At 49.6% G+C, this 72,089-nt stretch overlaps 1 long non-coding RNA gene across 2 annotated transcripts; it reads right to left on the bottom strand.

Annotated features, from left to right (window-relative positions):
• Positions 1–24,131: 24,131 nt before the first annotated feature.
• LOC144487297 (uncharacterized) lies at positions 24,132–54,615 on the bottom strand. 2 transcript variants are annotated; one of them, XR_013496391.1, is made up of 3 exons: positions 54,520–54,615; positions 53,965–54,103; positions 24,132–24,190 (listed from the first exon to the last, which is right to left on the bottom strand). It is a non-coding gene; the product is annotated as an uncharacterized LOC144487297 (long non-coding RNA). The 2 variants fall into 2 exon arrangements; XR_013496390.1 differs by lacking the exon at positions 24,132–24,190 and adding an exon at positions 24,432–24,599.
• Between the last annotated feature and the right edge of the window lie 17,474 nt (positions 54,616–72,089).

Here is a 72,089-nt window from a genome sequence, read left to right on the forward strand (position 1 = left end):
GCTGGCTTTTATCAATCGAGGGATTGAGTTTAGGAGTCCGGGGATAATGATGCAGCTATATAAGACCCTCGTCAGACCCCACTTGGAGTACTGTGCTCAGTTCTGGTCGCCTCATTACAGGAAGGATGTGGAAAAGATTGAAAGGGTGCAGAGGAGATTTACAAGGATGTTGCCTGGATTGAGTGGCATGCCTTATGAGGATAGGCTGAGGGAGCTCGGTCTTTTCTTCTTGGAGAGCCATAGGATGAGAGGAGACCTAATAGAGGTATATCAGATGTTGAGAGGCATAGATCGGGTGGACTCTCAGAGGCTTTTTCCCAGGGTGGAAATGGCTGCTACGAGAGGACACAGGTTTAAGGTGCTGGGGGGTAGGTACAGGGGAGATGTTAAGGGGAAGTTTTTCACACAGAGGGTGGTGGGCGAGTGGAATCGGCTGCCGTCAGTGGTGGTGGAGGCAAACTCAATAGGGTCTTTTAAGATACTCCTGGATGAGTACATGGGACAAAATAGGATGGAGGGTTATAGGTAGGCCTGAAGGGTGGGGATATGTTCGGCACAGCTTGTGGGGCCGAAGGGCCTGTTTTGTGCTTGAGGTTTCTATGTTTCTATCATTCTTATAGTGAGGTGATCAGAACTGCACACAATATTCGAAATGTGGTCTCACCAATGTCCTGTACAGTTGCAGCATAACTCCACGGCTCTTAAACTCAAGCCCCCTGTTAATAAACGCTAACACACAATAGGCCTTCTTCACGGCTCTATCCACTTGAGTGGCAACCTTCAGAGATCTGTGGATATGAACCCCAAGATCTCTCTGTTCCTCCACATTCCTCAGAACCCTACCGTTGACCCTGTAATCCGCATTCAAATTTGTCCTACCAAAATGAATCACCTCGCATTTGTCAGGGTTAAACTACATCTGCCATTTTTCAGCCCAGCTCTGCATCCTATCTATATCTCTTTGCAGCCTACAACAGCCCTCCACCTCATCCACTCCTCCACCAATCTTGGTGTCATCAGCAAATTTACTGATCCACCCTTCAGTCCCCTCCTCCAAGTCATTGATAAAAATCACAAAAAGCAGGGGACCCAGCACTGATCCCTGTGGTACACCGCTGGTAACTGGTCTCCAGTCTGAAAATTTGCCATCCGCCACCACCCTCTGTCTTCTATGAGATAGCCAGTTACGTATACAATCGGCCAAATTCCCCTCTATCCCACACCTCCTTATTTTCTTCATGAGCCGACCATGGGGAACCTTATCAAACGCTTTACTAAAATCCATGTATATGACATCAACTGCTCTATCTTCATCAACACACTTAGTTACCTCCTCAAAGAATTCAATCAAGTTTGTGACTCAAGACTTACCCTTCACGAATCCGTGTTGACTATCCCGGATTAAGCTGCAACTTTCCAAATGGTCATAAATCCTATCCCTCAGGACATTTTCCATGAGCTTACCGACCACTGAAGTAAGACTAACCGGCCGATAATTACCCTGGTCATTCCTATTTCCTTTCTTGAACAGAGGAACGACATTCGCCACTCTCCAGTCCTCTGACACTATCCCCGTGCACAGTGAGGACCCAAAGATCAAAGCCAAAGGCTCTGCAATCTCATCCCTTGCCTCCCAAAGAATCCTAGGATATTTCTCTGCTGGCCCAGGGGACTTATCGACCATCAGTGTTTTCAAAATTGCTAATGCATCTTCCCTCAGAACATCTACCTCCTCCAGCCTATCAGCCTGTATCACACTCTCATCCTCAAAAACATGGCCCCTCTCCTTGCTGAACACTGAAGAAGAGTATTCATTCAAAGCCTCTCCTATCTTTTCTGACTCCATGTACAAGTTCCCATTCCTGTCCTTAGGGGTTTTTAAAAAACGGGCGGCATAGACAAGTTGGGCCGAAGGGCCTCTTTCCATGCTGTCAACCTCTATGACTCTACCTTTCATTCAGGCCACTTTCTGTGCCCTTGTGTCAGTTTTTATGTCAGCTCCCTGTGCTTGTGTTTCTGGCCTCATGGCTGTCTGCAGTGGGTTCCCTTCCAATGATTCTACTTTACTCGAGCAATCGCAGGCTGCTACAAATTCCATTGGGTTCACCAATTCCCTTTAGGGAAGGAAATTTGCCATCAACCTGGTCTTATCTTGATCTGCCCAATGTGAATCCAGACTCAAAGCAATGTGGTTGACTCTCAACTGCTGTGTGAAATGGCCGAGGCAAGCGACTGGGAAATGAGGGGTGAGCAACAGTTCTGGGTTTGCCACTGACACCCACATCCAATGAAATAAATCAAAGAACACATCCCCCATCTTCGATCCGTGTCCCTCTAATTTAAAAAAAACTGACCATTTACTGGATTCCTTCAACAGAGGGAACAAATTCTCCCTGTCGAATCTATCATCTTGAAAAAACATTTTCAACACCAGACTAATCATCTATGCAACACATGTTGTGATAATTTGACCTGTTAGTTCTCTGATATCCTCCTGCACCCCCCTCCAGGGCCAATATATCCTGAGTTGTGATGTTCAGGCTGGAACTCAAAACTCCCGATGGGGACTAATGAAGTGAGTGGTGACATTTTGTTTGGCAAATCCTTGGGCTGCATTTAAATGACAATGACTTCCCCGTGCTGCAGCGCAAGGTGTCCATGTGGTCACGTCGCAGAGAACAGGGAGTGCGGACAATGACAGCAATGGGATTCCTCACCGCCGTCTAATGACCTTAAGAAGTTTTTATGCTTGAAGCATATTTCACCATTGTTGGTAGTTTCAAAATCAGTTGTTTTAGTGTGACTATCTTCATGTAGTTTGAATTAATGGTATTACATATTGTAGCTGAATTAACAAAAGCCATTTAAAACAAAAACGACACCTGCCATATTGGAAAGCAGTTTAACAACACCAGGTTAAAGTCCAACAGGTTTATTTAGTAGCAAAAGCCACACAAGCTTTCGGCTTTTGCTACCAAATAAACATGTTGGACTTTAACCTGGTGTTGTTAAACTTCTTACTGTGTTTACCCCAGTCCAACGCCGGCATCTCCACATCATTGGAAAGCAGACAGATTAGTTCAACAGACAGCCTTAATTGTGGAGCAGTTAAAGGATAACTAATTCATTAAAATATGTGTTAGGTTGGTATGGTGATCATATCCTCCGCTCCAGAAGCATCCCTTCCTCTATTGAGTTTAAAGCCCTCTCTGCTTCCCTAGTTGTGTAGTTTGCAAGAACGTTGCTGGCAGCAGGTTCAGATGTAGATCATCCCAACGGTACAGCCCCCACTTTCTCCAGAACTGATTTTAATGTCCCACAAGCTGAAACTTACCTCTTCCACCAGTCTTTCAAACCTTGTATTCATCTCTCTAATGTGATGTGCACTATGCTAATTTGCACGCGGCTGCGGTAATCATCTCCAGATTATAACCTTGTGTGTTCTGTTGTTTAATTCAGTGTCCATTTCCTGATAATGTCTGTGCAGAAGCTGCTTCTTCATTCTACCTATGTCACTGGTACCGACATGGTCCACAACAGTGGGATCCTCCTCACAACCACGGTCATCTCCAGCCAGATGTCCTGAACTCTGGCATGGGGCAGGCAACACAGTCAACTGCACTCTGACTCCTTGTTACAGAGAAAATTGTCAATCCCTCTGATGAAGGAGCAGCACTCCGAAAGCTCGTGCTACCAAATAAACCTGCTGGACTTGAACCTGGTGTTGTGAGAATTCTTACGTTGCCTACCCCAGTCCAACGCCGGCATCTTCACATCATCAATGCCTCTCACTATACTGTCACTTACTCCCACTAATTTACTCTGTGCCTCTCCCATCCCAGCCCCTCACCTCCCCCCACGGCCCACTGAACAGCTTCCTATACCACAGTGCCACAGTCAGTCACATCATGTGTGTCCAACTGACGCACATGTTAGACGGCTTGACAGCTCTGGAGCGGCGGGAGAATTCACTTTGGAGCATCCACGATGCTGAAGAAGTCGTGCATATCACGTTCAGTGAGTTGGTGACACCGCAGATAACAGTTACTGAGGGAGATAGAGAATGGGTGACCACCAGACAGAGGAAGAGTCGAAAGGCAGTGTAGGGGTCCCCTGCAATCATCTCCCTCCAAAGCAGATATACCATTTTGGATACTGTTGGGGGAGATGGCTCACCGGGGGAAGGTGGCAGCAGCCAGGTTCATGGCACCCTGGCTGGCTCTGCTGGACAGGAGGGCAGGAAAAAGAGTGGCAGAGCGACAGTGATAGGGGACTCAATTGTAAGGGGAACAGACGGGTGTTTCTGTGGATGCAAACAAGACTCCAGGATGGTATGTTGCCTCCCTGGTGCAAGGATCAAGGGTGTCTCGGAGCAGCTGCAGGACATTCTGGAGGGGGGAGGGTGAACAACCAGCTATCGTGGGGCATATCGGCACCAACACTGTAGGTAAAAAATGGGATGAAGTCCGACAAGCTGAATTTAAGGAGTTAGGAGTTAAACTAAAATGTAGGAGCTCAAAGGTAGTAATCTCAGGATTACTTCCAGTGCCACGTGTTAGTCAGAGTAGGAATGTCAGGAGAGCCAAGATGAATATGTGGCTTGAGAGATGGTGCAAGATGGAGGGATTCAAATTCCTGGGACATTGGAACCGGTTCTGAAGGAGATGGGACGAGTACAAAACAGACGGTCTGCACCTGGGCAGGACTGGAACCAATGTCCTGAGGGGAGTGTTTGCTCGTGCTGTTGGGGAGGGGTTTAAATTAATGTGGCGCGGGGATGGTGACCGACGCAGGAAGTCAGAGGGAAGTAAAGTGGGGACAGAAACTAAAGGCAGCAAAAGGAAAAGTGGAAGACAGAAAAACCGAAGACAAAAATCAAAAAGGGCCAGAGTACAGAGTACAGAGACTGTGGAGAACTCAGTGATTGGCTCCAGTAAAGGGCCAGAGTACAGAGTACAGAGACTGTGGAGAACTCAGTGAACGGGTCCAGTAAAGGGCCAGAGTACAGAGACTGTGGAGAACTCAGTGAATGGGTCCAGTAAAGGGCCAGAGTACAGAGACTGTGGAGAACTCAGTGAATGGGTCCTGTAAAGGGCCAGAGTACAGAGTACAGAGACTGTGGGGAACTCAGTGAATGGGTCCAGTAAAGGGCCAGAGTACAGAGACTGTGGAGAACTCAGTGAATTAGTCCAGTAAAGGGACAGAGTACAGAGTACAGAGACTGTGGAGAACTCAGTGAATGGGTCCAGTAAAGAGCCAGAGTACAGAGTACAGAGACTGTGGAGAACTCAGTGAATTGGTCCAGTAAAGGGACAGAGTACAGAGTACAGAGACTGTGGAGAACTCAGTGAATGGGTCCAGTAAAGGGCCAGAGTACAGAGTACAGAGACTGTGGAGAACTCAGTGAATGGGTCCAGTAACGGGCCAGAGTACAGAGTACAGAGACTGTGGAGAACTCAGTGAATGGGTCCAGTAAAGGGCCAGAGTACAGAGTACAGAGACTGTGGAGAACTCAGTGAATGTGTCCAGTAAAGGGCCAGAGTACAGAGACTGTGTAGAACTCAGTGAATGGGTCCAGTAAAGGGCCAGAGTACAGAGTACAGATACTGTGGAGAACTCAGTGAATGTGTCCAGTACAGGGCCAGAGTACAGAGTACAGTGACTGTGGAGAACTCAGTGAATGGGTCCCGTAAAGGGCCAGAGTACAGAGTACAGAGACTGTGGAGAACACAGTGAATGGGTCCCGTAAAGGGTCAGAGTACAGAGTACAGAGACTGTGGAGAACTCAGTGAATGGGTCCAGTAAAGGGCCAGAGTACAGAGTACAGAGACTGTGGAGAACTCAGTGAATGGGTCCAGTAAAGGGCCAGAGTACAGAGTACAGAGACTGTGGAGAACTCAGTGAACGGGTCCAGTAAAGGGCCAGAGTACAGAGACTGTGGAGAACTCAGTGAATGGGTCCAGTAAAGGGCCAGAGTACAGAGTACAGAGACTGTGGAGAACTCAGTGAATGAGTCCTGTAAAGGGCCAGAGTACAGAGTACAGAGACTGTGGGGAACACAGTGAATGGGTCCAGTAAAGGGCCAGAGTACAGAGTACAGAGACTGTGGAGAACTCAGTGAATGGGTCCAGTAAAGGGCCAGAGTACAGAGACTGTGGAGAACTCAGTGAATTAGTCCAGTAAAGGGACAGAGTACAGAGTACAGAGACTGTGGAGAACTCAGTGAATGGGTCCAGTAAAGAGCCAGAGTACAGAGTACAGAGACTGTGGAGAACTCAGTGAATTGGTCCAGTAAAGGGACAGAGTACAGAGTACAGAGACTGTGGAGAACTCAGTGAATGGGTCCAGTAAAGGGCCAGAGTACAGAGTACAGAGACTGTGGAGAACTCAGTGAATGGGTCCAGTAACGGGCCAGAGTACAGAGTACAGAGACTGTGGAGAACTCAGTGAATGGGTCCAGTAAAGGGCCAGAGTACAGAGTACAGAGACTGTGGAGAACTCAGTGAATGTGTCCAGTAAAGGGCCAGAGTACAGAGTACAGAGACTGTGGGGAACTCAGTGAATGGGTCCAGTAAAGGGCCAGAGTACAGAGTACAGAGACTGTGGAGAACTCAGTGAATGGGTCCAGTAAAGGGCCAGAGTACAGAGTACAGAGACTGTGGAGAACTCAGTGAATGGGTCCCGTAAAGGGCCAGAGTACAGAGTACAGAGACTGTGGAGAACTAAGTGAATGGGTCCAGTAAAGGGCCAGAGTACAGAGTACAGAGACTGTGGAGAACTCAGTGAATGGGTCCAGTAAAGGGCCAGAGTACAGAGTACAGAGACTGTGGAGAACTCAGTGAATGAGTCCCGTAAAGGGCCAGAGTACAGAGTACAGAGACTGTGGAGAACTCAGTGAATGGGTCCAGTAAAGGGCCAGAGTACAGAGACTGTGGAGAACTCAGTGAATGGGTCCAGTAAAGGGCCAGAGTACAGAGTACAGAGACTGTGGAGAATCCAGTGAATGGGTCCAGTAAAGGGCCAGAGTGCAGAGACTGTGTAGAACTCAGTGAATGGCTCCAGTAAAGGGCGAGAGCACAGAGTACAGAGACTGTGTAGAACTCAGTGAATGGCTCCAGTAAAGGGCCAGAGTACAGAGTACAGACACTGTGGAGAACTCAGTGAATGGCTCCAGTAAAGGGCCAGAGTAAAGAGTACAGAGACTGTGGAGAACTCAGTGAATGGGTCCAGTAAAGGGCCAGAGTACAGAGTACAGAGACTGTGGAGAACTCAGTGAATGGGTCCTGTAAAGGGCCAGAGTACAGAGACTGTGTCGAACTCAGTGAATGGCTCCAGTAAAGGGCCAGAGCACAGAGACTGTGGAGAACTCAGTGAATGGGTCCAGTAAAGGGCCAGAGTACAGAGTACAGAGACTGTGGGGAACTCAGTGAATGTGTCCAGTAAAGGGCCAGAGTACAGAGTACAGAGACTGTGGACAACTCAGTGAATGGGTCCAGTAAAGGGCCAGAGTACAGAGACTGTGGAGAACTCAGTGAATGGCTCCAGTAAAGGGCCAGAGTACAGAGTACAGAGAGTGTGGAGAATTCAGTGAATGGGTTCTGTAAAGGGCCAGAGTACAGAGTACAGAGACTGTGGAGAACTCAGTGAATTGGTCCAGTAAAGGGACAGAGTACAGAGTACAGAGACTGTGGAGAACTCAGTGAATGGGTCCAGTAAAGGGCCAGAGTACAGAGTACAGAGACTGTGGAGAACTCAGTGAATGGGTCCAGTAAAGGGCCAGAGTACAGAGTACAGAGACTGTGGACAACTCAGTGAATGGGTCCAGTAAAGGGCCAGAGTACAGAGACTGTGGAGAACTCAGTGAATGGCTCCAGTAAAGGGCCAGAGTACAGAGTACAGAGAGTGTGGAGAATTCAGTGAATGGGTTCTGTAAAGGGCCAGCGTACAGAGAACAGAGACTGTGGAGAACTCAGTGAATTGGTCCAGTAAAGGGACAGAGTACAGAGTACAGAGACTGTGGAGAACTCAGTGAATGGGTCCAGTAAAGGGCCAGAGTACAGAGTACAGAGACTGTGGAGAACTCAGTGAATGGGTCCAGTAAAGGGCCAGAGTACAGAGTACAGAGACTGTGGAGAACTCAGTGAATGGGTCCAGTAACGGGCCAGAGTACAGAGTACAGAGACTGTGCAGAACTCAGTGAATGGGTCCAGTAAAGGGCCAGAGTACAGAGTACAGAGACTGTGGAGAACTCAGTGAATGGGTCCCGTAAAGGGCCAGAGTACAGAGTACAGAGACTGTGGAGAACTCAGTGAATGGGTCCAGTAAAGGGCCAGAGTACAGAGACTGTGGAGAACTCAGTGAATGGGTCCAGTAAAGGGCCAGAGTACAGAGTACAGAGACTGTGGAGAATCCAGTGAATGGGTCCAGTAAAGGGCCAGAGTACAGAGACTGTGTAGAACTCAGTGAATGGCTCCAGTAAAGGGCGAGAGCACAGAGTACAGAGACTGTGTAGAACTCAGTGAATGGCTCCAGTAAAGGGCCAGAGTACAGAGTACAGACACTGTGGAGAACTCAGTGAATGGCTCCAGTAAAGGGCCAGAGTAAAGAGTACAGAGACTGTGGAGAACTCAGTGAATGGGTCCAGTAAAGGGCCAGAGTACAGAGACTGTGTAGAACTCAGTGAATGGTTCCTGTAAAGGGCCAGAGCACAGAGACTGTGGAGAACTCAGTGAATGGGTCCAGTAAAGGGCCAGAGTACAGAGTACAGAGACTGTGGGGAACTCAGTGAATGTGTCCAGTGAAGGGCCAGAGTACAGAGTACAGAGACTGTGGACAACTCAGTGAATGGGTCCAGTAAAGGGCCAGAGTACAGAGACTGTGGAGAACTCAGTGAATGGCTCCAGTAAAGGGCCAGAGTACAGAGTACAGAGAGTGTGGAGAATTCAGTGAATGGGTTCTGTAAAGGGCCAGAGTACAGAGTACAGAGACTGTGGAGAACTCAGTGAATGGGTCCATTAAAGGGCCAGAGTACAGAGTACAGAGACTGTGGAGAACTCAGTGAATGGGTCCAGTAAAGGGCCAGAGTACAGAGTACAGAGACCGTGGAGAACTCAGTGAATGGGTCCAGTAAAGGGCCAGAGTACAGAGTACAGAGACTGTGGAGAACTCAGTGAATGGGTCCAGTCAAGGGCCAGAGTACAGAGTACAGAGACTATGGAGAACTCAGTGAATGGCTCCAGTAAAGGCAGTAAGAAGTCTCACAACACCAGGTTAAAGTCCAACAGGTTTATTTGGTAAAGGGCCAGAGTACAGAGACTGTAAATTCTCCGAATTGACAGGGTGAACCCCATTTTCTTTCTGCTGCATGTGTGTAACATTCCATCCAAGGCTGAGGAGGCCGACGTGAGGTGGAGTGCGTAAAACGTTAATCAGTTCTCTGAGCAGCCTTTGGCTAAGACGCTGTATAACAGAAACATCGCGTCACCTTGGTTTTCAGCCAGACCTGTTGGGATGAAGGCTGGAATCTGTGTCGACTTTTCCATTATCTTTTATACAAAAACAGCGTGGAAATAATTTAATTTTAACCTTTTGGACCTAAGTAAGAATTCAGTAAAAAGGGGAACAGAAAGCTGAGACTCTGAAGAATACAGCTACACAGTTACACCGGGGGCAGCACAGTGGGCAGCACTGTTGCGAGAGACCTGGTCTCAATTCCCGGCTTGGGACACTGTCTGTGCAGAGTCTGCATGTTTTTCCCATGTCCGTGTGGAATTCCTCCAGGTGCTGCAGTTTCCTCCCACACTCCAAAGATGTGTAGGTTAGGTGGATTGGCCATGGTAAATTGCCGGGTAGTGTCAGGGGAATCAGTCGGGTAAATGCATGGAGTTGCGGGGATAGTGTCCAGGTGGGATTGTTGTCGTGCAGACTCCATGGGCCGAATGGCCTTCTTCTGCACTGTCAGGATTCTATCAACAGACTTATTCAAATTCCAGTTGGTGAGAATTGTCTTATAAGCACTTTCATAGATTCATAGAACATAGAATATTACAGCGCAGTACAGGCCATTCGGCCCTCGATGTTGCGCCGACCAGTGGTACCAATCTAAAGCCCCTCTAATCTACACTATTCCAATATCATCCATATGTTTATCCAATAACCACTTGAACGCTCTCAACGTTGACAAGTCCACCACTGCTGCAGGCAGGGCATTCCACGCCCTTAGTACTCTCTGAGTAAAGAACCTACCTCTAACATCTGTCCTATATCTCTCACCCCTCAATTTAAAGCTATGTCCCCTCGTGCTAGCCATCACCATCCAAGGAAAAAGGCTCCCACTGTCCACCCTATCTAATCCTCTGATCATCTTGTATGCCTCTATTAAGTCACCTCTTCACCTCCTTCTCTCTAACGAAAACAACCTCAAGCCCCTCAGCCTTTCCTCATACGATTTTCCCACCATACCAGGCAACATCCTGGGAAATGTCCTCTGCACCCTTTCCAACACTTCCACATCTTTCCTATAATATGGCGACCGGAACTGTACGCAATACACCAAATGCGGCCGCACCAGAGTTTTGTACAGTTGCAGAATGACCTCCTGGCTCCGAAACTCAATCCCTCCACCAATAAAAGCTAACACACCGTCCGCCTTCTTAACAACCCTATCAACCTGGATGCCAACTTTCAGGGATCTATGCACATGGACACCCAGATCCCTCTGTTCATCCACACGACCAAGGATCTTACCATTAGCCCAGTACTCTGTATTCCATAGTATTCATAGAATCCCTGCAGTGCAGAAGGAGGTTATTTGGCCCATCGAGTCCGCACTGACCACATTCCCACCCAGGCCCTATCCCCATAACCCCACATATTTACCCTGCTACCCCCCTGCTAATTTCTTGTCAATTATCTCTTACAGATGTTGATCGATCAAATGCCAGAAATAATACTCAAGGCAAAACTGCTATCACTATATAAAGGGCAAAACACATGAATTCTGAAACTCTTCCAAAGCACTGTGGAAATCCAAATCTGTGTCCCTCTGAAGGTCTATTTCAATGTCTCAGTGTGTATGGGTGAACATTTCTGTTGTGGTGTCTATTCATGCTAATCTTTCACAATATCTGTGTTCAATTGTGATTCTATTTCACAATCACTTTGTTTGCCTCCGATTCTCCCTATGCCCCAGTGTGTATCTGTGATTCTCTCTCTGTGTCCCTGTGTGTATCTGTGATTCTCTCTCTGTGTCCCTGTGTGTATCGGTGATTCTCTCTCTGTGTCCCTGTGTGTGTCTGTGATTCTCTCTCTGTGTCCCTGTGTGTGTCTGTGATTCTCTCTCTGTGTCCCTGTGTGTTCCTGTGACTGTGTGTTCTTGTGTGTTTCTCTATTTAATTTCCCATCTCTCTGTCCATGTATAGTATCTTTGAAAACAAATATAACTTAGTGCACCTCTCGGATATCACCTGAAGCATTCACTCTGTCCACCTCTGTGCAGTTTTCCAACTGAGTGTTCTTTCAGTGAAGGAGCATTTTCCCTCCTGTGACGGCTCCTTACACACCTCCAATGAGTAACCCGGAAGGACAAGGACATTGGATAGATTACAAAATCACCACCTGAAAGTTCATCTCCGAGTCACACACCATCCTGACTTGGAATCTATGTAGTCATTGCTTCACTGTCGCTGAGTCAAATCCAGTAGCTCCCTCCGGAACTGCAAGGCCAGCAGGAATGAGCCATCACATGTTGCCCTTGAGAATGTGATGGTGAGCTGCTTTTTGACATTGCTGCTGTCCATTGGGTGTTGGGGAGGAAGTGCCTGGATTTGACTCAGTGACAGCAATGGAACAGTGATAGCGTTCCAAGTCAGCATGGTGTGTGTATTGGAGGTGATGTTGCTGATGGTGATGTTCTCAGTTTCTGCTCTGTCTAGGAATAGTGTTTACTGGTTAGGAAGGTGCTGTTGAAAGAGTCTTGGTGAGTTCCTGCAGTGGATCTTGTTGGTGATATGCACGGCAGTCTGTGATTCTCAGTCTGTGATTCTGCCACACGTCATTACTCTGTGTGTAAATATAATACCCAAGCATTGTTCCTTTGTAAATATGTGATTCTTGTTTCTGTCCCTGTGTGTATCTATGATTCTCTCTCTCTGTGTCCCTGTGTGTATCTGTGATTCTCTCTCTGTGTGTCCCTGTGTGTATCTGTGATTCTCTCTCTGTGTTCCATTGTGGATCTGTGATTCTCTATCTGTGTCCCTGTGTGTATCTGTGATTCTCTCTCTATGTGTCCCTGTGTGTATCTGTGATTCTCTCTCTGTGTTCCATTGTGGATCTGTGATTCTCTATCTGTGTTCCTGTGTGTATCTGTGATTCTCTCTCTGTGTCCCTATGTGTATCTGTGATTCTCTCTCTGTGTCCCTGTGTGTGTCTGTGATTCTCTCTGTGTGTCCCTGTGTGTATCTGTGGTTCTCTCTCTGTGTCCCTGTGTGTATCTGTGATTCTCTCTCTCTGTCCCTGTGTGTATCTGAGATTCTATCTCTCTGTGTCCCTGTGTGTATCCACTACCAAATCCAATGTGGCCTCATCTCTTGTCGGCCTATCCACATATTGTGTCAGGAAACCCTCCTGCACACACTGCACAAAAACTGCCCCATCTGAACTATTCGACATACAAAGGTTCCAATCAATATTTGGAAAGTTAAAGTCCGCCATGACAACGACCCTGTGACCCCCACACCTAACCATAATCTGCTTAGCAATTTCTTCCTCCAAATCTCTATTACTATTTGGGGGCCTATAGAAAACTCCTAACAACGTGACCGCTCCTTTCCTATTTCTAACTTCAGCCCATATTACCTCAGTATACAGATCCCCCTCGAAGTGCCTTTCTGCAGCAGTGCTAACCACTGTGCCACTGTAGTTGGAGTGGTATAAAGCAGCCTATTGAGAATCACAGTGTAGAGCAATGTAGGGCATCTTACGGGAAAGGGGCAGCAGATTTAAAACAGACATGGGGAGAAATTACTTCTCTCAATGGGTGGTGAATCTGTGGAATTCATTACCTCGGAGTGCGGTGGATGCTGGGACATGGAAAATTTGAGGAGACAGAGTTTTAATTAGTAATGGATTGGAGCATGGGCTGGAGGGCGGTGTAGGGGGGGGGGGCGGTGCTGTCTGGCAATGGGAAGGGGGGGGGGGCTGGGTATTATCGTACTTGTTGCGCCCCTGATAGTTAAGGGTTTACCCGGTGATTGTCCAGAAGGCCTATTCTACTGGAGAATTGTGCTGTGCCTGCTATCATCTGACAAACTGATTTCAATCACTGACATCAGATCATAGTTACAATGAAAACAATAGGAGGGGGAGAAAACTCTTGTAACTTTGGATTTTATTTTAAAGGCGCAGACGGTGCCCCGTATGGGACAGCCCCACACGCCCTACCCTCACCCCCACCCCAAATAAACACCCCACCCCCCTCGGTATTCCATGTTCATCCAGCAGAAGGGACTCTTCAGTTCTGGGCAATAAAATGATAAATTTAATAATAAAATACGTAACACTGAGAGATAGTTCTATCTGACGCCTCTGATTCTACTGTACATAACACTGAGAGATAGTTCTATCTGAAGCCTCAGATTGTACTGTACATAACACTGAGAGATAGTTCTATGGGAAGCCTCAGATTGTACTGTTCATAACACTGAGAGATAGTTCTATCTGAAGCCTCAGATTGTACTGTGCATAACACTGAGAGATAGTTCTATCTGAAGCCTCAGATTGTACTGTGCATAACACTGAGAGATAGTTCTACCTGAAGCCTCAGATTGTACTGTTCATAACACTGAGAGATAGTTCTATCTGAAGCCTCAGATTGTACCGTTCATAACACTGAGAGATAGTTCTATCTGAAGCCTCACATTGTACTGTTCATAACACTGAGAGATAGTTCTATCTGAAGCCTCAGATTGTACTGTTCATAACACTGAGAGATAGTTCTACCTGAAGCCTCAGATTGTACTGTTCATAACACTGAGAGATAGTTCTATCTGAAGCCTCAGATTGTACTGTACATAACACTGAGAGATAGTTCTATCTGAAGCCAAAGATTGTACTGTGCATAGCAGTGAGACAAAGTTCTTCTGAAGCCTCAGATTGTACTGTGCATAACACTGAGAGATAGTTCTATCTGAAGCCTCAGATTGTACTGTACATAACACTGAGAGATAGTTCGATCTGAAGCGTCAGATTGTACTGTACATAACACTGAGAGATAGTTCGATCTGAAGCCTCAGATTGTACTGTACATAACACTGAGAGATAGTTCTATCTGAAGCCTCAGATTGCACTGTACAGAACACTGAGAGATAGTTCTATCTGATGACTAGAGCTAAGACTGTACTGTACGTAATGCTGAGAGATTGATCCGTGTGAAGTCCTATACTAAGATTGTTCTGTCCATGAGCTGTACATAAGATCTGCTACAACCTGGATTAAGCAGAGTATATCAACCCTGATTGACGTTAACATCATCTAAAAACCACGACCATGATACCCATCAGACAATAAGATATAAGAGCAGAATGAGGCCTTTGGGCCCGTCGAGCCGGCTCCACCATTCAATTCTGTCTGATAGGTTTCTCAAACCCATTCTCCTGCTTTCTCCCTGTAACCCTTGATCGCTGTACCAGTCAAGAACCTATTTATCTCTTTATTAAATACATTCAATGGTCTGGCCTCCACAGCCTCGTGTGGCAATGAATTCCACAGATTCACCACCCTCTGGCTGAAGAAATTCCTCCTCGTCTCAGTTCTGAAGTAAGAAGTCTCACAACAGCAGGTTAAAGTCCCACAGGTTTATTTGGAATCACGAGCTTTCGGAACGCTGCTCCTTCATCAGGTGAGTGGGAAACTGGTGTTGTGAGACTTCTTACTGCGCACACCCCAGTCCAACACCGCCATCTCCACATCACATTTCTAAAGGGCCGTCCGTTCCCTCTGAGTCTGGGCCCTCGGGTCCAAGTCTCCCCAACTAATGGAAACATCTTCCCCAAGTGCACTCGATCCAGGCCTTTCATGATTCTGTAAGTTTCAATGTTATCCCCTTCCTCATACTTCCAAACTGCATCGAGTATGGACCCCCAGTCCTCAGACGCTCCTCATGCGTCAAGTCTTTCATTCCCCGGATCATTCTTGTGAACCTGCTCTGGACCCTCTCCAAGGCCAGCACATCCTTCCTTAGATACGGGGACCAAAATTGCTGCCAATATTGTGAATGCGGTCAGACCAGTGTCTTATAACCCCTCAGCAGTACACCCCTGCTTTTGTATTCTCGTCGTCTCGAAATTAACACTAGCAGAGTGATCTCTGCTGTATCGAATTAATATTCACCCTACATTATTTCCAACTTTCCATCCCTCCCTGACCCTCAACACCCCATCGAGGCTGTAACTGTTCTACGTTGGGTATAAAAAGTGTTGGATTGAAGGGGGTTAAGTGAAGCTGTTTGTTCAGTGACTGGAATTGATGTGAGTCTCCATGGATCCGATTAGTGTGCCTGGAGGGATTCCCCTCTTCTATTAATAAGGGATTCCGTTCAATGTGTTTTCCCAGTGAGTCAGCGGGAGCGGCAACTCCGACACCAACAGAGATCAGCGGCTGTGGAGAGAGAGGGAGGGAGAGGAGAGATCAGAATCTGGGAGCAATGGATTGGAGTCTTCCAACAATGGATCAGAATCTGGGAACAATGGATTGGAGTCTTCCAACAATGGATCAGAACAGAGTCATAGAGGTTTACAGCATGGAAACAGGCCATTCGGCCCAACTTGTCCATGCCACCCTTTTTTTTAAACTCATAAACTAACCCCAATTGCCCGCATTTGGCCCATATCCTTCTGTATCATGTAACTATCTAAATGCTTTTTAAAAGACAAAATTGGACCCGCCTCTACTACTACATCTGGCAGCTTGTTCCAGTCACTCACCACCCTCTGTGTGAAAACATTGCCCCTCTGGACACTTTTGTATCGCTCCCGTCTCACCTTAAACCTGTGCCCTCTCGAATCTGAGAACAATGAACCGGAATGTTCCAACAATGGATCAGAATCTGGGAACAATTGATTGGAATCTTCCAACAATGGATCAGAATCTGGGAACAATGAACCGGAATGTTCCAACCAAGGACAGGAGTTTATTCTATTGGATTTCGGAGTTTACTGATGATTATTGGTGGATGACATCAGCTGATCGCTTTGAATCTCTACTGAGGGTGATTCAATGCTTTTACTATCCCCTCCTGGCGATTGTTGGTGTTCCGGGTAAGTCTCTGGCTGGAATTGGACCGGCCCGACCGCCACGGGAATCGGTGCAGACGAAGGGCGGAGAATGGGAAGGTCTGTTGAACACGGGTGGGATTTTGCAGCTTGGGGAAGAGTGAGGCTGTAAACTCCCGTCCCCTGTGTCCAGTTCCTAATTCTAGAAAGGCTGCTTAACTGTATTGATTTTCTTGTCATTTACTGTCCTGTGTTTGCTGCTCTTGTTGAATCTCTGTATCCGGTTATTAATTCTTTCAGCCACTGACAATTGTCTCAGTGTCTATGGGCTGGGATGTCTTCTGAGTGCTGTGATTTTCCATAGACATGCGACCTCAAACACTATTCCTTCGTGCGTAAAAGATTGAGACAGAATCCTTTTCACCCTCTGCATATAACACCAGTTCACCCACCCAATCACCAGGCCGCAGAATCAATTTTATTGGTCATATCTGCACAGCAGGATCTCACAGAGAACATATTTCATTAAATTTGAAATTTATTCATCAGTGTCACAAGTGTGCGAACATTAACATTGCAATGAAGTTACTATAAAAATCCCCGAGTCACCACACTCCAGCGCCTGTTCAGGTACACTGAGGGAGAATTTAGCACGGCCAATGCACCCAACCAGCACAACTTTCAGATAGTGGGAGGAAACTGGAGCACCCGGAGGAAACCCACGCAGACATGGGGAGAACATGCAGAATCTGCACAGACAGTGGCCAAGCCTGCAATTGAACCAGGACCTCTGGTGCTGTGAGGCAGCAATGCTATCCCCTGTGCCACCACAATCTCTCCGAGAGCAACAGGAACACAAACACACAGACACACCCAAAACGCACATACATTAATACACACATTTGTTGATAGAAGCAATCAGATTTAGACACTTACTCCCACTCACACACAAATTCAAGAAGCAAAATTGCTGCAACACTCCAGAATAATGCACACTTAGGAACACTCGTCAGGTACTCTGTTGCTCACACACAAACACGCACACACACACATGCATACTGGTACAGACAATATAGACACACGCAACACACAGAAGGTAGGGGGGCAGGATAACAGCTACTCCCTGTCCATTGATGGTGGGGTGATCAAGTAAAACCGCGTGACAGCCTGGAACTCAGGTCCACGTCCCATTTCTCACCTCTTGCAACCTTCCCCGGCAATGGATAAACAGCGGATTCAGTCTCCTGCCCATTTCCGGCAAGAGGCTGAATAAATTATTTCAATTTATTTTAAAACAAATTTAAATGAAATTAGTGAGCCTGGGATGGAATTGTGCGCCACACTTGCCTTTGCAGCCTCACCGGGAGAGGTTGGGTCCGGTGAGGAAAACAGCTGGCTACATGTATGAGGACGAGTCATGATGACCTCGCCGGGAGAACTGAAGGCCATTGAGGGCACTGGGCAAGGTCGAGGGCAACGGTAGGTGCCCCTTGGGCAATGCCCACCGGGCAGTACCAGGGAATGGGGCATGAGGTGGTGGGGTCTACAGGGGCGGAGCCTGAAGGTAGCGGGGCCGACACTGAACGTAGTTGCTGGGTCGGAGATGGTCCCGTTACCACTCTGCCCGCTGTCTGTGGGGTGGAGTGGTCCCCGCTGCCACTCTGCACGTGATTGGTGTTGGTAGTGAGGGGGTCTCGGTGCCTCTCTGCATGCACAGTGGGGTAGGGAGGGGGTCTCGCTGCCTCTCTGCATGCACAGTGGGGTAGGGAGGGGTCTCGCTGCCTCTCTGCATGCACAGTGGGGTAGGGTGGGAGGTCTCGCTGCCTCTCTGCATGCACAGTGGGGTAGGGTGGGAGGTCCCGCTGCCTCTCTGCATGCACAGTGGGGTAGGGAGGGGGTCTCGCTGCCTCTCTGCATGCACAGTGGGGTAGGGAGGGGTCTCGCTGCCTCTCTGCATGCACAGTGGGGTAGGGTGGGAGGTCTCGCTGCCTCTCTGCATGCACAGTGGGGTAGGGAGGGGGTCTCGCTGCCTCTCTGCATGCACAGTGGGTTAGGGTGGGTCTCTCTGCCTCTCTGCATGCACAGTGGGGTATGGAGGGGTGTCGCTGCCTCTCGGCATGCACAGTGGGTTAGTGAGGGGGATCTCGCTGCCTCTCTGCATGCACAGTGGGGTAGGGAGGGGTCTCGCTGCCTCTCTGCATGTACAGTGGGGTAGGGAGGGGGTCTCGCTGCCTCTCTGCATGCACAGTGGGTTTGGGAGAGGTGCCCTGCTGACACTCTGCATGCAATTGGTGTGGGGGAAGGGGCGGTGATTGGTCCAGGTTGTGGGCAGGGGGCTGGGTCTATATCTGGTCGGGGGCTGCTCAGAAAGAGCTGAGGACCCCCGGACTACCTGGGGGCAGCTGCTGTGTTGAAGCGAGCTGCAGCAGCAGAGAGCTGACAGATGTCTCTCTCAGACCAGGCAGCTCACTGCTGGCTGCAATCGCGCATTTGCAACCAGATAGGTTTGGGAGGTGGTCGGTATCCCCGCCAGCGCTGTGTGAGCTGCAAGTGATGGGGCCACTGCTGTGGGAGGCCTAACAGCCATCGAGTTTTAACAGCACGAAATGAGGCCCTTCGGCCATTATGTCTGAACTGGTCATCAAACAGCTATCCAATCCAATCCCATTTTCCAGCACTCGATCCACAGCCTTGTCATAGAGTTTACAGAATGGAAACAGGCCCTTCGGCCCATCTTATCCATGCCGCCCTTTCTTTTTAAACCCCTAAACTAATCCCAATTGCCCACATTTGCCCCATATCCCTCTATACCCATCGTGCCCCTTTAACTATCTAAACGCTTTTTAAAAAATAAAATTTTACCGCCTCTCCTACTGCCTCTGGCAGCTCGTTCCAGACACTCACCGCCCTCTGTGTGAAAACATTGCCCCTCTGGACACTTTTGTATCTCTCCCCTCTCTCCTTAAACCTATGCCGTCGAGTTTTAGACTCCCCTACCTTTGGGAAAAGATATTGACTATCGAGCTGATCTGTGCCCCTCATTACTTTATAGACCGCTATAAGATCACCCCTCAGCCTTCCACGCTCCAGGGGAAAAAGTCCCAGTCTATTCAGCCTCTCCTTATAACTCAATCCATCAAGTCCCAGTAGCATCCTAGTAAATATTTTCTGCACTCTTTCTAGTTTAATAATTATATGCTCTGGCGTTTGAGTTGCTGATCTAAATGCCTCTTGTGGTTGTTCCCGCTTCTACCATCCTTTCAGGCCGTGAGCTGCAGATCCCTGCACCCTGTGGATGGAAATATTTTCCCTCCAATCCACACAAAAATCTGCCCTTTACCTTAAATCCACGCCCCTCTGGTTATTGACACCTCTACTAAAGGGAAAAGGTTTCTTCCTATCCGTGTGCCACATAATTGTGTTCATATCACTCAGTTCCCCCCGCCCCCCCCCCGCCCCCACCTGAAAGCATTCCCCACCACCACCCACTACACCCACTCCACCTCCAGCCGTCTCTGCTCTAAGGTAAAAAACCCAGCCTAACCAGCCTCTCCTCATAGCTGAAACTCTCCAGCCCAGGCAGCATCCTGGTGAATCTCCTCTCCACCGTCTCCAGTGTAATCACATCCTTCCTGTAGTGTGATGACCAGAGCTGTACACAGTTCTCTTGCTCTGGTCTAACCAGCGTTTTATAAACTTCCATCATCACCTCCCGGCTCTTATATTCTATGCTGCGGCTGCTAAAGGCAAGTATCCTCCATGTCGTCTTAACCACCTCATCTACCTGTCTTGCTGCTTTTAAGGATCCACATATCTGCACCCCAAATTCATTCTGGTCCTCTGCACTTCCTCACCCTCGACCGGACATGGTGCATTTCCTTGCCCGGATAGTCGTCCCAAATGCACGGCCTCACATTGGTCAGGTGTAAATTACATTTGCCCAGCCTTTCAGTTTCCTCAGCACGGTGGCACAGTGGTTAGCACTGCTGCCCCACAGCGCCAGGGACGTGTGTTCCATTTCTGGCTTGGACCACATCTGTGTGGAGTTTGCACATTCTCCCCGTGTCTGCATGGGTTTCCTCTGGGTGCTCCAGTTTCCGCCCACAGTCGGAAGACTTGTGGGTTAGGTGGATTGGCCAGGATACACTGGACTTACTGTCAGGGAGAATTGCTTGGGTAAATGCATGGGGTTCAGGGGATATCACCTGGGTGGGATTGTGCTCAGTGCAGACTCGATGGGCTGAATGGCCTCCTTCTGCACTGTAGGATTCTATGATTCCTGAAATCTAAGGCTTTCCTCCTCAATATTTACCACACCACCAATTTTTGTATCATCTGCAAACTTACTGATCACACCTCACACATTCATGTCCAGACCATCAATGTACACTACAAACAGCAAGGGACCCAACATCGATCGCTGTGGAACCCCACTGAACACAGGCTTGCAGTCACACAAACAACCTTCCACCATCACCCTCTGCCACTCAGCCATTTTGAATATAATTTACCAAATTGACCTGGTTCCAATCGGAATCACTTCCTTGTTCAGTCTTCCATATTTGTCAAAAGCTTTTCTGAAGAACACGTAGACTACATCGACTGCACTTCCCTCATCTCCTCATCCAGTCACCTCCTCAATATATTCCAGCGAATTGTCAGACATGATCTCCCCCTGTCAAAGGCACGCTGACTATTGTTCATAAATCCTTACCTCTCGAAGTGGAGATTAATTCTGTCCCTCAGGTTGTTTTCCAATCATTTCCCGAACACGGATATGGTGATGGTGGTGTCCTGGCCGTGATCTTGGATATCTCCAGGGCACCTTGCAGGATGGCAGTATGGCACAGTGGTTAGCACTGCTGCCTCACAGCATCAGGGATCCCATTTCAATTCCTGGGATTCCATCAGCACCAGTGAAGCTTCTTTTTAAAACTTTGTTCCATTCTCACATCTCGCCTGTTGGGATTTCTCCTATTACAAGAACGTGTGGTGTTCCTCTGGAAAGAATCCACTGTGAGCAAGTCCAGTTTCTCGCAGCTCCCCAATGTCCACATTCAGCCTTGTAAATTCAGTCTCGGTCACAGCCGTCCCGTGTACATCATCAACCTGCATAAGTTCATTGGTAAGGTCAGGGCACATCGTGCTGATGTTTCAGCTTGAGATGCAAAAGACTGATTTGATTTGAATTGATTTGGTTTATTATTTTCACATATAATAAATATGTGATCCAAGCCGGGAATCGAATTCAGGTCCCTGTGAGACAGCAGTGCTAACCATTGTGCCACCATGCTGCCGACTCAAGAACAGCTTCTTCTCTGCTGCCATCTGACGTTTTAATGGGCCCACATCGCATTCAGATGATCTTATTCTACACCCTCGCTCTGAGTCCAACATTACATTCTGCACTCTCTCCTTCTCTATGTTCAGGGTTACAGTGTTACAGAGTTCAGTGTTGGGCCAGGGAGATAGTGTATGTGGACCTGTTGGGGAGGTAGGTGAACTGTAGTGTATCCAGGCAATCTGGGAGGCCGGAATTGATTCATGCCATGACTAACCTTTTGATGCATTTCATAACATTGGATATAAAGTGAAAAGTGTTGTTGCTTGAGTGCCATACAGACAAAGCATACTGTACATAGAGAAGGAGAGAGGGCAGAATGTAATGTTGCAGTCATAGCTAGGATGTAGTAAAAGATCATCTTAATGCAATGTGGGTCCATTCAAACGTCTGATGGCAGCAGAGAAGCTGTTCCTGAGTCGGCAGCATGGTGGCACAATGGTTAGCGCTGCTGTCTCACAGGAACCTGAGTTCGATTCCCGGCTTGGATCACTGTCTGTGTGGAATTTGCACATTCCACCCGTATGCGCATGGGTTTGCTCCGGATGCTCCAGTTTTCCCCCACAGTCCAAAATGTGCAGGTTAGGTTGATTGGCCATGTTAACTGCCCATTAGCGTCCTGGGATATGTATGTTTGGGGGATTAGCAGGGTGCATATGTGGGATTTCGGGGATAGGACCTGGGTGGGATTGTTGTCGGTGTAGACTCGATGGGTCAAATGGCCCCCTTCTGCACTGTAGTGATTCTATGATTCTATGAGTCGGTTGGTCCATGTCCTCACACATTTTTTATCTTTTTCTCTGATGGAACAAGTGGGAAAAGTTGATGTCCGTGGTGCGCTATTCCTGAATTAGGCTGGTTGCTTTTGTGAGGTAACGGGAGGTTGAGACAGAGTTAATGAGTGGGAGGTTGGTTTGAGTGATGGACTGGTCTGCATTCACCAAGCTTTGAAGTTTCTCGCAGTCTTGGACAGAGCAGGAGCCATACCAAGCTAGAATGTTATTTATGGTGCATCTGTAAAAGTTGATGAGAGTCGCAGCTGACATGCCAAATGTCCCTAAACCTCTGAGAAAATAGAGGCGTTCGGAGACTTTTTTAATTATAGGGACGTCATGGAGGAACCAGGAAAGGTTTTTCGTGATGTGGACCCTAAAACGTGAAGCTCTCGACTATTTCAACTTCATCCCATTGATGTAGATCGGGGCATGTACTCCACTAGGCTTCCAGAAGTCGATTTGCTTTGTTGACATTGAGGAAGAGATTATTGTTGTCGCCCCAGTTCACCAGATTCTCTGTCTCTTCCTCCGACCCACTGCAGGTGTCATCAGCAAACTTGGGAACCGAGTTGCAGGGGAATTTGGCCACACAGTCACCAGTGTATAAGGAGTATAGTAAGGGGCTGAGGACGCAGCCTTACGGGGCACCGCTGTTCAGGATGATTGTGAAGGAGATGTTGTTGATTGTCCTTAATTTTGCTCTCTATGGATTAGGAAGTTGAGGATCCAATTGCAGAGGCAGGAGCCAAGCCCAGCGCCACGAACTTTGGACATGAGTTTCGTAGGACTAATGGTGTTGCAGGCTGAGCTGTAGTTGATAAACACGAGTCTGTGTTCCAGGGTTCACTGTCGGGCCCGGGAGATGGCATTGTGGACCTGTTGTGGATGTCGGTGAACTGTCGTGGATCCAGGCAATCTGGGAAGCCGGAACTGATTCATGCCATGACTAACCTTTTGATGCATTTCATAATATTGGACATCAGAGTCACCGGACGATAGGCATTAAGGCAGCCTGCTTGGCTTTTCCTTTGGTACTGGCCTTTGTTTGAGTTTTACCTGGTGCATAGATTGGCAACCTTCCTGCCGAGAGACGACTGCAGCTGCACTGGTCCAGTAGACCAACGTGGGACAGCAGTAATCGCACTGAGCATTATGGACGATAGCGATTCGCTGAACCCTGAAACTTTCTCCCACTCTTGAAAGAAACACTGGAAGTTGTGTTCTGTGCCAATCGAGTGTGAGATTACTATTTTTTCCTGTGTTGTGCTAACAGTGGCCACAATGCTGTGATCTCCTCTCCAGGGTACAGTTCTGTGTAAATATAATAGAGATTCTGTGCTGTCAAGGCATCAGGATCTCCCTCTGCCAATTGTTAGTATTGTCCCGAGGCAAGGGTCAAACCAGCCCTCTTTGGTCCCAGCTGTGTTGCAGTGGTTGTCAGTAAACTGTCTGAGAGACGACAGATTACCATCTACAGGACTCCAGTCTGGATTTTCTGTAAGGTTTACTCCCTCATCCTTCATACCCTCCAAATCCCCCACAAGGGAGGGGGGCTATTTACTTGGAGCTGAGTGAGGGTCAATGTTGTGGACTCCCCGGAAATCTCGCTCCCAAATGTATACCACTGTGTTGCTACCATGGACTGCACGGTGACACAGTGGTTAGCACTGCTGATTCACAGCGTCAGGGAGCTGGGTTCAATTCCAGGCTTGGGTCACTGTCTGTGTGGAGTTTGGACCTTCTCCCCGTGTCTGTGTGGGTTTCCTCCGGATGCTCCACTTTCCTCTCACACTGCAAAAGACGTGCTGGTTTAAAAAAAATAAGTGATTTTATGTATGTACATTCTTTTTTATTTCAACCCATCCTCAGTCCAAATGGTAACATCTTTCCCTGAATCCTGTCTAATTTTATTCTTTATTTCCCTTCCTGACAGTGAACATAATCACAATTGTGACCCTGACGAGCAGAAACTGTGGTCTGTCCAAATGTGTGACTCGTTACCTGGTGGCCATGTCAGCGGGGGATCTGCTGGTCGTTATCCTCGACCTGATATTCAGACACATTCCCATTCTTTATTGGGAACAGTTTGATTTCCTGCTGTCGCTCCCCGTGTGTAACATCCACGCCGTCCTGCTTTATGCAGCCACTGACTGTTCTGTCTGGTTCACCGTCACTTTCACCTTTGATCGATTTGTGGCCATTTGCTGCCCCAAGCTGAAGAGTAAATATTGCAGTGAGAAATCGGCGGCTGTGGTTCTGGGAACAGTGACGGTGCTGAGCTGTTTAAAGAACATTTCCTGGTATTTTATGTTATTAAATGGATATCGGCTGGTGAACGACCCCTGGTTTTGTGAGGTCACAATCGATGTGATGGAATCTCCGGTCTGGGGAACAATCGAGTTCCTCCACAACATTCTAACCCCGACTGTCCCGTTCGTCCTGATTCTGCTGCTCAACGTTTTCACCGTCAGACACATTTTAATGAGCAGCAGAGCCCGCAGGAGACTCCGGGCTCACAGCAGTGGGGAGAATCCCAGAGACCCTGAGATGGAGAGTCGCAGGAAATCCATCGTTTTGCTGTTTGTTATCTCAGCCAATTTCATCCTCTTATGGTCGACATTAATGGTTTATTCTATATGGAGTCGGATGTATAATTTGGGCTCTCGGTCTGTATGGTTAGATTACTATGTTATGGAATTTGGTTTCATGTTGCAACTCACAAGTTGTTGTACAAACACTGCCATTTATGCTGTGACACAGACTCACTTCAGGCAGCAGCTAATAAATCTGCTGAAAGCTCCCCTTACTGCAATTCTTCAACTCATTAGACCCTGACAGGAAACTACAGCTACAAGACCCCTGACTCTTTCTAATGGACTTTCAAATATAAATAACGAGCAGCCTCACAGAGACAGAGAGAGTGACAGATAAAGAGAGAGAGAGGGCAGTGAGAGCAAAACTGGGAGTGATAGAGAGACGGAGGTTGACAGAGAGAGGGAAGGGTACAAATACATGGAGCGTGACACAGTTTGAAAGAGTTTCTAACAGATACAGGGAGGAAACAGAGAGAGAGAAATAAAAAGGACAGAGACAGATAGGGACTCTCAGAGCGAGAAAAACAGGGATAGAGATTGGGGGAAATGGGAAGGGAGATGGACAGGGAATGAGAAAGGGAGACAGAGGGAGACAGATGGCAGAATGTAATGAGAGAGGGAGACTAAGACGGAAAGGGAGACAGAAAGAGAGGCAGAGAGAAACAGAGACAGAGACAGAGAGCGTCAGCGAATTTGAAACAGTGAGACTGAAGGAGTACAATGGACACAGCAAGAGCAAAAGACAGAGAGAGGTAGAGAGAGAGAGAAAGACAGAGAAATAAGAAAAGGGCGACAGAGAAGGAGAGGGACAAAGAGATTGAGACTGAGGGGGGAGGAGACACAGAGGAAGAGTGTAGAGAGCAGTTGAATGAGGGAGATGCAGAGAGACAGTAAGAGACACAGAGAAACATAGAACATAGAACAGTACAGCACAGAACAGGCCCTTCGGCCCACGATGTTGTGCCGAGCTTTATCTGAAACCAATATCAAGCTATCCCACTCCCTATCATCCTGGTGTGCTCCATGTGCCTATCCAATAACCGCTTAAATGTTTCTAAAGTGTCTGACTCCACTATCACTGCAGGCAGTCCATTCCACACCCCAACCACTCTCTGCGTAAAGAACCTACCTCTGATATCCGTCCTGTATCTCCCACCACGAACCCTATAGTTATGCCCCCTTGTAATAGCTCCATCCACCCGAGGAAATAGTCTTTGAACGTTCACTCTATCTATCCCCTTCATCATTTTATACACCTCTATTAAGTCTCCCCTCAGCCTCCTCCGCTCCAGAGAGAACAGCCCTAGCTCCCTCAACCTTTCTTCACATGACCTACCCTCCAAACCAGGCAGCATCCTGGTAAATCTCCTCTGCACTCTTTCCAGCGCTTCCACATCCTTCTTATAGTGAGGTGACCAGAACTGCACACAAACAGGCAGAGAGATATATATATATATATATATACACACACACAGAGAGAGAGAGAGAGATACAGAGAGGGATGCACAGAAAGACAGAAAGAGACAGAGAGAGAGAGACAGACTTAATGACTTTAACGATAACCATCAGGTGGAGTTATTGGAATATGATCTCCCTGATTGAGACAGTTAATGCTGTCCAATCCGGGAGCCCTGCAGACGTATATAATATGGTGTGTCTAGGTTACCGGAACTCAGGGTGTGTACACTCTGGGTGTGGATGTGATGGACTGGTGGTTTTATCACTACACTATTAATACAGAAACTCAGCTAAAGTTCTGTGCACCCGGGTTCGAATCCCGTCACAGCAGATGGTGGAATTTGAATAAATATATCTGGAATTCAGAATCAGCTGGTGACCATAAAACCAGTGTCGATTTTCGGAAAAACCCATCTGGTTCACCAATGTCCCAGGGAAGGAAATCTGTCGTCCTTATGTGGTCAGAACTAAATGTGACTCAAAGTGGTTGACACTTAATTGCCCTCTGAACGTGGGCAACTAGGGATGGGCAATAAATGCTGGCCGGCCAGTGACACCCAAGTCCCAAGAGTGAACACAAATACTTTGTACTGGGAAATTTTAAACAAACGGTAAACTGTTTCTCACAGCTGGATAAATACCCAATCCCTCTGATCGAGCACCGAAACTCAAAGCTGGCAGGAGGATTCTTGTTTCCAATTATGAACTTATTCACGTGCACTTATACTGACAGCTAGATGAGGATTCCCAGCGATATTCAACAATTCATACTCAGAGGAAGTTTAACATTTATAAAGTGTCAAATGTAGGCTTACATTAACACTGCAATGAAGTTAATGTGAAAATCGCCTAGTCGCCACTCACTGGTGCCTGTTCGGGTCACACTGAGGGAGAATTTAGCATGGACACTGCACCTACCCAGCACGTCTTTCAGACAGTGGGAGGAAACCAGAGAAACCAGAGTAAACCCACACAGATACGGAGAGAATGTGCAGACTCCGCACAGACAATGACCCAAGCCAGGAATTGAACCCAGGTCTCTGGCGTTATGAGGCAGCAGCGCTAACCACTGTGACACCTCGTCTACGGTGATAGTTTGGGCAAAGAAATTCCAGAAGGACCTGCATGACGGTGCGGCCCATAATATTGGCCCATATCCAGCTGTGGACTTCATTACTGTCCGCCTACCATTATTGATTGGAACACCTTCCAGGAGGCCGAGTCGTTCAGGTCGGTGCCTTGAGTTGCCTGCGATTAACAGACACTTGTCATATTCCCAATGGAAGAGACGGAAATCATGAACTTTCTCAAAACTCTCCCAGTGGCAGCCAATAATATTCGGCTGTGGACGTAAGATTCCCCATTCCTGAATGAATTGAAGCAGCGAGTGCTGATGGGGGAATCCACAAGGCCGTTACAGCCTGAATTACACCCATATTGGAATGGCAGCGAGCAGCTGACTGTGGAAGATGGCACACGCCTTTGGGGTTCAAGAGTGTCATCCTGAGCCAGGGTCACCATCCCATGGTGAACTTTACCATGGCCACCCAGGAGTGGCAAACTGAAGATCCTCCAAGTTGCCCTGTCTGGTGGCCAGGTATGGGGACGGATATTTGCCCATGGGTCAGTGTTGACAATATCAACAAGGGCAGAAGTACCACCAATTACTACTCTTCACACTTGGGAATGGCCAGGACATCCGTAGACGTGGCTACACACGGAGAGTGCCGGTCCGTTCATGGGGTCTATGTTCCTGATAATGGTAGATGCTGATTCAAAATGGATGGCCGTACACAGGGTGAGTTACTCAAACACAAGGACAAGAGTGGAGAAACTTCACACCTCTTTCATGACACCAGGGATCCCGCAGGTGTTTGTTTCTGAAAATGGACCAACCTTCATCAGTCAGGAATTTGTGCATTCGATGAAGTTGGACAGAATTTGACACGTTAGGGCAGTGTCATATTACCCATCATCCAACGGCCTGGCAGAAAGAGCGGCCCAAACAGTAAAAGCAGGTTCAAAATTCCATCCCTCAGTCTCTTTGGACACCAAACCATCCAGATTTCATCTTCAATTACAGAATGACACCCTCCAACCTCCCCCCGACCTCCCCTCTTCAACAACTGGAATAGCCCCAGCAGAGTTGTTGATGGGAAGTTCACTCCGCCCAGTGTTAAGTCTGACCTTCTGAGGGCGGGAGCTAACAGCCAGTGCCGTTCCCACCGGCCGGGAGAGGCACCTAAAGGCAGGTGATAGGTTATTGGTAAAGAATCATGGCAATGGATCCGCGTGGTTATGAGGCACGGTCGAGTCTGGAACAGGGTCAGTTTCCTATCAAGTCCGCTTGGGAGATACCATCCTATGGGAATGCTTCAATCATCTACAAGCCATGAAGCCCCAGGCCGTGCAGGAAAAATCAATTCCCAGCAGACCGGGAACTTTGGAAAGAATTCCAGGCTCTCCGGCTCCTGTTCTCCATCTCCGCCAGTGGGAACCTCGGAGTCTGAAATGGACACAGTGGGTTTAGCCTCTCGACCACATTGTCACCCGATAAAGGGAACTCGGGCCACACGCTCATGATGGAAGAGGCGAGCTCCGGTCTGCTGAACCCCACTCACTTCCGAGGCTGAGCAGCAGGAACTGGACCCAGCATTGAAACTCCAAAAAAGGCTTCCAAGGTGGTCAGCCCTCGGCGGTTACTCAGACCTAGAGGGGGAGGGGGTGCAGTGACTTCAATCAGGTTCATGTGTTGGACACGGGCAAATATAAACTACCAAACTGAGGCCTGTGAAATGTGCCCACTCAGGGAGCTCCACAGAGTGCAAGCTGCAGAGAGTGAAGCACTGAGAGCTGGGGTAAGTGTGGGAGTTTAGGGAAGTGGGTGGAGAGGTATTGCTGTGTCTTGTGTCCCTTACTGCCCGGTCCCTTACGGCCAGGTCCAGTGCGGGTAGGTGTCCCCCAGACATTACTGTTCAGAAAGTGACGTGAGCAGATGTGTTTATTGAGACTTTCAGAAGGCTTTCGACAAGGTCTCACATCGCAGACTGCCATGTAAAGTGAAAGCACATGGGATTACAGGCAATGTTTTGAGACGGATAGAAAGCTGGTTCACTGATAGAAAGCAAAGAGTTGGCAATAAATGGGCCTTTTTCTGATTAGCAGTCAGTGTCTAGTGGGGTACCGCAGGAATCTGTGCACGGACCCCAACTGTTCACATTATATATTAATTATTCTGAAAGTGGAACTAAATGTATCATCTCCAAATTTGCAGATGATTAAAGGTGTGTGAGGGTGAGCTATGAGAAACATGCAGACATGCTTCAGTGTGATTTGAACAGGCTCAATGTGTGGGCACGTGCAAAGCAGTTGCAGTAAAATGTGGGTCAATGTGAGGTTATCCACTTTGGCAGCAATAATAGGAAGACAGATTATTATTTGAATGGGTGTAAATTGAGAGAGGTGGATACTCAGCGAGACCTTGGTGTCCGTATGCATCAGTAAGTGAAAGTCAGCGCGCATGTACAACCGGCAGTAAAGAAGACAACTGTAATGCTGCCCTTCATAGGGATAAGATTGGAGTACAGGAAGAGAGATGTGTCACTGCAGTTGTACAGGGCATTGCTGAGGCCACACTTCGAGTATTGTGTGCAGTTTTGGTGTCCTTATCTGAGGAAGGATATCCTCGCTATAGAGGGAGTACAGCGAATGTTTACCAGGCTGATTCCTGGGATGGCAAGTCTGTGATATGAAGAGAGACTAAGTCGGTTAGGGCTTTATTCATTGGAGTTCATTCGAGTGAAGCATATAATATTGGAACAGGTTTAGACAGGATAGATTCAGAAAGAACGTTCCTGATGCTCAGGGAGTTGAGGACTAGGGTTCATGGGTTGAGGATAAGCATCAACCTTTTAGAACAGAGGTGAGGAGAAATTTCTCCACTCAGATGATCTATGGATTTCGCGACCACAGAAAGTAGCTGAGGCCAAAACCTTTCGTGATTTCAGGAATAAATTATGTATCGCTCTTGGGGCTAAAGTGATCACGGGATATGGGAGCAAGGGATGGTCAGGATATTGAAGTTGATGATGATCCATGATCAAGCTGAATGTCGGAGCTGGGTCGAAGGGCCGAATGGCCTGCCCCTGCTGTTCCTATATTTCAATGTTTCTACGATTGTGAAGCTGAGGTGAGTCTGTACACGGTGTGAATCTGAACATGATCCGAGTCCGAACCTTGTGTGAATCTGAACAGCGTCTCTGTCTGAACCTGGGTGGGTCTGAACCTGGTGCGGGGCCTCTCGACATGATTGCCAGTATTCCACTTGCCTTCCTAACTGCCGATTGGACCTGCAGGTTAACCTTTAGAGAATCTTGAACAAGGCCTCCCAAATTCCTTTGTGCATCTGATTTTCTAAGCATTTCCCCATTTAGAAAATAGTCTCTGCCTCCATTCCTCCTTCCAAAGTGCATAACCTCACACTTTTCCTCATTGTATTCCATCTGCCCCCTCTTTGCCCACTGTCCTAACCTGTCCAAGTCCTTCTGCAGCCCTCCTCCTCCCCCTCCCACTTCCGCAATACTCCCTGTCCCTCTGCATATCATTGCATCATCACCAAACTTAGCAACAGTGTCTTCATTTCGTTTTTCCAAATTATTAATGTGTATTGTGAAAAGTTGTGGTCCCAGCACCGACCCCTGAGGCGCACCACTTGTCACCAGCTGCCATCCTGAAAGAAGATCCCTTCATCCCCACTCTCTGCCTTCTGCCAGTCAGCCAATCCTCTATCCATGCCAGGATCTTACCCTCAACACCATTGGCACTTAACTTATATAACAGTCTCCTATGCTGCGCCTTATCAAAGAAAGATCACCACCAATGCCACCACAATTTCCTCAGCTATGTCTTTTAGAACCCTGGGGTGTACTCCATCCGGTCCAGGTGATTTATCCACCCACAGACCTTTCAGTTTCCCCAGAACCTTCTCCTGAGTGATGGCCACTACACCCACCTGTGTCCCCCGACTCTCCTGGAGCTCTGGCATCCCACTGGTGTCTTCCACCGTGAAGACTGATGCAAACTATTCAGTTCCTCTGCCATTTCTTTGTTTCCTATTATTCCTTCTCCAGCCTCATTTTTCAGTGATCCAATGGGTATTTTTGCCTCTCTCTTAACTTATATTAGAAAACCTCCTCCTCTCCTCTTTTATAATACAAGCTTGCTTACACTCATATTTCATCTTCTGCCCTCTTATTGCTTTTTTAAGTTGTCCTCTGCTTGCTTTCAAAAGCTTCTCAATCTTCTGCCTTCCCACTAATCCTTGCCACTAAGGATGCTTTCCCTTTTGTGTTTTTGCTGTCCTTGACTTCCCCGTCAGCCATGGATTCCTCGTCCTCCCTGTGGCATGTTTCCTCCTCCTTGGGATGAATTCCTGTTGTGCCTCCCAAATAACTCTCAAGAACTCCTGTCATTGCTGTTCCACTGTCTTCCCTGCTCGGCTCCCTTTCCAATCAACTCTGGCCAGCTCCACCTTCATGTCCTTGTAGTTATCTTTATTTAATTCAAATATCTTTACATCTGATTCCAGGTTCTTCCTCTCAAACTGCAGGGTAAATTCTATCATATTGTGGTCACTCCTCCCTAAGGGTTCCTTCACCTTAAGTTCCCTAATCAAGTCTGTCTCATTACACATCGCCAAATCCAGAATTGCCTGTTCTGTAGTAGGCTCTGTCACAAGCTGCTCCAAAAACCATCTCTTAGACATTCCACAAATTCCTTTTCTTGAGATCCACGACCCACCTGATTTTCCCAGTCCACCTTCGAATCTTAGAAACCTACATATTGAAGTCCCCCATGATTATTGTAACATTGCCTTTTCTATCTCCTGATGTATTTTCTGCCCCTCATTCTCTCACTATCCTCATCCCTACCCTCAGACTGTACTTTACCCTTTACCTCCGCCAATCAGACACGATGTTTACACTTGAAGGCCAGTTTCCAATGTTCAAAGTCTCTCTATTTTTCCCTTGCCTCCTTTTTCCCTTTTGCCTGTAATTCAGATTGATTCAATTATTTTGCTTGCTGTTCCTCCCTTTCCTTTTCTTTTCCCTGCAATTCAAATAGTTTTAATTATTTTTTATATTGAGTCAGTTTCATTTGTAACGAATTTCCAACGATTCTGACTGAGCTTCTGACAATTGCAAATGTTGTGCTATTGCCACAATTATCTCTCCTTTCCGTACTCTGTCAGGCAATGTCAACTGGAATGTGTTTCCAATTCCAAAAGCTTTGCTTTAGTCACTATCTGTCAGGTAACTTGTGTGACTTCCTCCACCCGCAGAAACTTCTGAGCCTCTGAAAGGGACATTAATCCAAACCACACTCCCTATTTAAACTGGAATACAACACCTGAAAAGAAAACACAAATCTGCTCACCCGCTCACTGTCTGAGTTCACTAATCCCAAATCAATCCAGAAATACAGGTTTCAATCCCGGAGCCCCCAGTTGTTCTCAGTCAGGTTGGATACTCCCAGTTGTTCCATGAAGCTCGAGTGACCTGTAACTCTTTACCTTGAATCTGGCTAGAAGGAGCATGGGAGGTTTCACTTCAGGTGGGAGTGAACTGACCCAGGAAGAACTCTTATTCAATACAAAGTTAAATTGAGAATATTGTTGACATGTGTGGTAAGACAATTAGCAAGAACTTTTAACAATGACAAAGAAGAAACACAACAACCACGATAATATACAACTCTGAAGGAAATATCTCTGGTGTGTTCCAACCAAAGCCAACACCCAATCCACAAAACCCTCCAAATCACCACAATACAGCAGAGGTTAATGCCGAATTATTACACGTGTCCAGTCTCCTGGGCTGAATGCTCAAAATCCCTTGAGAAACTCAGCAGAGGTTGCAGTCGAGTCTGTTCCACAAAACACAGCCTTTTCAAAAGAGAAGGACAGGGAGAGGGAGAGAGATTGCTTCTGAGCTTGCTGCTCAACTGCTTCCCAAAACAAAACTAAAAGACCAAAAGAAAACCACCACCTGACTGCCACATCTTAGCTCCACCTCCATGGAAGCTGCACGATTTAAACAAAATTGCTGAAAGGTCCACTCACATGACAACATTAACACTCACGCTCTCAACTCAGCACTCCCCATTACCCCAACACTCTCTCTCACACCAACACTATCCTGTCATGTCAACACCCCCCCTCACCTCAACACATTCCCGCTCACCTCAATACTCCCCTTCCCCTCTCTACACAATCTCTATCACACAGACATTACACCCTTTCTCCTCAACACAATCCGTCTCGCTTCTAAGTTCTCCCTCTCACATTTACATTGTCCCATAGAGGGTGAACATCAATTCCTCTCACCAGAACACGCGCTCTCAATTCAACACTCCCCCAATCAACACAACTCTCCCCCTCTCACCTTAACATCTCCCCCCCTCACATCAATCCTCCCGCTCACCTCTACATTACCCCACGCACCACAACACTACCCATCTCATCTCGACGCTCCTCACCTCAAGATCCCCAAGATATGAATTTCCCGTCCCACACCGCATGGGAGTCGGAGCAGATGGGCACAGACCGTGTCAAGATCCAATTACCTCTGGTGGGATTATCCGAATTTGGGGAGAGCGCGGGGCCAAATCCTACACTCTGTCTCACATCAACATTCTCCCTCTCTCATATCAGCTCTCTTCTCATCTCAGCACTCTGTCTCGCCTCAGCTCCCGCCATCTCCTTTTAACTTTCCCCCTCACCTCAACAAACTCCCCCTCATCTCAATACACCGCCTCTCAACTCATCACTCTCCCCCTCACTTCCATAATAAACTTTCACTCCACACACAGCCCCCCACTCCACACAACTCAAACATCCGCCCGCTGTCCCTGCCCTGGGTGTGTTTGCTGGGGAAATTGCAGATGGAGTTTAATCTTGTGTTTCCCCGATGCTACACCTGTCCCTGCAGATGCAGAAATAACCTGATTCTTATTGGAACCAGGTATTTAGGAACAGCAGTGACCGCACTCTCCTTTCACAACCTGCACAGATACATTACTGAATTGCTCTGATTGTCAATACACATCCAGGTGCATGGCTAACCTCATCCCTACTGCCTTTACCTTCCAGGTGTATCACCGACTTCATTCTTATTACCAACTGACAAACAGATACATCACTGACCTCACTCTTATTGTCGCTACTGATTCCCTGCGACCCCCACGTTACAAAACGAATAAAGGCAACACAGCAGCAGCGTCACACAAACTGTCTCAAAAACCTTCAGCTCCTTCAATCATTCTGATCCTGGGCTGATCTCAACAACATAAAGTTTGAATGCAGAATGTAAGTTTGTTCCTCCACGAATACACTTGGATTAAATAATTGCGGAACAGAGCATCTATTTCAGGTCAAGCAGAGGTGGCAGTGTGGGAGCATGGTGCTAAATATCAGAATTATCTGTATCAATATCTGACTGCTCAGAGACCGGAATTAAAATAAATATATTCACTGCATGTGAAACATGTATAAAATGATATGCATTAAAAAGTTACTGCTGGTGTTCAGTGACTGCAACTAATGTTATTCACCTTGAGATCTCTATAAATGTACCTCTTCTGTTCTGTACAGTCAGTTGGAGAAACGGATTTCGAAATGTTTTTCAATTAGATTGTATAAGATCTCCACATGCATTTTCACAAATTCCCTCAATAAATCCCCAGCTGAATTTAACTTGGCAATCCCCACCAATTGAATTCTGGTTTTCACTCTGCGTGAGATGTCAGCACCTCCCGGAATGTCACCCCGCTTGGTTAACGCTGACACACAGGCTCACTGTTACTGGGAGATATTGCAAAGTGTTCTTGTGTTGGATCGGGTCATCTCACTGTCCCAATACTGCAAACAATCACAATATGGAACGGGTTCTCACTTCTACACAGGACAATGATTCCCCATTTGGCATTGATTGCAATCAGTTGGTCAATCTGATTTACTTTACTGGGGCAGTTTTCACCTGGCCTTCATCAATCGAGGGATTGAGTTTCGGAGTCCGGGGATAATGATGCAGCTTTCTATGACCCTCGTCAGACCCCACTTGGAGTACTGTGCTCAGTTCTGGTCGCCTCATTACAGGAGGGACGTGGAAATTATTGAAAGGGTGCAGAGAAGATGTACAAGGATGTTGCCTGGATTGGTTGGCATGCCTTATGAGGATATGTTGAGAGACCTCGGTCTTTTCTCCTTGGAGAGAAGAAGGATGAGAGGTGACCTGATAGAGGGATATAAGATGTTGAGTGGTATAGATCAGGTGGACTCACAGAGGCTTTTTCCCAGGGCTGAAATGGCTGCTACGAGAGGACACAGGTTAAAGGTGCTGGGGAACAGGGACAGAGGAGATGTCAGGGGGAAGTTTTGCACTCAGAGGGTGGTGGGTGAGTGGAATCGGCTGCCGTCAGTGGTGGTGGAGGCAAACTCAATGGGGTCTTTTAAGAGACTCCTGGATGAGTACATGGGACTTAATAGGATTGAGGGTTCTAGGTAAGCCTATATATAAGCCTAGGTAGGTAGGGACATGACCGGCACAACTTGTGGGCCGAAGGGCCTGTTTGTGCTGTAGCTTTTCTATGTTCTATACAACAGAAAATGTTTGCAATTAATTCATTCGAATTCCCAAGTGTCTGAACTGTATTTAGGAAAGATCTGAAGGAGTAATTCACAAACTATAACAACAAATTAACAGAAGACAGTTATTATAAAAGCACAAATGGAAAATATCAATATCAGTGGGGCTGTTTTGGGATTACTTCATGGACAGTGATGGAAACGTGTTTGATACAGAAGATACACGCCCCTTTTATCAGCCTGTTTGAATTGGCAGTGCAGCAAGACCATATACTTTACCCAGTGCTGTCCCTATCCTTGGAAATGTTCAATCGAAGCACAATTTACAGTAACCCAATGGCAAATACAGAAACATGGTTCAGAATGGGGTTCGACACAGAGTAAACACCCTTTGCAGTGAACTATTCAATGGGACACTGCAGAGTGAGCTTTGCTCTGTCTGCAATCCCGTGTGTAACTGTTCTGGGAGGGTTTCAGAGGGCAGTATCAAGAGGAGATGTATCTGTATTGAACTTTGCTTCACCCATATCTGGGATTTTGTTCTGGCAGTATACAGGGAGAGCAGAACTATATGTATCTCTGTGTCCACCTGCGCTCGAGTTCCTGATGGGACAGTGTCGAGAGATTTTCTGTGTACCTTACCCTGTGCTGCTCTTGCTCAGGTCTTTAGTGTTTGGACAGTCGATGCAGACATTTTTTGTGCATCTCACCCTTGCTACACCTTCACTGGAGTTCTTGGTGAAACAGTGTGATGGGAGGTTTCTGGAAATCTCAACCTCAGCTGCATCTGAACTCACACTAGTTGCATCTGTCTTGGGAGAGTTTGATGGGGACATTATAGAGGGAGATTTATTCTACATTTAACCACGTACTGTCCCTATCCTGGGGTATCCTGGGAGAGTTTGATGAGGACACTGTCGAGAGAGGTTTATTATGTATCTACCCCCCCCCCACCCCGGCCAATGCTGTAGCTGTTCTGGGTGGAGCAGAGGGAATTTTACCGTGTGAATGTTTGATGGGCACAGTCTTAAATTTACTCTGTGTCTATCCCCATGCTGTACACGTCCTGGGAGTGTTTGATGGGGACATTGATGAGGGACATTTACTCCGTATCTAACCCCGTCCAGTACCTGTTTGAGTTTAGAAGGATGAGGGGTGATCTTATAGAGACATATAAGATAATAAAGGGGCTGGATAGGGTAGAGGTGGAGAGATTCTTTCCACTTAGAAGGGAAACCAGAACTAGAGGGCACAGCCTCAAAATAAGGGGGGGGGGGGGCATTTCAGAACAGAGTTGAGGGGGAATTTCTTCTCTCAGAGGGTAGTGAATCTCTGGAATTCTCTGCCCTTTGAAGTGGTGGAGGCTTCCTCATTGAATATGTTTAAATCACGGGTAGATAGTTTTCTGATCTATAAGGGAATTAGGGGATATGGGGAGCAGGCGGGTAAGTGGAACTGATTCGCTTCAGATCAGCCATGATGTTGTTGAATGGCGGGGCAGGCTCGAAGGGCCAGATGGCCTACTCCTGCTCCTATTTCTTATGTTCTTATGTTCTTATGTACCTGCCTGTACGTTGCCCGTCTCCTCAAGTTAGCATGGCTAATCCAACTAACTCCCACATCTTTGGAGTGTGGGAGGAAATGAGAGCACACAGAGGATTCCCACGCAGACAGGGGAGAACGTGCACATTCCACACAGAGAGTGACCCGAGGCTGGAATCAAACCCGGGTCTTTGGCGCCATGAGGCAGCAGCGCCAACCAGTGTGTTACAGAACCGCACCCCCACCACAAAATTCCCCTCTCACCTCCACACTCCCACTGTCACCTCAACACTCCCCCTCTTGCCTCAACGCTCTCCCCCTCTCGCCTCAGCACTCTCCCCCTCTCACCTGTACACACTGTGTATCTCACCCTCTGCTATACCTGCACTGGAGATTCGTGTTTGGACAGTGTAGAGGGAGATAGTTTGTGTATCTGGGCCTGTGCTGCATCTACAATGAGGGTATATGATGGGAGTGTCGAGGCAGCTTATCCTTGTAAAGGTCTGATGGGCGCAAGCTTACGGATATCGAGCCTGAAGGTTGCCTGACTAAGTTGAACCTTCACTTTAGCAGCCATGAGACAGCCTGGTCACACAGTTAAGATGGGGTGGGAGTGACACTGGACCTCTGTAGCGACATTGGAGTTTTTGATGGGATGTTGCAGATGATGTTTGCTCCGTGTTTAAGGGCTGTCACCGTTCCCTCCGCACTCTGGCTGGCAGCGTGAGGGGACAGACTGACTTCGCACCTAATCCCTGCAGTAAATATCCTGGGAGTGTTTGTTGGATCAGTGTGTATTGATATAACACCATGTTGTTCCCCTCTCATCTGAAAGCTCCCTCCTCACATCAACACACTCCCTCTCACCTCAGTAACCGCCTCTCACCTCAACTCCCACCGTCCACAGCAACACCCCTCACCTCAACACTGACCCTCTCACCTCAAAATTCCCCTTCACCTCAACACTCTCTCTCTCACCCCACTCACATCAAAAATAGGATTGACCTTGTGAGTTCCTTCAATCTTTCTGATTCTAGGCTGCCATCAACAGCATAAAGTTTCACTGTGCACCGTCCGTCTGTTCCTCCAGGAATACCCGAGTGTTAAATAATTTCTGAATAGAGCATCTATTTCAGGTCAGGGAAAGGTAGCGGCGTTGAAGCATGATGCTAAATACCAGCATTAACTATACCAATGTCTGATTTCTCCATGCCCCGTGTTACATTGATTTGGGTGAGAATTTAGGAGGCATGGTTAGTAAGTTTGCAGATGACACCAAGATTGGTGGCATAGTGGACAGTGAAGGTTATCTCCGATTGCAATGGGATCTTGATCAATTGGGCCTGTGGGCTGACAAATGGCAGATGAAGTTCAATTTAGATAAATGCGAGATTATGCATTTTGGTTGATTGAATCAGGGCAGGATTTACTGAGTTACCCTTACTGTGTCGTGAGTTGGGGAGAGTTACAGAACAAAGAAATCTAGAGCGGTGGTAAGGGAAATACAGACATCGACAGCAAAACAGAGGTGTGGGTTGAAGTGAGATGGTGGGATGAGACACAGGATCTGCGGGGGGGGCGGATGTCCAGTGTGGGCTCAGAACAAAGAACAATAAAGCACAGGAACAGGCCCTCCGGCCCTCCAAGCCTGCCCCGATCTATTCCCAGTCTGTTAGAACCGAGAACCAGAGAACATTACAGCACAGAAACAGACCTTTTGGCCCTTCTTGTCTGTGCCGAACCATTTTTCTGCCTCGTCCCACTGACCTGCACCTGGACCATATCCCTCCACACCCCTCTCATCCATGTACCTGTCCAAGTTTTTCTTAAATGGTAAAAGTGAGCCCGCATTCACCACTTCATCTGACAGCTCATTCCACACTCCCACCACTCTCTGTGTGAAGAAGCCCCCTCCCTGATGTTCCCTTCAAACCTTTCCCCTTCACCCTTAACCCACATCCTCTAGTTTTTTTCTCCCCGAGCCTCAGTGGAAAAAGCCTGCTTCCATTCACTCTATCTATATCCATCATAATTTTATACACCTCCATCAAATCTCCCCTCATTTGTCTCTGCTCCAGGGAATAAAGTCCCAACCTATTCAACCTTTCTCTGTCACTCAGTTTCTCAAGTCCCGGCAACATCCTTGTAAACCTTCTCTGCACTCTTTCAACCTTATTAATATCCTTCCTGTAATTAGGTGCCCAAAACTGCTCACAATACTCTACATTCGGCCTCACCAATGTCTTATACAACCTCACCATAACATTCCAACTCTTATACTCAATACTTTGATTTGTAAAGGCCAATGCACCAAAAGCACTCTTTACGGCCTTAACTACCTGTGACGCCACTTTTATGTATTATGCATCTATATTCCCAGATCCCTCTGTTCTACTGCACTCTTCAGTGTCCTACCATTTACCTTGTATGTTCTACCTTGGTTTGTCCTTCTAAAGTGCAATACCTCACACTTGTCTGCATTAAATTCCATCTGCCATTTTGCAGCCCATTTTGCGAGCAAATCCCTCTGCAAGCTTTGAAAACCTTCCTCACTGTCCACGACACCTCCAATCTTTGTATCGTCAGCAAATTTGCTGATCCAATTTACCACATTATCATCCAGATCATTGATTTAGATGACAAACAACAATGGACCCAGCACTGATCCCTGCGGCACACCACTAGTCACAGGCCTCCACTCAGAGAAGCAATCCTCCACTACCACTCTCTGGCTTCTTCCATTAAGCCAATGTCTAATCCAATTTACGACCTCTCCATGTTTCCCTAGCGACTGAAACTTCCTAACTAACCTCCCATGTGGGACTTTGTCAAAGGCCTTACTGAATTCCATGTAGGCAACATCCACCGCCTTCCCTTCATCCACTTTCCTGGTAACCTCCTCGAAAAACTCTAATAGATTGGTCAAACATGACCTACCACGCACAAAGCCATGTTGACTCTCCCTAATAAGTCCCTGTCTATCCAATTATTTGTAGATCCTATCTCTTAGTACTCCTTCCATTAATTTACCTCCTGCTGACGTCAAACTTACCGGCCTATAATTTCCCGCATTACGTTTTGAGCCTTTTTTAAACAAAGGAACAACATGAGTTATCCTCCAATCATCCAGCCACTCACCCGTGGATACCAACATTTTAAATATATCTTCCAGGGCCCCTGCAATTTCAATTTCCCTCGGACCTTGACTCCTTCAAGGTCCGAGGGAATGCCCTGTCCGGTCCTGGGGATTTATCTACTCTGATTTGCCTCGAGACAGCGAGCACCTCCTCCCCTTTAATCTGTATAGGTTCCATGACCTCCCTACTTGTTTGCCTTATTTCCATAGACTCCATGCCAGTTTCCTTAGTAAATATGGATGCAAAAAACCCATTTAATATCTCCCCCATTTCTTTTGGTTCCATACATAGCCGACCACTCTGATCTTCAAGAGGACCAATATTATCCCACACTAACCAGCTGCCTTTCCTGAACTCCAACTTGTAAACACGCAAATTTAAAATGGAACTGGCTCAGTGACTGTAAAACACTTGGGAAGGAGGAGGGAGGGATGAAATTAAAATTCCCCGGCCTTGGAAATGACTTGTTCCCAATTCCAGAGTCCGGATTGTGTTTTTAGATGGGGTGGTGTGAATTGGAGAATGGCCAGGGGCAGGGGGTCAGGACAGGGGTTTAATATCACTGCCTCTGTCACTCCAGCTTTCAGGATTGTTGTGTTTCACTGGAGTGGAACGATTCCTGCTCTTTGCCCCAAGGTTTAATGCAGCCTCTGTGACTAGGCCTCAATTCAAGCCCTAATCTCACAGGGCCCTCAGGAAGCCTCCTCCATTTGCTTCATCCCCAAACAGTGTCTGTGCTAAATTGGATGGGATGAATGATTCAATAAAAACTGTAGCAGCCTCTTTAATTCTTCTTTTGGGATGTTATTGAGGGTTTTACTCGCTCTCTCTCTCTCTGCGTCCCTTTATGTATCTTTGTGATTGAAGGAAATGAAGGAAAGGTGACAGAGAGAGAGATTGTGAAAACAGTGGTGGAAATGTGGTTTCTTCACAGATTCCAACATGACAACAAATGCAGCAGAAACAGCTGGAGAGAGAGAGAGAGAGAGAGGAGAAACGAGGCGGATGTGGAAACAGCTGGATGTGGTGGGTTAAACTGAGGCTGTTAGTGGGAGGGGGCTTCAATGAGGGACACACCCTCCATTTTAATTCTGAGGGTCGTGTTGGGATCGTGTCTCAGTCTCTTTTTCCCACGCTCTCTCAGACTGATTCTCTGTCAGTCTCAGTCTCTCTCTCTCTCAGTCTGATTCTCTGTCAGTCTCAATCTCTCTCAGTCTGATTCTCTGTCAGTCTCAGTCTCTCTCTCAGTCTGATTCTCTGTCAGTCTCAGTCTCTCTCTCAGTCTGATTCTCTGTCAGTCTCAGTCTCTCTCTCAGTCTGATTCTCTGTCAGTCTCAGTCTCTCTCTCAGTCTGATTCTCTGTCAGTCTCAGTCTCTCTCTCAGTCTGATTCTCTGTCAGTCTCAGTCTCTCTCTCAGTCTGATTCTCTGTCAGTCTCAGTCTCTCTCTCAGTCTGATTCTCTGTCAGTCTCAGTCTCTCTCTCAGTCTGATTCTCTGTCAGTCTCAGTCTCTCTCTCAGTCTGATTCTCTGTCAGTCTCAGTCTCTCTCAGTCTGATTCTCTGTCAGACTCAGTCTCTCTCTCAGTCTGATTCTCTGTCAGTCTCAGTCTCTCTCTCAGTCTGATTCTCTGTCAGTCTCAGTCTCTCTCTCAGTCTGATTCTATCTCTGTCTGTCACATTCTCTTTCTCTCTGCCTCATTCTCTCTGCCTGTCGATGTCTGTAAACATTTACTCAAAAATAAAATATTTCCAATTTATATGCCTGCTGTCAGTTTCGACATTACAGCAATCCTGCAGAAACTGAGAGAGGTAAGATCCACTGTGAGAAAGCTGAATTTTAAAAATCCCACTATTTTGGTGATCTTTGTGTACGCAGGGTGATTGCAGAATTCCAAAATTACAATACTGAGGTCACATTATACGCTGCACCCGGAGGAAACCCCTGCAGACACGGGGAGAACGTGAAAACTCCACACAGACAGTGACCAAAGCCGAGAATCGAACGCAATACACTGGCGATGTGAGGCAGCAGTGTTAACCTACTGTGCCACCGTGTCACTGTGAGACAGCAGTGTTAACCCACTGTGTCACCGTGTCACTGTGAGGCAGCAGTGTTAACCCACTGTGCCACCGTGTCACTGGGAGACAGCAGTATTAACCCACTGTGTCACCGTGTCACTGTGAGGCAGCAGTGTTAACCCACTGTGTCACCGTGTCATGATGAGGGAGCAGTGTTAACCCACTGTGCCACCGTGTCACCGTGAGGCAGCAGTGTTAACCCACTGTGTCACCGTGAGGCAGCAGTGTTAACCACTGTGTCACCGTGTCGCTGTGAGGCAGCAGTGTTAACCCACTGTGTCACCGTGTCACTGTGAGACAGCAGTGTTAACCCACTGTGTCACCGTGTCACTGTGAGACAGCAGTGTTAACCCACTGTGTCACCGTGTCGCTGTGAGGCAGCAGTGTTAACCCACTGTGTCACCGTGTCACTGTGAGACAGCAGTGTTAACCCACTGTGTCACCGTGTCGCTGTGAGGCAGCAGTGTTAACCCACTGTGTCACCGTGTCACTGTGAGGCAGCAGTGTTAACCCACTGTGTCACCGTGTCATGTCGAGGGAGCAGTGTTAACCCACTGTGTCACCGTGTCACTGTGAGACAGCAGTGTTAACCCACTGTGCCACCGTGTCACTGTGAGGCAGCAGTGTTAACCCACTGTGTCACCGTGTCATGTCGAGGGAGCAGTGTTCACCCACTGTGTCACCGTGTCACTGTGAGGCAGCAGTGTTAACCCACTTTTTCACCGTGTCGCTGTGAGGCAGCAGTGTTAACCCACTGTGTCACCGTGTCACTGTGAGGCAGCAGTGTTAACCCACTGTGTCACCGTGTCACTGTGAGACAGCAGTGTTAACACACTGTGCCACCGTGTCACTGTGAGACAGCAGTGTTAACCACTGTGTCACCGTGTCACTGTGAGACAGCAGTGTTAACCCACTGTGTCACTGTGAGGGAGCAGTGTTAACCCACTGTGTCACCGTGTCACTGTGAGGCAGCAGTGTTAACCCACTGTGCCACCGTGTCACTGTGAGGCAACAGTGTTAACCCACTGTGTCACCGTGTCACTGTGAGACAGCAGTGTTAACCCACTGTGTCACCGTGTCGCTGTGAGGCAGCAGTGTTAACCCACTGTGTCACCGTGTCACTGTGAGACAGCAGTGTTGACCCACTGTGTCACCGTGTCACTGTGAGGCAGCAGTGTTAACCCACTGTGTCACCGTGTCACTGTGAGGCAGCAGTGTTAACCCACTGTGTCACCGTGTCACTGTGAGGCAGCAGTGTTAACCCACTGTGTCACCGTGTCACTGTGAGGCAGCAGTGTTAACCCACTGTGTCACCGTGTCACTGTGAGGCAGCAGTGTTAACCCACTGTGTCACCGTGTCACTGTGAGGCAGCAGTGTTAACCTACTGTGTCACCGTGTCGCTGTGAGACAGCAGTGTTAACCCACTGTGTCACCGTGTCGCTGTGAGACAGCAGTGTTAACCCACTGTCACCGTGTCGCTGTGAGACAGCAGTGTTAACCCACTGTGTCACCGTGTCACTGTGAGGCAGCAGTGTTAACCCACTGTGTCACCGTGTCACTGTGAGACAGCAGTGTTAACCCACTGTGTCACCGTGTCGCTGTGAGACAGCAGTGTTAACCCACTGTCACCGTGTCGCTGTGAGACAGCAGTGTTAACCCACTGTGTCACCGTGTCACTGTGAGGCAGCAGTGTTAACCCACTGTGTAACCGTGTCGCTGTGAGGCAGCAGTGTTAACCCACTGTGCCACCGTGTCGCTGTGAGAGAGCAGTGTTAACCCACTGTCACCGTGTCGCTGTGAGACAGCAGTGTTAACCCACTGTGTCACCGTGTCACTGTGAGGCAGCAGTGTTAACCCACTGTGTCACCGTGTCACTGTGAGGCAGCAGTGTTAACCCACTGTGTCACCGTGTCACTGTGAGGCAGCAGTGTTAACCCACTGTGTCACCGTGTCACTGTGAGGCAGCAGTGTTAACCCACTGTGTAACCGTGTCGCTGTGAGACAGCAGTGTTAACCCACTGTCACCGTGTCGCTGTGAGACAGCAGTGTTAACCCACTGTGTCACCGTGTCACTGTGAGGCAGCAGTGTTAACCCACTGTGTCACCGTGTCACTGTGAGGCAGCAGTGTTAACCCACTGTGTCACCGTGTCGCTGTGAGGCAGCAGTGTTAACCCACTGTGCTACCGTGTCACTGTGAGGCAGCAGTGTTAACACACTGTGCCACCGTGTCACTGTGAGACAGCAGTGTTAACACAGTGTCACCGTGTCACTGTGAGGCAGCAGTGTTAACCCACTGTGTCACCGTGTCACTGTGAGGCAGCAGTGTTAACCCACTGTGTCACCGTGTCGCTGTGAGGCAGCAGTGTTAACCCACTGTGTCACCGTGAGGCAGCAGTGTTAACCCACTGTGTCACCGTGTCACTGTGAGACAGCAGTGTTAACCCACTGTGTCACCGTGTCGCTGTGAGGCAGCAGTGTTAACCCACTGTGTCACCGTGTCAGTGTGAGGCAGCAGTGTTAACCCACTGTGTCACCGTGTCACTGTGAGGCAGCAGTGTTAACCCACTGTGTCACCGTGAGGCAGCAGTGTTAACTCACTGTGTCACCGTGACACTGTGAGGCAGCAGTGTTAACCCACTGTGTCACCGTGACACTGTGAGGCAGCAGTGTTAACCCACTGTGTCACCGTGTCACTGTGAGGCAGCAGTGTTAACCCACTTTTTCACCGTGTCGCTGTGAGGCAGCAGTGTTAACCCACTGTGTCACCGTGTCACTGTGAGGCAGCAGTGTTAACCCACTGTGTCACCGTGTCACTGTGAGACAGCAGTGTTAACCCACTGTGCCACCGTGTCACTGTGAGGCAGCAGTGTTAACCCACTGTGTCACCGTGTCACTGTGAGACAGCAGTGTTAACCCACTGTGTCACCGTGTCACTGTGAGGCAGCAGTGTTAACCCACTGTGTCACCGTGTCACTGTGAGGCAGCAGTGTTAACCCACTGTGTCACCGTGTCACTGTGAGACAGCAGTGTTAACCCACTGTGTCACCGTGTCACTGTGAGGCAGCAGTGTTAACCCACTGTGTCACCGTGTCACTGTGAGACAGCAGTGTTAACCCACTGTGTCACCGTGTCACCGTGAGGGAGCAGTGTTAACCCACTGTGTCACCGTGTCACTGTGAGGCAGCAGTGTTAACCCACTGTGTCACCGTGTCACTGTGAGGGAGCAGTGTTAACCCACTGTGTCACCGTGTCACTGTGAGACAGCAGTGTTAACACGCTGTGCCACCGTGTCACTGTGAGACAGCAGTGTTAACCACTGTGTCACCGTGTCACTGTGAGACAGCAGTGTTAACCCACTGTGTCACTGTGAGGGCGCAGTGTTAACCCACTGTGTCACCGTGTCGCTGTGAGACAGCAGTGTTAACCACTGTGTCACAGTGAGGCAGCAGTGTTAACCCACTGTGTCACCGTGTCACTGTGAGACAGCAGTGTTAACCCACTGTGTCACCGTGTTACTGTGAGGGAGCAGTGTTAACCCACTGTGTCACCGTGTCACTGTGAGGCAGCAGTGTTAACCCACTGTGTCACCGTGTCACTGTGAGGGAGCAGTGTTAACCCACTGTGCCACCGTGTCACTGTGAGACAGCAGTGTTAACCCACTGTGTCACCGTGTCACTGAGAGGCAGCAGTGTTAACCCACTGTGTCACCGTGTCACTGTGAGACAGCAGTGTTAACCCACTGTGCCACCGTGTCACTGAGAGGCAGCAGTGTTAACCCACTGTGTCACCGTGTCACTGTGAGGGAGCAGTGTTAACCCACTGTGCCACCGTGTCGCTGTGAGGCAGCAGTGTTAACCCACTGTGCCACTGTGTCACTGTGAGACAGCAGTGTTAACCCACTGTGTAACCGTGTCACTGTGAGGCAGCAGTGTTAACCCACTGTGCCACCATGTCACTGTGAGGCAGCAGTGTTAACCCACTGTGTCACCGTGAGGCAGCAGTGTTAACCCACTGTGTCACCGTGTCGCTGTCAGACAGCAGTGTTAACCCACTGTCACCGTGTCACTGTGAGGCATCAGTGTTAACCCACTGTGTCACCATGTCATGATGAGGGAGCAGTGTTAACCCACTGTGTCACCGTGTCACTGTGAGACAGCAGTGTTAACTCACTGTGTCACCGTGTCACTGTGAGACAGGAGTGTTAACCCACTGTGTCACCGTGTCGCTGTGAGGCAGCAGTGTTAACCCACTGTGTCACCGTGTCACTGTGAGGCAGCAGTGTTAACCCACTGTGCCACCGTGTCACTGTGAGACAGCAGTGTTAACCCACTGTGTCACCGTGTCACTGGGAGACAGCAGTGTTAACCCACTGTGCCACCGTGTCACTGTGAGACAGCAGTGTTAACCACTGTGTCACTGTGAGGGCGCAGTGTTAACCCACTGTGTCACCGTGTCGCTGTGAGACAGCAGTGTTAACCACTGTGTCACAGTGAGGCAGCAGTGTTAACCCACTGTGCTACCGTGTCACTGTGAGGCAGCAGTGTTAACCCACTGTGCCACCATGTCACTGTGAGGCAGCAGTGTTAACCCACTGTGTCACCGTGTCACTGTGGGTTAACACTGCTGCCTCACAGTGACACGGTAGCACAGTGGGTTAACACTGCTGCCTCACTGTGACACAGTGGTTAACACTGCTGTCTCACAGCGACACGGTGACACAGTGGGTTAACACTGCGCCCTCACAGTGACACAGTGGTTAACACTGCTGTCTCACAGCTCCAGGGTCCTGGGTTCGATTCCCGGCTCGGGTCACTGTCTGTGTGGAGTTTGCACATTCTCCTCGTGTCTGCGTGGGTTTCCTCCGGGTGCTCCGGTTTCCTCCCACAGTCCAAAGATGTGCGGGTTAGGTTGATTGGCCAGGTTAAAAATTGCCTCTTAGAGTCCTGGGATGTGTAGGTTAGTGGGATTAGCGGGTAAAATATGTAGTGATAAGGGGGTAGGGCCTGGGTGGGATTGTGGTCGGTGCAGACTCGATGGGCCGAATGGCCTCCTTCTGCACTGTAGGGTTTCTATGTTTCTATGTTTCTATGTCACTGTGAGGCAGCAGTGTTAACCCACTGTGTCACCGTGTCACTGTGAGGCAGCAGTGTTAACCCACTGTGTCACCGTGTCGCTGTGAGACCGCAGTGTTAACCCACTGTGTCACCGTGTCGCTGTCAGACAGCAGTGTTAACCCACTGTGTCACCGTGTCACTGTGAGGCAGCAGTGTTAACCCACTGTGTCACCGTGTCACTGTGAGGCAGCAGTGTTAACCCACTGTGCCACTGTGAGGCAGCAGTGTTAACTCACTGTGCCACCGTGTCACTGTGAGGCAGCAGTGTTAACCCACTGTGTCACCGTGTCATGTCGAGGGAGCAGTGTTAACCCACTGTGTCACCGTGTCACTGTGAGGGAGCATTGTTCACCCACTGTGTCACCGTGTCACTGTGAGACAGCAGTGTTAACCCACTGTGTCACCGTGTCGCTGTGAGGCAGCAGTGTTAACCCACTGTGTCACCGTGTCACTGTGAGGCAGCAGTGTTAACCCACTGTGTCACCGTGTCATTGTGAGACAGCAGTGTTAACCCACTGTGCTACCGTGTCACTGTGAGGCAGCAGTGTTAACCCACTGTGCCACCGTGTCACTGTGAGGCAGCAGTGTTAACTCACTGTGTCACCGTGTCGCTGTGAGACAGCAGTGTTAACCCACTGTGCCACCGTGTCACTGTGAGGCAGCAGTGTTAACCCACTGTGTAACCGTGTCACTGTGAGGCAGCAGTGTTAACCCACTGTGTAACCGTGTCACTGTGAGGCAGCAGTGTTAACCCACTGTGCCACCGTGTCACTGTGAGGCAGCAGTGTTAACCCACTGTGCCACCGTGTCACTGTGAGGCAGCAGTGTTAACCCACTGTGTCACTGTGAGGCAGCAGTGTTAACACACTGTGTCACCGTGTCACTGTGAGACAGCAGTGTTAACCCACTGTGTCACCGTGTCACTGTGAGGGAGCAGTGTTAACACACTGTGTCACCGTGTCACTGTGAGACAGCAGTGTTAACCCACTGTGTCACCGTGTCACTGTGAGGCAGCAGTGTTAACCCACTGTGTCACCGTGTCGCTGTGAGGCAGCAGTGTTAACCCACTGTGTCACCGTGTCACTGTGAGGCAGCAGTGTTAACCCACTGTGTCACCGTGTCACTGTGAGGCAGCAGTGTTAACCCACTGTGTCACCGTGTCGCTGTGAGACAGCAGTGTTAACCCACTGTGTCACCGTGTCGCTGTCAGACAGCAGTGTTAACCCACTGTGTCACCGTGTCACTGTGAGGCAGCAGTGTTAACCCACTGTGTCACCGTGTCACTGTGAGGCAGCAGTGTTAACCCACTGTGCCACTGTGAGGCAGCAGTGTTAACCCACTGTGCCACCGTGTCACTGTGAGGCAGCAGTGTTAACCCACTGTGTCACCGTGTCATGTCGAGGGAGCAGTGTTAACACACTGTGTCACCGTGTCACTGTGAGGGAGCAGTGTTCACCCACTGTGTCACCGTGTCACTGTGAGACAGCAGTGTTAACCCACTGTGTCACCGTGTCGCTGTGAGGCAGCAGTGTTAACCCACTGTGTCACCGTGTCACTGTGAGGCAGCAGTGTTAACCCACTGTGTCACCGTGAGACAGCAGTGTTAACCCACTGTGCTACCGTGTCACTGTGAGACAGCAGTGTTAACCCACTGTGTCACCGTGTCACTGTGAGACAGCAGTGTTTACCCACTGTGTCACCGTGTCACTGAGAGGCAGCAGTGTTAACCCACTGTGTCACCGTGTCAAAGTGAGGCAGCAGTGTTAACCCACTGTGTCACCGTGTCACTGTGAGACAGCAGTGTTAACCACTGTGTCACCGTGTCACTGTGAGACAGCAGTGTTAACCCACTGTGCCACCGTGTCACTGTGAGGCAGCAGTGTTAACCCACTGTGTCACCGTGTCAGTGTGAGGCAGCAGTGTTAACCACTGTGCCACCGTGTCACTGTGAGGCAGCAGTGTTAACCCACTGTGTCACCGTGTCACTGTGAGACAGCAGTGTTAACCACTGTGCCACCGTGTCACTGTGAGGCAGCAGTGTTAACCCACTGTGTCACCGTGTCACTGTGAGACAGCAGTGTTAACCCACTGTGCCACCGTGTCACTGTGAGGCAGCAGTGTTAACCCACTGTGCCACCGTGTCACTGTGAGGCAGCAGTGTTAACCCACTGTGTCACTGTGAGACAGCAGTGTTAACCCACTGTGTCACCGTGTCATGTCGAGGGAGCAGTGTTAACCCACTGTGTCACCGTGTCACTGTGAGGCAGCAGTGTTAACCCACTGTGCTACCGTGTCGCTGTGAGACAGCAGTGTTAACCCACTGTGTCACCGTGTCGCTGTGAGGCAGCAGTGTTAACCCACTGTGTCACTGTGAGACAGCAGTGTTAACCCACTGTGTCACCGTGTCACTGTGAGGGAGCAGTGTTAACCCACTGTGTCACCGTGTCACTGTGAGGCAGCAGTGTTAACCCACTGTGCTACCGTGTCGCTGTGAGACAGCAGTGTTAACCCACTGTGTCACCGTGTCGCTGTGAGGCAGCAGTGTTAACCCACTGTGCTACCGTGTCACTGTGAGACAGCAGTGTTAACCCACTGTGTCACCGTGTCACTGTGAGGCAGCAGTGTTAACCCACTGTGTCACCGTGTCACTGTGAGACAGCAGTGTTAACCACTGTGTCACCGTGTCACTGTGAGGCAGCAGTGTTAACCCACTGTGTCACCGTGTCACTGTGAGACAGCAGTGTTAACCACTGTGTCACCGTGTCACTGTGAGGCAGCAGTGTTAACCCACTGTGTCACCGTGTCACTGTGAGGCAGCAGTGTTAACCCACTGCGTCACCGTGTCACTGTGAGGCAGCAGTGTTAACACACTGTGTCACCGTGTCACTGTGAAACAGCAGTGTTAACCCACCGTGTCACTGAGAGGCAGCAGTGTTAACCCACTGTGTCACCGTGTCACTGTGAGGCAGCAGTGTTAACCACTGTGTCACCGTGTCACTGTGAGGCAGCAGTGTTAACCCACTGTGTCACCGTGTCACTGTGAGACAGCAGAGTTAACCCACTGTGTCACCGTTTCACTGTGAGACAGCAGTGTTAACCCACTGTGTCACCGTGTCACTGTGAGGCAGCAGTGTTAACCCACTGTGTCACCGTGTCACTGTGAGGCAGCAGTGTTAACCCACTGTGTCATCGTGTCGCTGTGAGGCAGCAGCGTTAACCCACTGTGTCACCGTGTCGCTGTGAGGCAGCAGTGTTAACCCACTGTGCCACCGTGTCACTGTGAGACAGCAGTGTTAACCCACTGTGTCACCGTGAGGCAGCAGTGTTAACCCACTGTGTCACCGTGTCACTGTGAGGCAGCAGTGTTAACCCACTGTGTCACCGTGTCACTGAAAGGCAGCAGTGTTAACCCACTGTGCCACCGTGTCACTTTGAGGCAGCAGTGTTAACCACTGTGTCACCGTGTCACTGTGAGGCAGCAGTGTTAACCACTGTGTCACCGTGTCACTGTGAGGCAGCAGTGTTAACCCACTGTGTCACCGTGTCACTATTAGGGAGCAGTGTTAACCACTGTGCCACCGTGTCACTGTGAGGCAGCAGTGTTAACCCACTGTGTCACCGTGTCACTGTGAGGCAGCAGTGTAAACCCACTGTGTCACCGTGTCACTGTGAGACAGCAGTGTTTACCCACTGTGTCATCGTGTCACTGTGAGGCAGCAGTGTTAACCCACTGTGTCACCGTGTCACTGTGAGGCAGAAGTGTTAACCCACTGTGTCACCGTGTCACTGTGAGGCAGCAGTGTTAACCCACTGTGTCACCGTGTCACTGTGAGGCAGCAGTGTTAACCCAATGTGTCACCGTGTCGCTGTGAGACAGCAGTGTTAACCCACTCTGTCACCGTGTCGCTGTGAGGCAGCAGTGTTAACCCACTGTGTCACCGTGTCGCTGTGAGACAGCAGTGTTAACCCACTGTGTCACCGTGTCACTGTGAGACAGCAGTGTTAACCCACTGTGTCACCGTGTCACTGTGAGGCAGCAGTGTTAACCCACTGTGTCACCGTGTCACTGAGAGGCAGCAGTGTTAACCCACTTTGTCACCGTGAGACAGCAGTGTTAACCCACTGTGTCACCGTGTCACTGCGAGGGAGCAGTGTTAACCCACTGTGTCACCGTGTCAACCCACTGTGTCACCGTGTCACTGTGAGACAGCAGTGTTAACCCAATGTGTCACCGTGTCACTGTGAGACAGCAGTGTTAACCCACTGTGTCACCGTGTCACTGTGAGACAGCAGTGTTAACCCACTGTGTCACTGTGAGGGAGCAGTGTTAACCCACTGTGTCACCGTGTCGCTGTGAGGCAGCAGTGTTAACCCACTGTGTCACCGTGTCACTGTGAGACAGCAGTGTTAACCCACTGTGTCACTGTGAGGGAGCAGTGTTAAACCACTGTGTCACCGTGTCACTGTGAGGCAGCAGTGTTAACCCACTGTGTCACCGTGTCACTGTGAGGCAGCAGTGTTGACCCACTGTGTCGCTGTGAGACAGCAGTGTTAACCCACTGTGTCACCGTGTCACTGTGAGGCAGCAGTGTTAACCACTGTGTCACCGTGTCACTGTGAGGCAGCAGTGTTAACCCACTGTGTCACCGTGTCACTGTGAGACAGCAGAGTTAACCCACTGTGTCACCGTTTCACTGTGAGACAGCAGTGTTAACCCACTGTGTCACCGTGTCACTGTGAGGCAGCAGTGTTAACCCACTGTGTCATCGTGTCGCTGTGAGGCAGCAGCGTTAACCCACTGTGTCACCCGTGTCACTGTGAGGCAGCAGTGTTAACCCACTGTGTCACCGTGAGGGAGCAGTGTTAACCCACTGTGTCACCGTGTCACTGTGAGGCAGCAGTGTTAACCCACTGTGCCCTTGAACAAAATGGCTTGCTATGCAATTTGGGAGGACAGTTAAGAGTCAGACATGTTGCTGTGGCCATGGAATGGCATGTAGACCAGACCAGGTAAGGACGGCAGATTTCCGTCTCTGAAGGGCATGAGTGAGGCAGGGGGAGGATAAAAGTCTGGAGAGAGAAATTGAGAGTGCGTGGGAGTGATAGTGAAGAGAGTGATGGGGACAGGAAAGAGTGCGGGGGAACACAATAAATTGATTGAAAGCAAAGCAAAGCAAGGGGGGGGGGGGCGGTGCAGTGAAAAAAGACACAGAGTCTCCAGTGTGAGCTCAGTTCTCAGCTCCCACTCTTTGGAAAAAAGCCTCAGCCACAACCCACTGGGATTCCTGAATCATAGAAATAAACAAATGAATGGTGGGAGGCTGATTTCCAGACCAGACCACATCCTGGTAAATCTTTTCTATTCCCTCTCCAAAGCCTCCACATCCTTGTGCTGGTGTGGCGACCAGAATTGAACACTATATTCCAAGTGCGGTCTAACTAAGCTTCTATAAAGCTGCAACACGACTTGCCAATTTTTAAACTCAATGTCCCGGCCGATGAAGGCAAGCATGCTGTATGCCTTCTTGACTACCTTCTCCAGCTGCATTGCCGCTTTCAGTGACCTGTGTACCTGTAAACCCAGATCCCTCTGCCTATCAATACTCTGAAGGGTTCTGCCATTTACTGTAAGTTTCCTATCTGTGTTAGACCTTCCAAAATGCATTACTTCACACTTGCCCGGACGGAACTCCATCTGCCACCTCTCTGCCCAAGTCTTGGACTGATCGATATCCTGCTGTATCCTCTGATGGTCCTCATCGCTATCCACAAATCCACCAACCTTTGTGTTATCAGCAAACTTACCTTCCCCCACCACCCCTCATCCCTTGCCCCCCGCAACCCCTCACCCCCTCCCCACAACCTTCAACCCCCCCCACAACCCCTCACCCCCTCCCCACAACCTCTCGCACCCTTCAACCCCTCCCCCTTGCCCCACTTCCCCCCACAACTCGCCCCCTCAATACCAATTGAGTCCAATCAATGTACTTGGACTATCAGCGACGATACCTTGTGTATTGATGTGTTTGTCCAGAAGCTTCTTCAATCAGAGAGTCCCTGCCTCCAACAGCCACTCAGGCAGCGAGTTCCAGATTTGCAACACAGTCTGCTCAACAATCTGTCATGATGTGGAGATGCCGGCGTTGGACTGGGGAAAACACAGTAAGAAGTTTAACAACACCAGGTTAAAGTCCAACAGGTTTATTTGGTAGCAAAAGCCACACAAGCTTTCGGAGCTGCAAGCCCCTTCTTCAGCCCCCCTCAACATTGTCCCCACATCCCCTCTGAAACACTCTCACCTTTAACCTCTGCCCTTTGGTCAAACCCAGACCAAGATGGCACTGGGCATGCGCTCTCCTGACATTGCCCCTCACAAACATGGCACTGGGCATACGCTCACTTCACATTGCCCCTCACAAAGATGGCGGCGGCGCAGGCGCACAGCCCCGCTGGAAACATGGCGGCGGTGAACTCGGGGCAGAAACGGGGAACAATACTGGGCTCCCGCTGGGTACAAACGGGGAACCGGCGATTTCATTCTCTGAGTTTCCGCTGTACACAAACCTGGTTATGAATCCTCTCCGCCCACCCGCCGGATCCATCGCTCCCCCCGAGCCGCCATTCCGTTCACTGACATCAAATCACCCATTGCCATCCCGCACACTGCGCATGCTCCACTCCCAGCCCCGCCTCTCATTCACTCCGATTGGTTGGAGGACCAGCCCCTCCTGCTCAGTAATCCAGTCCCGCCCCCTTCTCCTCCTATTGGTCCGGAGCTGCCGTCAATCAGCCGGGCATTGTGACGGTGTGAGATGGTGGGCGGGGCCACAGCACCAGGTTAAAGGTCAACAGGTCTATTTGGCAGCACAAGACACGAGCTTTCGGAGCACTGCTCCTTGATCAGGGGAGTGGGAGATGTGTTCACAAACAGGGCCGACAGAGACACTAACTCAATTTACACAATAACGGTTGGAATGTGAGTCTTCGGGGAAGCGTTCTCCAAGGCTGCCTTCACCACACACGCCAGCACAGAGTCACTGAGCAGAGACTGATAGTCAAGTTCCACACACATGAGGACGGCCCCAACCGCCATCTTGGGTTCATGTCACACTGTCTGGATGACCTGGATGAGGAAGTGGAGGGATGGGTTGGTAAGTTTGCCGACGACACGAAGGTTGGTGGGGTTGTGGATAGTCTGGAGGGATGTCAGAAGTTACAGAGGGACATAGATAGGATGCAAGACTGGGCGGGGAAGTGGCAGATGGACTTCAACCCAGATAAATGCGTCGTGGTCCATTTTGGCAGGTCAAATGGGATGAAGGAGTACAATATAAAGGGAAAGACTCTCAGTACTGAGGAGGGTCAGAAGGACCTTGGGGTCCGGGTCCATAGGACTCTAAAATCAGCCCCGCAGGTGGAGGAGGTGGTTAAGAAGGCGTATGGTGTGCTGGCCTTTATCAATCGAGGGATTGAGTTTAGGAGTCCGGGGATAATGATGCAGCTATATAAGACCCTTGTCAGACCCCAATTGGAGTACTGTGCTCAGTTCTGGTTGCCTCATTACAGGAAGGATGTGGAAAAGATTGAAAGGGTGCAGAGGAGATTTACAAGGATGTTGCCTGGATTGAGTGGCATGCCTTATGAGGTTAGGCTGAGGGAGCTCGGTCTTTTCTCCTTGGAGAGCCGTAGGATGAGAGGAGACCTAATAGAGGTATATAAGGTGTTGAGAGGTTCAGAGGCTTTTTCCCAGGGTGGAAATGGCTGCTATGAGAGGACACAGGTTTAGGTTGCTGGGGGGGGGGGGGGGTAGGTACTGGGGAAATGTTTTTCACACAGAGGGTGGTGGGCGAGTGGAATCGGCTGCCGTCAGTGGTGGTGGAGGCAAACTCAATAGGGTCTCTTAAGAGACTCCTGGATGAGTACATGGGACTTAATAGGATGGAGGGTTATAGGTAGGCCTAAAAGGTAGGGATATGTTCGGCAAAGCTTGTGGGGCCGAAGGGCCTGTTTTGTGCTGTAGTTTTCGATGTTTCTATCTGTAACCCCCACGACTTGCCTGGCCTTGCAGAATCTCACTAACTGTCCTGTCTGGAGACAATACACATCTTTCACCGCTGCTCTACCCTCTCTCCACTCACATTGTCTGTACCTTTCAGACTTGCTTACCTGTAAAGACTCACATTCCAACCGTTATATTGCACTGGCTAAAGGCATACACAGTAAGATGTTTAAAAACACCAGGTTAAAGTCCAACAGGTTTATTTGGCAGCAAAAGCCACACAAGCTTTCGGAGCTCCAAGCCCCTTCTTCAGGAGAGTGGGAATTCTGTTCACAAACAGGGCATATAAAGACACAGACTCAATTTACATGAATAATGGGTGGAATGCGAATACTTACAGCTAATCAAGTCTTTCAGATACAAAGAACGTGAGTGGAGAGAGCATTAAGACAGGCTAAAAAGATGTGTATTGTCTCCAGACAAGACAGCCAGTGAAACTTTGCAGGTCCAGGCAAGCTGTGGGGGTTACAAATAGTGTGACATGAACCCAATATTCCGGTTGAGGCCGTCCTCGTGTGTGCGGAACTTGGCTTTCGTTTTCTGCTCAGCGACTCTGCGCTGTCGTGTGTCGTGAAGGCCGCCTTGGAGAACGCTTGCCTGAAGATCCAAGGCTGAATGCCCGTGACTGCTGAAGTGCATTAACATTAGGAGAGAGACAGTCAGTAATACAGGGTGCTGGGGGTGAGGGGTTACTGAGTGACAGTCTAAGGGAGCTGGATTCACAACTGAACAGATACAGTCAGTAAAACAGGGTGCTGGGAGAGAGCGGTTACGGAGTGAAAGTGTGAGGGAGCTGGATTGACATCAGTAGAGATACAGTCAGTGACACAGGGTGCTGGGGGAGTGGAGTTACTGAGTGACAGTGTGAGGGAGCTGGATTAAGTTCAGTCGAGATGCAATCAGTGACACAGGTGCTGGGGAAGAGGGATTACTCAGTCACAGTGTGAGGGAGCTGGATTAACATCAGTACAGATACAGTCAGTAACACAGGGTGCTGGGGAGAGAGGGGTGACTGAGTGACAGTGTGAGGGAGCTGTCCTAACATCAGTAGAGATACCGTCAGAAACACAGTGTGCTGGGGGAGAGGGGTTACTGAGTGACAGTGTGAGGGAGCTGGATTAACATCAGTAGAGATACAGTCAGTAACACAGGGTGCTGGGGGAGAGGGGTTACTGAGTGACAGTGTGAGGGAGCTGGATTAACATCAGTACAGACACAGTCAGTAACACAGGGTGCTGGGGGAGAGGGGTTACTAAGTGACAGTGTGAGGGAGCAGGACTAACATCAGTAGAGAAAGAGTCAGAAACACAGGGTGCTGGGGGAGAGCGGTTACTGAGTGACAGTGTGAGGGAGCTGGACTAACATCAGTACAGATACAGTCAGTAACACAGGGTGCTGGGGGAGAGGGGTTACTGAGTGACAGTGTGAGGGAGCTGGATTAACATCAGTACAGATACAGTCAGTAACACAGGGTGCTGGGGGAGAGGGGTTACTGAGTGACAGTGTGAGGGAGCTGGATTAACAACTGTGGAGATACAGTCAGTAACACAGGGTGCTGGGGGGAGAGGGATTACTGAGTGACAGTGTGAGGGAGCTGGATTAACATCAGTAGAGATACAGTCAGTAACACAGGGTGCTGGGGGAGAGGGGTTACTGAGTGACAGTGTGAGGGAGCTGGATTAACATCAGTACAGATACAGTCAGTAACACAGGGTGCTGGGGGAGAGAGGGGTTACTGAGTGACAGTGTGAGGGAGCTGGATTAACATCAGTACAGATACAGTCAGTAACACAGTGTGCTGGGGGAGAGGGGTTACTGAGTGACAGTGTGAGGGAGCTGGATTAACATCAGTACAGATACAGTCAGTAACACAGGGTGCTGGGGGGACCGGGGATACTGAGTGGTAATTTGAGGCAGTTGGATTAACATCAGGAGACATACAGTCAGTAACACAGGGTGCTGGGGGAGAGAGAGGTCACTGAGTGACAGTGTGAGGGAGCTCGATTAACATCAGTAGAGATACAGTCAGTAACACAGGGTGCTGGGGGAGAGGGGTTACTGAGTGACAGTGTGAGGGAGCTGGATTAACATCAGTACAGACACAGTCAGTAACACAGGGTGCTGGGGGGAGAGGGGATACTGAGTGACAGTGTGAGGGAGCTGGATTAACATCAGTACTGATACAGTCAGTAACACAGGGTGCTGGGGGGAGAGGGGATACTGAGTGACAGTGTGAGGGAGCTGGATTAACATCAGTACAGACACAGTCAGTAACACAGGGTGCTGGGGGGAGAGGGGATACTGAGTGACAGTGTGAGGGAGCTGGATTAACATCAGTACTGATACAGTCAGTAACACAGGGTGCTGGGGGAGAGAGAGGTCACTGAGTGACAGTGTGAGGGAGCTAGATTAACATCAGTAGAGATACAGACAGTAACACAGGGTGCTGTGGGAGAGGGGTTACTGAGTGACAGTGTGAGGGAGCTGGATTAACATCAGTACAGATACAGTCAGTAACACAGGGTGCTGGGGGAGAGGGGTTACTGAGTGACAGTGTGAGGGTGCTGGATTAACATCAGTACAGATACAGTCAGTAACACAGGGTGCTGGGGGAGAGGGGTTACTGAGTGACAGTGTGAGGGAGCTGGATTAACATCAGTACAGATACAGTCAGTAACACAGGGTGCTGGGGGAGAGGGATTACTGAGTGACAGTGTGAGGGAGCTGAATTAACATCAGTACAGATACAGTCAGTAACACAGGGTGCTGGGGGAGAGGGGTTACTGAGTGACAGTGTGAGGGAGCTGGATTAACATCAGGAGACATACAGTCAGTAACACAGGGTGCTGGGGGAGAGAGAGGTCACTGAGTGACAGTGTGAGGGAGCTCGATTAACATCAGTAGAGATACAGTCAGTAACACAGGGTGCTGGGGGAGAGGGGTTACTGAGTGACAGTGTGAGGGAGCTGGAGTAACATCAGTACAGACACAGTCAGTAACACAGGGTGCTGGGGGGAGAGGGGATACTGAGTGACAGTGTGAGGGAGCTGGATTAACATCAGTACTGATACAGTCAGTAACGCAGGGTGCTGGGGGAGAGAGAGGTCACTGAGTGACAGTGTGAGGGAGCTAGATTAACATCAGTAGAGATACAGACAGTAACACAGGGTGCTGTTGCGAGAGGGGTTACTGAGTGACAGTGTGAAGGAGCTGGATTAACATCAGTACAGATACAGTCAGTAACACAGGGTGCTGGGGGAGAGGGGTTACTGAGTGACAGTGTGAGGGTGCTGGATTAACATCAGTACAGATACAGTCAGTAACACAGGGTGCTGGGGGAGAGGGGTTACTGAGTGACAGTGTGAGGGAGCTGGATTAACATCAGTACAGATACAGTCAGTAACACAGGGTGCTGGGGGAGAGGGGTTACTGAGTGACAGTGTGAGGGAGCTGGATTAACATCAGTACAGATACAGTCAGTAACACAGGGTGCTGGGGGGAGAGGGGATACTGAGTGACAGTGTGAGGGAGCTGGATTAACATCAGTACTGATACAGTCAGTAACACAGGGTGCTGGGGGAGAGAGAGGTCACTGAGTGACAGTGTGAGGGAGCTAGATTAACATCAGTAGAGATACAGACAGTAACACAGGGTGCTGTTGCGAGAGGGGTTACTGAGTGACAGTGTGAAGGAGCTGGATTAACATCAGTACAGATACAGTCAGTAACACAGGGTGCTGGGGGAGAGGGGTTACTGAGTGACAGTGTGAGGGTGCTGGATTAACATCAGTACAGATACAGTCAGTAACACAGGGTGCTGGGGGAGAGGGGTTACTGAGTGACAGTGTGAGGGAGCTGGATTAACATCAGTACAGATACAGTCAGTAACACAGGGTGCTGGGGGAGAGGGATTACTGAGTGACAGTGTGAGGGAGCTGAATTAACATCAGTACAGATACAGTCAGTAACACAGGGTGCTGGGGGAGAGGGGTTACTGAGTGACAGTGTGAGGGAGCTGGATTAACATCAGTACAGATACAGTCAGTAACACAGGGTGCTGGGGGGAGAGGGGTTACTGAGTGACAGTGTGAGGGAGCTGGATTAACATCAGTACAGACACAGTCAGTAACACAGGGTGCTGGGGAGAGAGGGGTTACTCAGTGACAGTGTGAGGGAGCTCATTGTTCCATAGGAGCAGGCTGAGGGTGAGGGAGCTTGTTTGTGCATTATTTTTATTTATTTATTTTTCAGTTCAATTTGTGAAAAAATTCAGAGGGTTTTTTCAAAACAGGAAGTAGGCCCAGCAGCATCCTGGGAAGGTTTTGGAGAGTTTAAAAGTCGGCCGCACTTTTGAGCGGACAGCGTTGTTAGCGGGCAGCGGACTGAGCAGGGGGCAGAGTGAGAGCTGAAGGACTTTGGCTCAAAACAGGCTTCGGCGAGAACAGGCAGAGGCGAGAGTAGGTTTTTTTCTTTTTCAGAAAGTTTATTCCTGTTTTTCCCCAGAGTTAAAAAAAATGCCAGGCAAGATGTTGGAATGCTCCTCCTGCAGGATGTGGGAGATCAGGGTGACCTCCGGTGTCCCTGACGACAACACCGGCAAAAGATGCATTCAGCTGCAGCTGCTAGCAAAGCGTGTCAGAGAACTGGAGAAGGAGCTTGATGACTTCCATCTAATTCGGGAGAATGAGGAGTTTATAGACAGTAGCTTTAGGGAGGTAGTTACACCTAAGCAGCAGAGCACAGGAAATTGGGTTACTGTAAGGAGAGGAAATGGACATGTGAAAGGACAGACTGAGCAGGGTTCTCCTGTGGCCATACCCCTCCACAACAGGTATACTGAATTGGAGATTGTTGTGGGAGATGCTTACCTGGGACAAGCTGCGACAGCCGGAACTCTGATACTGAGTCTGGTTCGACAGCGCAAAAGGGTGGGATGAAGAAGAGGAGAGCAGTAGTGATAGGGGACTCAATGGTCAGAGGTACGGACAGGAGGTTCTGTGGTCGGGACAGAGACTCCCGCATGGTTTGTTGCCTCCCGGGTGCCAAGGTCAGCGATGTCTCTGATCGCGTGCACAGCGTTGTAAAGTGGGAAGGTGATCAGCCAGATGGCGTGATACACATCGGTACCAATGACGTGGGAAGGAAGAGTGAGGAGGTCCTAAAGAGTGAGTACAAAGAGCTTGGAAGGAAGTTAAAAAGCAGGACCCCGAGGGTAGTAATCTCAAGATTGCTACCTGAGCCAAATGCCAGTGAGGGCAGGAGTAGGATGCTTGGGCGGATGAACACATGGCAGTGGAACTGGTGCAGGGGACAGGGTTTCCAATTCTTGGATCGTTGGGACCTCTTCTGGGGCAGGTGGGACCTGTACAAGAGAGACGGGTTACACCTAAACTACAAGGGGACCAATATATTTGCATGGAGATTTGCCAGTGTTATTGTGGAGCGTTTAAACTAGATTTGCAGGGGGATGGGAACCAGAGTGCCAGAGCAGATGGTGGAGCTGGGGTAATAAGACAGGTTAGTTCATGCAAAATCACAAATGGAAGGGTTGAGTGCGGTGGAAATAATTTTTTGAGGTGTGTCTATTTCAATGCCAGGAGTATTGTGGGGAAGGCAGATGAGCTGAAGGCGTGGATCGACACATGGAAATATGACATTATAGCCATTAGTGAAACTTGGCTAGAGGAGGGGCAGGACTGGCAGCTCAATGTTCCGGGGTTCCAATGTTTCAGGCGGGATAGAGGCAGAGGGATAAAAGGTGAGGGGGTGGCATTGTTGGTCAGGGAAAATGTTACAGCGGTACTCAGGCAGGATAGATTAGGGAGCTTGTCTGCAGAGACCCTATGGGTGGAGCGGAGAAACAGGAAAGGTATGACCACATTAATGGTGTTGTGTTATAGACCACACAATAGTCAGCGAGAATTGGAGGAGCAAATCAGCAGAGAGACAGCTGACAACTGCAAGAAACACAAAGATGTGATAGTTGGGGATTTTAATTTTCCACATATAGATTGGGACTCACATACTGTTAAAGGTTTAGATGGGGTAGAGTTTGTAAAATGTGTTCAGGAGAATTTTCTACATCAGTATATAGAGGTGCCAACGAGAGAGAATGCGATATTGGATCTCCTATTGGGAAATGAGTTAGGGCAGGTGATGGAATTTAACGCAGACAAGTGTGAGACATTGCACTTTGGGAGGGCAAACCAAAGAAGAACGTACAGGGTAAATGGTAGGACTCTGAAGAGTACAGTTGAACAGAGGGATCTGGGAATACAGGTACAGAGTTCCCTAAAAGTGACGTCACAGGTGGATAGGGTCGTAAAGAGTGCCTTTGGTACATTGGCCTTTATAAATCGGAGTATCGAGTATAAAAGTTGGAGTGTTATGGTAAGGTTATATAAGGCATTGGTGAGGCCGAATTTGGAGTATTGTGTACAGTTTTGGTCACCTAGTTACAGGAAGGATGTAAATAAGATTGAAAGAGTGCAGAGAAGGTTCACAAGGATGTTGCCGGGACTTGAGAAGCTGAGTGACAGAGAGAGATTGAATAGGTTGGGACTTTATTCCCTGGAGCGTAGAAGATTGAGGGGAGATTTGATAGAGGTGTATAAGATTTTGATGGGTATAGATAGAGTGAATGCAAGCAGGCTTTTTCCGCTGAGGCTAGGGGAGAAAAAAACCAGAGGGCATGGGTTAAGGGTGAAAGGAGAAAAGTTTAAAGGGAATATTAGGGGGGGGCTTCTTCACGCAGAGAGTGGTGGGAGTGTGGAATGAGCTGCCGGATAAAGTGGTAAATGCGGGGTCACTTTTAACATTTAAGAAAAACTTGGATGGGTTCATGGATGAGAGAGGTGTGGAGGGATATGGTCCAAGTGCAGGTCAGTGGGACTAGGCATAAAATGGTTCGGCACAGACAAGAAGGGCCAAAAGGCCTGTTTCTGAGCTGTAATTTTCTATGGTTCTATCGTTCTATGGATGTGAGTGTGAGGGAACACTCTGGATCCAGTGATCATAATGCCATTAGTTTCAACCTGATCATGGATAAGGATAGATCTGGTCCTCGGGTTGAAGTTCTCAACTGGAAAAAAGGCCAAATTTGATGAAATGAGAAGGGATCTGGGAAGTGTGGATTGGCACAGGCTGTTCTCTGGTAAGGATGTAAATGGCAAGTGGGAGGCCTTCAAAGGAGAAATTTTGAGAGTGCACAGTTTGTATGTTCCTGTCAGGATTAAAGGCAAAGTAGATAGGAATAAGGAACCGTGGTTCTCGAGGGAGATTGTAACACTGATTAAGAGGAAGAGAGAGTTGTATCAAATGTACAGGCAGCAAGGAACAGATCAGATGCTCGAGGAGTATAAAAAGGGCAAGAAGCTACTTAAGAGGGAAATCAGGAGGGCTAAACGAAGACATGAGGTTGCTTTGGCAGCCAGAGTGAAGGAAAATCCAAAGAGCTTCTATATGTTAGGAGCAAAAGGATAGTGAGGGACAAAATTGGTCCTCTTGAAGACCAGAGTGGTAGACTGTGTATGGAACCAAAAGAGATGGGGGAGATACTAAATGGTTTTTTTGCATCCGTATTTACTGAGGAAACGGGCATGGAGTCTACGGAAAGAGGGAAAACAGGTAGGGAGGCCATGGAACCATTACAGATTAAAGGGGAGGAGGTGCTCGCTGTCTTGAGGCAAATCAGAGTGGATAAATCCCCAGGACCGGACAGGGTATTCCCACTGACCTTGAGGGAAGCTAGTGTTGAGGGTGAGATGGAAAGAGTAGGAGACCGGGAAGAAACAAATAAAGGGAGAGTGAGCGATAAATGAAAATTAGATGAGCTTCAGTGTCAGCAACGAAATCCATTTGTCTGCCTCAGAGTGTTCCTGGACATCCATCTTCTTTCTCAGAAGAAAGAATATGGTACCCAGATATGATGGTGGTTCTTGCACTATCAGACTTGCCCTGCCATAGAATATGGTGTTAAACCCCTGGGTGCATAATTAATGAGTTGGGAGCTGGAAGATATGGCGTGGTTTCCCGCCAGCTCGAGAGCGGGAAACACACCATGTTCCTCTCCTCTCACCATGGGACACAGACCTGGGTGAGAGATTTCCGCCCAGGGAGTCTCAGCCTACAGTTTCCTGCTGCTTCACTCCCTCCTTCCTGGAGTAGAGCTGTTACATTTTGCAGTTTCCAGTCCACTGGGGCCTTTCCTGAAGCTAGGGAATGTTAGCAGATTACAACCAATGCGGTGCCATAGCAGAGGCCTGGGCATCCAGGTGAGTGATGGCGGGATTTGGATTGTGGGGCAGAGGAGTGGATTTGGAGCAAGGACAGATGGGTGGCTCTCAGTCGGCTCCCCTTTCCTATTGTCTGGTTCTTTGATAAGACACTTCAGAGCCTTTAAATAAGCCACCTCCGCCCTCCCCCCTCCCGATCCAGGAACCCACAAACAACCTGACAGTGTGAGAGTGATCAATGCTTACTTTTCAGGCTCCCCGCATGACAAGTTTCCCCATCCACCATTGGGTGAATACCAGCAGTGACAGGATGAGGACCTTCGGTGGTCATTAAATGCCCACCTAACGGCCTCAATTGTTGGCCGGCAGGAAGGCCATTCATGAGGCAGGAAAGTGACAGGTTCCGCATCAATCACTCTCCCACCTGATTAAATACCTTCCCCACCCGCTCCAAACTTACCGCGGGAAAACGCATTCAGTTCCACCCAGTATTTTAGTGAGGGCATGGAAAGAAAGGACAATTCATTTCAAAAAAAGGATCAAAGAAATTAAAGGAAAACATCCACATTGTAAAATTGCGCAGACCTTATCTCTGAAATCACAAATGACCAGTTTATTTTGTTGTTGGAACTTTGGAGTTGATAGGAGCTGTCGGAGGGGGAATTTATTTGATTTGATTTTGATTTGATTTATTCTTGTCACATATATTAGTGTACAGTGAAAATTATTGCATCTTGCACGCAATACAGACAAAGCACACTGTACATAGAAAAGGAAAGAAGTATGTAGTGTTACAGTCATAGCTGGGGTGTTGAGAAAGATCAGTGTGATTCCCCCCCCGACATTGCCCCCCCCGACATTGCCCCCCCCGACAATGCCCCCCCCGACATGGCCCCCCCCCCCGACATGCCCCCCCCCCGACATGGCCCCCCCCCGACATGCCCCCCCCGACATGGCCCCCCCCCGACATGCCCCCCCCGACATGGCCCCCCCCCGACATGCCCCCCCCGACATGGCCCCCCCGACATGGCCCCCCCCCGACATGCCCCCCCCGACATGCCCCCCCCGACATGGCCCCCCCCGACATGGCCCCCCCCCGACATGCCCCCCCCGACATGCCCCCCCCCCGACATGGCCCCCCCCCGACATGGCCCCCCCCCCCGACATGCCCCCCCCCCCGACATGCCCCCCCCCCGACATGGCCCCCCCCGACATGCCCCCCCCCCGACATGCCCCCCCCGACATGCCCCCCCCCGACATTGCCCCCGCCCCACCAACAGACCCAAAACCCGCTGCTGAATCCCCCCTCCCCTTCCTGCCAATGCCCTATAGATTCCCCTCTCAGCTCAATCCCCCCCGAACCCCTCTCCTGAACCCACTCCCAATCCTTTTAAACCCCCCGCCCTCAGTCTCTCACCCCCAAATTCCCCTCTCCCCCCCCCCAGCTTTCCTCCCCGCCTCCAGCTTCCCCCCAATCCCCTCCTTAAATCCCCACTCCAGAAACTCACTCTAAATCCCTCCACTTAAACCCCTCTAACCCTCCCTGCTGCCCAATCTCTCTGCCCCTCCCCCGATCCTCTCTGCCCCTCCCCCCGATCCTCTCTGCCCCTCCCCCCGATCCTCTCTGCCCCTCCCCCCGATCCTCTCTGCCCCTCCCCCCGATCCTCTCTGCCCCTCCCCCCGATCCTCTCTGCCCCTCCCCCCGATCCTCTCTGCCCCTCCCCCGATCCTCTCTGCCCCTCCACCGATCCTCTCTGCCCCTCCCCCCGATCCTCTCTGCCCCTCCCCCCGATCCTCTCTGCCCCTCCCCCCGATCCTCTCTGCCCCTCCACCGATCCTCTCTGCCCCTCCCCCCGATCCTCTCTGCCCCTCCCCCCGATCCTCTCTGCCCCTCCCCCGATCCTCTCTGCCCCTCCCCCCGATCCTCTCTGCCCCTCCCCCGATCCTCTCTGCCCCTCCCCCCGATCCTCTCTGCCCCTCCCCCCGATCCTCTCTGCCCCTCCCCCCGATCCTCTCTGCCCCTCCCCCCCGATCCTCTCTGCCCCTCCCCCTGATCCTCTCTGCCCCTCCCCCCCGATCCTCTCTGCCCCTCCCCCCGATCCTCTCTGCCCCTCCCCCCGATCCTCTCTGCCCCTCCCCCCCGATCCTCTCTGCCCCTCCCCCCGATCCTCTCTGCCCCTCCCCCCGATCCTCTCTGCCCCTCCCCCCGATCCTCTCTGCCCCTCCCCCCGATCCTCTCTGCCCCTCCCCCCGATCCTCTCTGCCCCTCCCCCCGATCCTCTCTGCCCCCCCCCCGATCCTCTCTGCCCCTCCCCCCGATCCTCTCTGCCCCTCCCCCCGATCCTCTCTGCCCCTCCCCCCGATCCTCTCTGCCCCTCCCCCCGATCCTCTCTGCCCCTCCCCCCGATCCTCTCTGCCCCTCCCCCCGATCCTCTCGGCCCCTCCCCCCCGATCCTCTCTGCCCAATCTTCTCCAATCCCACTCTAATCACCCCCCCACTCACTCTCTCTCAGGAACTCACCGCCAAAGCCCTCTGAGCCACTCCCAATCCTTCTCAACCCCCCGCCCTCAATCTCCACTAATTCCCCCCCAAAACTCCTCTTTCCCCCACCTGATTCCCTGTCCCTCTGCCCCATCTCCTTTCATCCGACTGTAAGCACCCCCAATCTCTCTGACACCCACCGCCAATCTGACTCTCAGCCCCCTGAATCCTCCAAGTTCCTGCCCCAATTCCTCAGCCCCCCCCCCAAAGGCTCCCTCTGCCCCCCTGCCAAACCCAAGCCCCCCTGACGCCTGCACCCAATCCTTCCTCAGTCCTCCCCACCCCAGAATCCCTCTGAGTCACCCCCCCCGCTCCGAATCGCTCGACACCCCCCCAATTCTAACCCTGATGCAAGGCCCCACCCTAAATCCCTCTCTGAATTTCCCCCCTCCCAAATCCCTATGAATCCACCCCGCCCTCAATCCCTTTCCCTCCACCCCGACTCCCCCCCCCCTCCCGCTAACTCCCTCTCTGACTCCCTACCCCATCCAGACCCTCCCCAGATTCTAAGCCCCTGAGATTCCTCTAGAATCCCCCCTGAACGTCTCCTGAGATCGCCCCCACCCTCGCCACATTCCTCTGCCCCCGAATCCTGCTCCCTCTCCAATCCCACCCCTTCAATCTGTCTGAGCACCAAACCATGTCTTGTCATCCCCGTAAGCCCCCCAATCCCTCCTGTATCCCTCAGAACCCCAGAAATCCCCCTCTAAGCCTCCCCTTCCCGAATCCCCCTCAATTCCCCCCGATTCCCTCCCTCTCAGCCCCGCTAAATCCCAAATTCCCCATGAGACCCTTAAATACCCGAATCCCTCTAATTCCCGACCACAATCCCTGAGTCTCCCTCTCCACTCTCTCCCTTTAATCCCTCTCAATTCCCCCCCCCCCCACTCCAGCCAATTCTGTCGTCCCTCCTCACAATCCCTCTAAATCTCCCGATCCTTCCCTCTGAGCCCCGTACCCCGCTCCCCCCACTGCCCAAACCATCTTCAAAGCCCCCCAGCTGAATATCCCTCTAAGTTCCCCTCTTTCCCCCCGCCCCCCCTCTCAACCTGGCAAATTCCCACTCCCTCCCTGTGAACAGCCTCTGGACTGACAGATCCCCCCCTTTCTAATTAGTACCCCCCCCCACCGCGCGTCCATCCCCGTCCACCACCCCCCGGTAAACAGCTCCTGGTGGAGTTGGATGTGGAAACTCTGCCCATTTTAAACATTAACGTTCAAATGACTAATTCCCCTGACACTGAGCAGCCTGTGTTATAACATCCCCCACCCCCATCCTGTACAACAGACCCCCTGTCTGATTCTTCCCCCCCATCTCCATTGCCCCCTTTCTCTGATAACCCCTGACTCTGGTCAGCCTGTGTTATAATATTCCCCCCACTTGTACAACAGCCTCCCCCACCGGCCCCTTCCCTCTCTGTCTAATAGCCCCTGGCTCTGAACAAGCCCCTGTATTACACACTCCCCCCTTTCAGCAGTGCTGAATCCCTCTGAATTGCCCCCGATTCCCTCCCTCTGCGTTCCTGGGCCTTTGCTGCTTGTGAACAGCAAACCCGTGATCTGGCCCGTCCCCCACGAGAGAGAGAGAGATAGAGAGAGACAGAGAAGTAGAGATGGAGATAGAGAGAATGCTGCTGTAATTCAGACGGAATGATTCACAGAGAGGGGGAAGCAGAGATCAGAGAGATGGAGATGGGGAGGATGCGACTGTAATTCAGACTGATTCACAGAGAAGGAAGCAGAGATCAGAGAGAGGGGGAAGCAGATAGAGAGAGTGAAGGAGATAGAGAGAGATAAGAGACAAATAAAAGCAGAGTTAAAGTTAAAATTGTATTTGTTAATCACAAGTAGGCTTACATTAACACTGCAATGAAGTTATTGTGAAAAGATATAGAGATGGGGAGTGAGAGAGAATGCTGCTGTACTTCAGACAGAATGAGTCACAGAGAGGGAGCAGAGATAGACAGAGGGGGGAGCAGAGAGAGAGAGAGAGACGGAGAGGAGGCTGCTGTGATTGAGATAAAATGATCCACAGAGAGAGAGAGAGATGTCCAGAGAGGCTGAGATACAAAGTGAGACGTCGAGATAAATAGAAAGTGGGGCTTTGGCAAGACAGAGTGACAAAGTTTCAGAGAGAGTGAAAGATAGAGAGAATGAGAGAAAAAGGGAAAGATGCTGCCATTGTGAGAGGCTGAGGTATAAAGGATGGGGAGAGACAGGGATTGGAAAGATGTGGAGAAACAGTTCTGAGGATGGGGGAGTTGCACAGACAGAGCTTCAGGGAGAGGGATTGAAATCTGTGGGATTACATTGGAGCAGGGATCACTGGGAATGCCCCCTCCCCCTGACACACAGACCACTAACCCTCCGTGTAAAAGCCCCACCAGTCTATCTGTGAATAAAAATGAACGACAAAGACACGGGGACTTTTATTAATATTTTTCTCTCTGGTTATAGCTCTTGTCCGAGGATTCCTCACGGCAAAACTATTCGCTCTCTGCATCGCCAAAGTTTCCAAAGGAATTCTCCTTGGAAGAGAGAAAGAGAAAATAAAGTGAAATTTGATTAAACACAAAACAAAAGCTGATTAAAAACAATAAAAGGCACAGCAAGATCCCAGGACTTGCTGAAATTCACAATCTCACTGGGGGGAGGTGGGGGAAACATTCATTTTCACCTCCTCATTATTAAACCCTGACAAAATGGGAACACGTTTCAAATGCAATGAACTTCCAACTGCCTCCTGACTGTCCCGATATTGAATTTATTAAACACGTCAAAGCATTCTGGGGGCTTTACTCCAGAGACAGGCCAGTGAATAAACACAGGAGGCCCCAGTGAAGTTCCCACTTCTATCAGTCACCTCTCCCCTCCCCGCACCCCCCCCCTCTGTTTCTCCCTCTCCGTCTCTTACACACTTCCCCCAGATCTATATCTGTCCAATACCCCGTCTCTGCTCCTGTCTCTGGATAACCTGTCCTGATCTCTGCTCTGTTTCTCTACCTCGAGGTGAATCTGGATTGAAATGCTCTCTCTAAGTTTCTGTCTGACCGTTTAAAATAAAACTCACAATCAAAAGGGAAATGAGAGGGGGGCGGGGGGGCAGGAAAATCCACAATCCCACCCTGAAGCGGCTGCTTCACATTTTATTGAACCATTGAATTCAGCCACTTAAACCCTGTTGGGGAATTAAGCAAATGCAAAAGTGCTCCTGAGATTTAGGCCGTGAAGTGCGGCTTAGTCACAGAGGCTGCATTATTCCTCAGGTGGAAAGAACAAACCCCCCTCTCTCCCACCCCCCAGTTAAACAGAACAATCTTCTCCATCCACACCCACAAATCCCAGCGCCCTGTCTAAACACACAAGCAGGACTCTGGGATTGAGAACAAGCCTTTCCCCCAGGCTCAGGAATTTGAATTTCAGCTCCCTCTCCCTCCTGAGTGCTTCACAGTGAGAGGGAGAGAGACTGGGAATGCTGCAATCAGGATCCCACAGGGAGTCCCACACTGCAGGAGGACACCTCCCCCCCCCCAGAGCCTCTGTCTCTATCCCCCTACCCCCCTCCACTGAGCACCCAACACTCCCCACCCCTTCTCTGTTCACCCTGTTTCTCTCTCTCTACCCCACCCTCCTTCCCCTCCATCTTTTTATGTTTAAAGCATGGGGCTCTGTCATAGTGTGAGGAATATGGGGCAGGGGGACGGAGCATGAGTGCACAGCAAGATCCCACACACACACAGCTTGAACACGGCCAGATACAAAGTGATTTTGAAGTGAGGATTGGGGTAAAGTGAGTGGGAAATGAGGGAACCACACGTCTCCCTCTCTTTCCCCTCCATCTCTCCCCCACCGCAAATGAAAATAATAAGTCACTCCAGCATTGGTGCTGTTTGTACATTCGATATGAACAGGGAACCTTCCACTTCGAGCACAGTCACACCCTTCTCCCATTCCCTCTGTCTCTCGCTGTTTCTCTCTTTCTCTGCCTCTATCTCTGAACCTGTCCAGCCCCCTCTGTGTCTCTTTTGCTTTCCCCCCAGATCTATATATATATCCAATACCCCATCTTTGCCCCGGTCTCTCTTACTCTGGATAATCTGTCCTGATCTCTGCTCTGTTTCTCCGTCTGGGGATGAATGGGGATTAAAATGCTCTCTCTGATAAGTTTCTGTCTGACCGTTTCAAATAATGACGTGTTGTGAGCCACGTTTGCTATTTCTCAGTGATTTCCATGGGGAAATGGGGAGGGAAGCTCCTGCAAAGCCACATCTCTCTCTCACTGCAATGTGGCAGCAGCCACATTCCAATATCTTTATATTGGGAAAAAATCTATTCAAACACAACAGCCCAGATTCAGCCTCAGTCACACAGCCGCTGGTTACAAATCCCACCTTCTGGGAGGGTGTGAGTGAGGGTCTTTTCCCCAGAGACTGGGGAGCTGGGCTGTGAGTGCAGAGCAGAGGACCCCCCCCTAACCCACCCCCCCCCTCCAGTGTGTCTCCTCTCCCTGCCCCTCTGCCTTTGATCTCCCTCTGTTACCCTCCCTTTCTCTCTCTCTCCTTCCCTGATAACTCACAATCAAAGGAGAAAGATGGGAGAGAGAGAGAGATAGCAGGAAAACCCACAATCACATCCCCAATCCGATGGAATAAAGCGGCTGCTGCAGGTTTTATTCGGCTGCTTTTCTCTCTCTCTCTGTCTGTCTCTCCTTCCCCCACTCCCTGTCTTTCTCTGTCTCTGTCTGTCTGTCTTTCCCTCCCTCCCTGTCTCTCTCTTTCTCTCTCTCTGTCTTTCCCTCCCTGAAATTAAATCCAAAAAATTCACATTGGTGTTTTCCATCACATTTTATTGAAAGATGAAATATAGACAGGAATGTCTGGGGAGAGAGAGAGGGGAGGGGTGCTGGGATTGGTAAGAACGCTGGAGAGACAGCGACAGGGAAATTATGAACGCCCCCCCATCCAAATAGAAATTCCTGGGAAAAGAGGGAGGAGAATCTGGAGTCACACAGCACAGAAACAGGCCCTTCGGCCCACCAGGTCTATGCTGGCCATCAAATTCCAATCTATACTCCCCCCATTCCCCAGCACTCGCTGCACAGCCTACGATGCCTCGGCGATTGAAGTGCTTTAATTTACCCGACCCCGTTTACACTTCTTCCTTTGAACCCACTTTGCGGTCCGTGAGCGAGATTTTGTTTAATAAAGTGTGGTCACTGTTGCAGTGCGAGCAAAGGCCACAGGCCCAGTGTGTGCACAGCAAGATCCCACAACAACAGCAGCAGCAGCAACAATGTGAAC

The sequence above is a fragment of the Mustelus asterias genome, unplaced genomic scaffold, assembly GCF_964213995.1.
Source record: "Mustelus asterias unplaced genomic scaffold, sMusAst1.hap1.1 HAP1_SCAFFOLD_717, whole genome shotgun sequence".
NCBI classification, from domain to species: domain Eukaryota; kingdom Metazoa; phylum Chordata; class Chondrichthyes; order Carcharhiniformes; family Triakidae; genus Mustelus; species Mustelus asterias.